The 72,089-nt window shown below is 34.3% G+C and overlaps 4 protein-coding genes across 5 annotated transcripts; 2 read left to right on the plus strand and 2 right to left on the minus strand.

Moving 5' to 3' along the window:
• Positions 1–15,524: 15,524 nt before the first annotated feature.
• LOC131163564 (uncharacterized) lies at positions 15,525–16,643 on the plus strand. Its single transcript, XM_058120157.1, has one exon. The coding sequence runs from the start codon at positions 15,525–15,527 to the stop codon at positions 16,641–16,643; it is 1,119 nt and encodes a 372-aa protein (XP_057976140.1).
• A 10,661-nt stretch (positions 16,644–27,304) lies between these two features.
• On the minus strand, positions 27,305–33,037 carry LOC131163634 (nascent polypeptide-associated complex subunit alpha-like protein 1). The gene is made up of 4 exons (XM_058120264.1): positions 32,895–33,037; positions 31,343–31,424; positions 27,969–28,102; positions 27,305–27,852 (listed from the first exon to the last, which is right to left on the minus strand). The coding sequence occupies exons 1-4, from the start codon at positions 32,952–32,954 to the stop codon at positions 27,520–27,522; spliced, it is 609 nt and encodes a 202-aa protein (XP_057976247.1). The 5' UTR covers positions 32,955–33,037; the 3' UTR covers positions 27,305–27,519.
• An 11,077-nt stretch (positions 33,038–44,114) lies between these two features.
• On the plus strand, positions 44,115–55,761 carry LOC131163632 (uncharacterized protein At2g29880). 2 transcript variants are annotated; one of them, XM_058120254.1, is made up of 3 exons: positions 44,115–44,362; positions 54,094–54,449; positions 54,551–55,761. In XM_058120254.1, exons 1-3 carry the CDS (start codon positions 44,299–44,301, stop codon positions 55,124–55,126), a joined length of 996 nt encoding a protein of 331 aa, XP_057976237.1. In that variant the 5' UTR covers positions 44,115–44,298; the 3' UTR covers positions 55,127–55,761. The 2 variants fall into 2 exon arrangements, with proteins under 2 accessions (XP_057976237.1, XP_057976236.1); XM_058120253.1 differs by having other exon boundaries at positions 44,164–44,362; positions 54,091–54,449.
• Positions 55,762–59,144: 3,383 nt separating this feature from the next.
• On the minus strand, positions 59,145–62,152 carry LOC131163617 (pentatricopeptide repeat-containing protein At1g11290, chloroplastic). The gene has a single exon (XM_058120232.1). It carries the CDS (start codon positions 62,082–62,084, stop codon positions 59,598–59,600), a length of 2,487 nt encoding a protein of 828 aa, XP_057976215.1. The 5' UTR covers positions 62,085–62,152; the 3' UTR covers positions 59,145–59,597.
• Positions 62,153–72,089: the final 9,937 nt, after the last annotated feature.

Here is a 72,089-nt window from a genome sequence, read left to right on the forward strand (position 1 = left end):
ATATGATTTTCATGTACATAAATTTAGTATGTTATATCATATTATGATGAATCGTGTTTTACTCAGATACAATACAAACAATTTTCACCAGATATGATTTATGTACTGATATCATGCATAACACGAAAATACTCATGTTGCCACACACTGATGTTAGTTTATTTCTCTTACTGAGAGGTGTCTCACCATAACATTTTAACATTTCAGGAAATCCAGATAGAGGGGCGGATAGGGCTCCGCGGTGGTAGAGTTTGATCGAGCTACCCTGTCAGAAGGGTAAGTTGTGGAGCTAGGATTAGTTTAGTTTTGGGTTATGATCCTAGGTTATCTTTTTGGTCCTTTTGGGATGTTTGTATATATATATTTGACGGATTAGTAGCACTCTAGTATTGTGCCTGTTTGGATGGTATGTATGTAATTTATGTTTTCCGCTGCTTAGTGTTGGCCTTACAAGGCTTAAAACCTTGTTATCTTGTTTTGATGCTAACAAACAAGTGAAATTTAATGTATTTGTGTGAGTAATGATGTTTCAGGGCTCATATATGAGAAAGCAAAGGTCAAAGTGCTCAAGAGGATCAAATGAAGCTTAAATGAGTCAAAGCATGGATTTAAATATGATATATGAAACCTTGAAGAATATGAGGACATGAATGAGTTGTTGAAAGCCAAGGCATATTAAAGTCCAAAGAGCCAAAGAAAATCAAAGTGAGAAAGTTCAAAGAATATGAAAGCTTGAAGCTTGAAGAAACAAAACATGAAGACTCAAGAACATAGAATGAGAAAAGTTTTAGAATTTTTCATGTAAGTACTTTAAATGTTTAAAATATCGTTTGCAATATTTTGAAGCTCTTAGGTTAACTTCTTGGACCTAAATACCTTTTAAAATATCTGTAAAATAATTTTATAAAGTCAAAAATTATTTTAAAAAGGTTAGAGTCATTTTTGGAATGAAAAGCATCAAAAAGGGTATTTCCATTTGCTGTTAGTTTTTATACAGCCGTATTCAGGTGCATTTTTTACTATCAAAACCTCATTATTTTGAAAAGTGGTCAACATAAAAGTTATAGTATTTTTTCTTAGATTTCGTTTGACACTAAGAACACCTAATTTGGAGTTATACATAAAAAGTTATGGCTAAAACACTAAAGCGGGGTCACTGTTGTCAGTCAGCTGAACACTGTTCACGGGAGGGACTTTAGATGACTGAACAGATGACTTCAGACGACTGAAGATTAAGTTTAGTCGACTGAAGATTTTCTGGACAGAATATATAGCAAGCAGTAGCAGTTCAGATGACTAAACTTGTAACTTCAGTCAACTGAACACTGTTCAACGGACAAAAATTTTAAAACTCTTGTTTTTAAAATATAGCCGTTTGAGTTCTAAACTTTCTAAAATTTTGGGAAACTCTCAAAGGAAACTTTTGCAACATGGAAACAAGTTTGAAAGCCTATAAATACATGGTTTTGCAAATCAAAACATATCCAAGAATTGAAAAATCTGCTTGTAAAGCTGAAAGTATTCTTGTTCTTCCAAATCTCTCTTGTTCACTCATTGAAAAATTATTTTGTTGAGAATTCTGAAGTGCTGATCCTTCTTTCTCCGAGTTCCTACTGTTAATCCTCTTCTAAGAAGGATATTGGTGAATTCTACTGTAACACCCTGACCCCGAGGGGCTTGGGATATTAACTTTTTACTACTAATTTACAGCGGAAGCAAATAAACTCAATTATTATTAAACCAGAGCACTAATTATCCACATTACAATCATTTATTTCAAAAGAAGAAAAATTTCATAAGCATAAATATCTGACATCATACTAATATTTCTAAACAATCTTTATTTTTCTATCCCCACCCACATGCTTGCTAAGCCTGATTTCTAACATGCTCTTCAGAGTTATCTGAAATAAAAATATGATTGAAGTGAGACGACGCTCAGTAAGTAAATAAGATTATTATTAGTGTGTGGCAAAAATGAGCTTTTTAAAAATTTCGTAAAACAATATTTAATATTATAACTTCAAAACTATCTTTAGGATAAATATAAATTAAAAAATTTCTGCATAAAACTTTTACCATCAACTATAACAGTAAAATTTTATAATCATATACTATAACTTTTAAATTAAACTTTTAACTTTAAAATTGTATAAATATTTAATGATAAATATACATATACTTTTTCTTATACGTTTTCTTTAGATCGTCATTTAAGCACTAGAATGATCCTTTTCAGGTAAACTTACATTTTTCTTTCAAATCATCAGTAACTTTGTACACGTAATTAACTATGTATAAACATATATTGTAAAAACCACCCTTAGGCTTATTTGCCGTAAGTCATGTTTACCCCCATGACTGGGTTGTGCGGTCTGAAGACTGGACTTACCTGGATGGCCGACCAAACTAAATCAACGTACGTAAACTTTAAGTGAGATTTTCTTTATTAAGTCCTGGTCCGGAACCAGGTGTGCACTCAGGAGAAATCCACTAACATAAATAATCACTCTGTAAACAGTGTGGGTGCACTCTGATCTGTATAAACTTTAAGCTACGGTACCGAGCATCTGTAACTTTGAACTTTCGTTGCCATAAGGGGTTTTAAAATCATCTTATTATAATTTATACAATTTAAAATAATATCGTGAAAATCTCATCTTTACTCATATTTTCATAAAGAAATGTAACGTAAAAATAAACTCATGTCACACAAATTTTGTGTTAGAAATATATATAATTTTATTTTTGAATAGAAATAAATGCTGAAAATTTACCCGAGGGGATTAGAGCATTTCTTAACCCAAAAGTAGATGCAAGTATGTTAAAGATAGAACTTGTATAATTAAATACGCGTAAAAATAAACTCATGAAAATTTTGTAGAACTAATTAACATAATTGAAATTTACTTATAAAATAAATTCGGGTATGAATTTTAAATAAAAAAAAACTAACATAATCAAAATTTACTTACAAATAAATTCGGGTATAAATTTTGAATAGAAATACTAACATAATCAAATTTACTTACCTTCTTTTTTTACCGCGTACTACGAACACAATAACTATCTTTAAGAAATGAGATCGGAAAGTGATTGAGAACTTATTTAAAAATTCTCTCTCCACCACAATTTCTTTCACTCACTAATCCTTCTTTTCCTTGGAAAATTGTTGTGAAAAATGAAGGTTGAGAGCTCCCTATTTATAGGAAAATTTTGGGGAAGAAATGAAATTTATAAAAATGTGGGGAGATTAGTGAAATTATAATTTTAAAAATTAAAGAATGGGCAAGGTATGGGTTGAGTATGGAATAGGGATGGAGGCCATGTGGGAGTGCTTGCCACCATTCCCATTAAATAAATTTTTTTAATTAATTACTTACCTAATTAATTAATTAATTACTTAATTAATTATTTTATTATTTTATTATTTTTTTTATAATCATTATTATCATTATTATTATCATTGTTATTAATTTAAAACTACTTTTAGTATTTATTTATTTTATTATTTATTTTTGAACAAGAATTAAATTTAAATTTTGAAAACTCATGTGGACCCCACACAACTTCGAGACCCAAATGGATTGTACGTAACTCCAATAATCCTCATACAATTTTATGAGTCCTACATAGTTTCGAGACTCGTGTAAACCTCCATACGGCTTCGGGACTCATGTGGGCCCCACATAGTCTTGTGGGCCCCGCATAGGATACTTATATTATTATTATTTTATCATATATTTCTACAAATTATGTTAGTCAAAACACTATTTTATGTATATATACTTATTCACGTGTATAAACAGTGTCTATCCTATTTATCTTATGAAATTCCATTTTGACTAGGCCGACCTCTAGGGAGCGACTGAGCTGCAATGGTCTCTGAGCACTCGTTAAGACAAGGTCTTTCTTAGACATCAAACATAGAATCAAGGATCCTACAAAAAAATACTTCTATTATGATATTAACTTAATGACCATTTTTATTTTATTATAATTATGCTTTAATCGTATATATATTTTTGGGTCATCACATCTACACTTGAGCTTCATTGTATTTCATATTGATATTTTACATTTAAAGTATATAGTGCTGAAATTGTACTAACTTGCTCTTTGAGAGAGTATACTTGTATGCAAATCTTATCTTGTGTTTCTTATAGTTCTTTGACGTTCCAAGGGTCATTTGGATCGTTGGCTAAGCAAGGGGACATTGCTTAGAGAGGCGGACTCTAGCCTATGTAAGGAGTGACCGAACAAGGGAATATCATTTGGAGAAGCCGGGCTCTAGCCTTAACCAAGGAGTGTTGTAATCGGCGTTGTTTCACCCGTCAACGAAACTGAACTAGTGAATCCTTTGGTGGTTTGCCAAAGGCGAAGACGTAGGCTGGGTATAAGCCGAACCTCGTAAAAATCTCCGTCTCATTCTCTCTTTCCCTTACTCTTTATTTTCAGCATATTTAAATTGCGTGAATGGTTTATTTGATAATCATATATACTACGTAATATTTGGAAACCAAACAAACTTAAGGTTTAATTTTGGTTTGGGTTGCGGAAACCGAAAGGGAGTACGTTGGTTACACCATATCTTGCGGAAACCTTACGGGAGTACATTACTTGGTTAACATCCCAAAGATAAATTTACCAAGAGTTTATTTGAGTTCTAAATATTTGGAAACAGTGATTTGATTCATCTATACAGGGCTTTACATCAGCAAGCATAAATTCTCATTCACTACAGGGCTTGGTTCAAATTTGGAAAATATAAACAAACAACCATCTTGAGTTGTTATATTACCAAAGTGCTGAATACTTTATATCTTGGTTTGGTTGTTTGTTGTTTAACTTGTACTTGGCAAATAAATTGATTGTTTGGCTTGAAGATATTGTTTAATTGATTGGTTGTTTAATTGTGTTATTGATTGGATAAAAGAACTAAGTTCTCGATTAATTAAATAATTAAACAAACAAGTCAAGAATTGGTTAAAAGAAACAAAGGAAGTTTAAGGAATCTCAAAAGGAATTAAAAGAAAATTTTAAAAGCCAATTCACCCCCCCTCTTGGGAAGCTATTCCTAATTTCACTTAGGTTTTAGTGATGTATGTCAGGTGCATCCCTGGTACCCATGGGTCCGAGTTGATTATGGATATTTCATGTTTGGTGGGATATCAAGGTTATTACACTTGTTATTTTGAAAAAAAAATATGTATTAAAATAAGCAGGTCGTTACAGAAATGATGATATATATTTTATTCATTTATGATGAAATGAAATACATATATATGCTTTTACTCGGAAATGATGAAAATGGGTTATATAGATATGTTTTCAATGAGAAACAATAAAATATGATATACAGTTATGCTTCTGTTGAGAAATGAAGATATATGTGATATACAAATATGTTTTACAGAAATGAGGAAATGAGAAATACACATATGTTTTATACTGAAAATGATGATATGTGATATACACAGAGATGTTTTATACAGAAACGTTGAACTGACAAATATACAGACATGAGATGAGATATACATAGATATGATGAGAAATATACATAAATGATGAGAATTATATAGAAATGATGAGAATTGTATAGATAAGATGTGATATACATACATGATGAAACGTGAATACATAAATGTGGAAATGAGAACCCTGATGGACCATAGAAATACTAAGAGTACGGTATCGTTGCTAGTATATGTGTTAGTGCAATCACATGTCTTGTATAAAGTGTGGCGAGATAGTCAATTGGGTCAGTGAAAGGTTGTGTTACCCCCTAGGGTTCGGATCAGGATTGGGTAGGCCAATCATACTATAGATGTGTTTATTTTTTATCTAACCTGGTAGGCCAACCATGGTTAGGTCCCGCCTATGGGCCGCACAACCCGATCATGTGGGGGTGAATACATGATGATGTAACATAAATATCCTCAGGTGGTTCCTTATTACATACACAATAATTGAACAACCATGAGTTACAGACACGTATATGCTAGTGGATACTTATGAGCTAAAATATGAATATGATAAATGAAATGAAAAATGAACAACCATGAGTTATAGACGCATTGTGCTTTATGCTGGTCGATACTCATGAGTTAGAATACGAATATGAGAAATGAAATCAAAAATGAACAACCATGAGTTACAGACTCATTGTGCTTTATGCTGGTGGATACTCATGAGTTAAAATATGAATGTCAGAAATGAAATGAAAGACGAACAACCATGAGTTACAGATGCGTTGCGCTTTATGCTGGTGGATACTTATTCACTAGAATATGATTTTGAGAAATGAAAGCTTATGAAAATATGTTGAATATTATTTTGAGGAATGAATGCTTATGCAAACATGTTGATATATGATTCTGAGAAAAGAAAGCTTATGAAACTATGTATATATATGATTATGAGTACAAATCGGTATGTTTTTCTCAGTTGATATAATTATTTAAATGAATGTGTTATGATATAACAAAACTCATGTTTCCACACTTTGTCAATAACTTATTCCGACTTACTAAGAGGTATCTCACTTAGAAATTTAAATATTTCAGGAAATCGGGATAGATGAGCGGAGAGAGCTCCGAGGTAGAGGAGTTCTCGTTACCCTAGTATTCAGGGTAAGTTTTGGTGAGATCTGTCATGTGTATAGTGATATTTTGGGACTCTTGGTATTGTAATAAGGTTTAGATTTGGAGACAGTTACTGATGTGTTTTGATGATGTTAGTACTCTGGTATTGTGTTTGGAGTAGTATACATATTGTGTTTTTGTTGCTTGGTATTGTTTTTGAGTGATGGATGGATCGCCCGACACCCCACTTCAGGCTGGGTCATATTAATATATGGTATCAGAGATGTTTGGTATTTGTGGTTGATTATTGTTGTTTATTATTGTGTTGAAAAAAAAAATGGTAGAAAAATCGGGTTGTCACAATTTTTATATACATTTTGGTTGTAAAACATGTCCTTATATAGGTAAAGATTATATTGGCATCCCAAAGGTCAATTCCATAATAAACCATTATGTGGGCATACCAAAAGTTATAACCTATTTTCAAGATAGTCATCCACATGTATAATATACACATTTTACAACCCTCCCCCTTGGATGACTATACACTATGAATATGCCTCGTTAAAACCTTCGCTAAGGAAAACCCTATGGGAAAAAACCTTAAAGAAGGAAAAAGAGTACAATATTCATACTTTCCCTAAAAAATACAATCAATTAAGAAATGTCCTTAAGTTGTCGCATTCCAATGTTATGTACATGCTTTTTGAAAATTGAAGTTGACAATGCTTTTGTGAATAGATCTACTGAGTTATCACTTGAACGAATTTTGCAAATGTCAACATCTCCTTTCTTTAGAAGTTCATGAGTGTAAAAGAACTTTGGTGAAATATGTTTAGTTCTATCACCTTTTATATACTCACCTTTGATTTGTGCAATACATGCTGCATTGTCCTCGTACAATATTGTTGGCTTGTCATTCTCTAGTGATAATCCACTTGTACCTTTAATGTGTTGGATTATAGTTTTTAACCATATACATTTACAACTTGCTTCGTGAACTGTCAATATTTCTGAATGCTTTGAAAAAGTAGTAGTGATCGTTTGCTATATAAATCACCATGAGATAGCAGTATCACCACATGTAAAGAAATAGCCTGTTTGTGATCGAACTTTATAAGGATCAAAAAGATATCTAGCATCAGCATATCCTTTCAACACAGACTTTACTCCCTTTGGGTAAAACAAACTCATATCAGATGTGTCGCATAGATAACAAAGAACATGTTTTACTCAATTCCAATATCGCTGAGTTGGTGTAGAAGTAAACCTTGCCAGCAAATTTACCGCAAAAGCTATATATGGTCTAGTGTAATTTGCAAGATACAAGAGTGCTCCTATTGCACTAAGATAGGATACTTCAGGACCAAATATTTATTCATCATCTTCACGAGGACGAAAAAGATCCTTTTTCACATCAAGTGAACGAACAACCATCGGGGACCTTAATGGATAAGATTTTTCCATATAAAATTGTTTCAAGATTTTTATACATAAGATGATTGATGAATGAGAATTCCACTTGTTAAATGTTCAACTTGAAAATCAAGACAAAATTTTGTCTTCCCAAGATCCTTCATTTCAAATTCTTTCATTAAATAGTCAGCAGTCGTTGAGATCTCTTTTGGAGTTCCTACTATGTTTATGTCATCAACATAAACTGCGACTACAGCAAATCTGGAATTTATCTTCTTGATAAAAACACAAGGACAAGTAAGATTATTTTCATATCCAATTTTTAACAAATATTCACTTAGATGATTGTACCACATTCGTCTAAATTGCTTCAATCCACACAAGGATCTTTGTAATTTAACAAAATACATTTGCCATGGTTTTGGATTATATGTTTCAAGCATTTTAAATCTTTCAGGGATTTTCATATATATGTCATTATCCAATGAGTCATACAAGTAACCTGTTACTACATCCATGAGGCGAATGTTATGTTCTTTAGAAACCGTTAAACTATCAAAAATATGAAAGTAATTGCATCCATAACAGGGGAATAGGTCTCATTATAATCTATACCAGGCCTTTGTGAGAAACCTTGTGCTGCAAGACGCGCCTTGTATCTCACAATTTCATTCATTTCATTTCTTTTATGTACAAAAATCCATTTATACCCAATAGGTTTGACATTCTCAGGTGTTGGGACTACTGATCCAAATACCTTACATTTGGCTAATGAGTCTAGCTCAGCCTATATTGTTTCCTTCCATTTTGGCCAATCATTTCGATATCGACATTCTTCTATAGTTTGAGGCTCAGACTCATTATCATTAATAATTTCTAAAGTAATCGCATATACAAACACATTGTCAACAACAACTTCATTTCTTCTCTGCATATTTCCTAATTTTAATGAGATCTCATAATTTTCCGGTATAGAAAACACTTCTGGTGTTGCTTCTATGGATGTAACGACCTGCTTAATTTCCATAGATTTTTTTTCCTTTCAATAATACAAATCAGTATAACAAATCCAACAAATCACAATCAATCTAAACCCGTGGGTACCAGAGATATAACAGAAACACAAAATGGAAGCCTAAGCAGCAGGAAACATAAAATCAAAATAGCATAAACACAAAATCATCCATCTTAATACCAGAGTTACTACATCCATTTTTTTATATATATATACATCCCAAAAAGAGTCTAGAGCCACTTCTCACCCAAAACCATTTGGCTCTAACAAAATACTCACCCTTCAAAAGGGCAGGTCAACTGAATCTATCCCAGCGGAACTTTATTCGCTCTCTTATCAGGGATTCCTAACAATTTCATGTAATTCGGGATAAGACACCTCTCAATAAGGGAAATAAACTAATACTAGTGTGTGACAACATGAGTATTTCTGTGATATACATATAATCATATACATAACCATAACTAGTAAAATTGTATGTATAATTTTTGGGAAAACATGTATAATCAAAGTATAGTAGAACATACAGGATTCTCACAGCATAATTCATCTCATATAAATATAATACAAAAACAATCTTGGTAGGTTAGTTGGCTGTTGTCATGTATTACCCCCACATGATTGGGTTGTGTGGCCCGAAGGCGGGACCTGACAATGGTTGGCCGACCACTGCCAAGTCAAAAGTACAGTCTGTAAGTCCGATGAGTCTGCCATTCTTAGTCCATACACCGGGGCCGCTCACACTTCTTAAAACCACATCGACCATCCAACCTCACACCACTCTGTACAGTAGCGTTAACACAAATATCATGATGAATCATGAACACATAACAGCGGTACCGTACAAGTGCTAGCCTAGACCAAGTCAACCAGGTTCTAATAACATATAGTATATAATCAAACTGTGATACATGAATATTTCATACTATTAATTGTCAAATCAATATCATCACATCATTTTGCATATTTATATACGTCATAAAATCATCGGCCCATATGCCAGTATTTTATATTTTACCATAGGTCGGCCCGTACGTCGACACATCATATCCATAGCACAGCTCGTATGCCGGCAAATTATATATATAGCACGACCCATACGCCGACAAATCATATCCATAGCACATCCCGTATACCGGCAAATCATATCCATAGCACGGCCCGTACGCCGGCAAATCATATCCATATCATTATCACATTCCCTAAAAATAGTATTTCATTATAAATTCTACTTATGCCACATAAAATAGGCTTATCGTATATTTAACATACCATCATTTTTCAGTAGTATTTCCCAAATATAAAACATATATATTCCTAAAATCAGATGCTATAATAACATACATACATTTTCATAAAATAACTAGTTTAGTTTATTCCCTTACTTGATTCCTGAAAAGCCCCTAAAATAAGCAGTCTCACACCCATAGGGTTCCTGGTTCAACACCCTAAAAACGACATTTTTCAGAACTAAACTTCAGTATTTCTATGCATACTACGCTTTCTATAATTTTCAAATAGCCAAATATTGAGTAGAAAGTCTTACCTTGAATCAAAGATGAATTCCAAACTCGCCCCACCAATAATCCACTCCGAAAGAATTGCAGAGAACTTTCCTAGGAGTGTCACGGTGGCTTCAGATTGTCGAACTAGCAAAAAATCGGCCCGAGATCTTAAAGAGAAGGGTAAGGAACCGAAGAGAGGGAGAGAGGGAATTTCTACTTATACACTGATCATCGTCGACGAGGTCATGAAGAAAACTCATCGACGAGCTCTCTCCTCGTCGACGAAATTCAGAATCACCCAAAACCTCTCTCAGTATTTTCTTATCGACGAAAAGCACCCTCGTCGACGAGCCCAATATGCTGCATCGTCAATGAATGCGAAGCGTTCGTCGACGAAGACCTGCTGCCCCCCTTTATTTCCTTTCCTCCCTCTTTTATCATTATTTAATTACTATTATTCTTCGAGTCATTACAATGGAAATATGGGATTGTTGATCCATATTTCTTTTAATATTTTCTTGAGTGTTAATGACCTCTTTTGGAGCGTCACTTTTATTCATTTCCTTTTTCTTTCGAGGAACAATATCCTTTCCACCAATTGGTCTACCACGCTTCTAGTGCATCTTAGATTCATTAGATGCTATTCCCATTGGGTGTTCTTCAGGAACACTCAATCTAACATGAATATTTGTGGTTGGAACATGTGATTGAGTGACCCTTTTGGTGTTTGTAAAAACATCTGGCAATTGATTTGTAGCATTCTGCAAATGAATTATTCTTTAAACTTCAAGTTCACATTGATTTGTGCGTGTATTAAGATTAGACAAAGTTGGTGTGTTCCAACAAATTTCTTGTGTTTTTAATCCTTTACCATTTCCTTCTCCTAATGATGGGAAAACTAATTCATCAAATTGACAATTTAGAAATCTTACTCTAAAAAGATCACCTGTTAGTGGTTCAAGATATCTAATGATAGAAGGAGAATCAAAGGCAACATAAATACCAAACCGACGTTGTGATCCCATCTTACTTTGTTGCGCACGTGCAATAGGAACATATACTACGCAACCAAAAATTTTAAGATGAAATATATTAGGTTGGTGGATAAACACAAGCTGTGAAGGTGAAAACTTGTGATATGCAGTTGGACTATTCTAGTCAAAGACGCAACATGCACTATAGTATGACCCCAAGTAGATGCAGGAAGCTTTGATCGTATAAGCATAGGTTTAGCAATAAATTGTAAACGCTTAATGAAGGATTCCACTAAACCATTTTGTGTATGAACATGTGCAATAGAATGTTCAACATTTATTCCTACTGACATGCAATAGTCATAAAATGCTTTTGAAGAAAATTCACCTGCATTATCTAAACGGATAGTCTGAATGGGATAATCAAGAAAACTTGATCTTAACTTTATTATTTGAGCAAGAAATTTAGTAAAAGCAACATTACGAGTTGAAAGTAGACAAAAATGTGACCGTCGAGTGGAAGTATCAATTAAAATCATGAAATATCGAAATGGTCCGCAAGATGGATGGATTGGGCCACAAATATCTCCTTGTATTCTTTGCAAAAAAGATGGAGATTCCAAAGGTAATTTAGATGGAGAAGGTCTAACAAGTAGTTTTCCTTGAGCACAAGAAAGACAAAAATAATCACCAGGTAAAAGAACTTTCTGATCCTTTAATGGATGTCCATGTGTATTTTCAATGATTTGTCGCATCATAGTTGAATCAGGATGACCAAGACGATCATGCCAAAGTATAAAACTTCTAGGCTCAGAGCACTTCCAGTGCATAAATTTTGATTCAATCATCCTTATTTTTGTGAAATATGGGCTAGATGAAAAACTTGAAAATTTTTCTAATATGATCTTATGGTTTGAAACTATAGTTATAATTAAAAAGAATTCCATATCTCCTTCATTTTTTGTTTCAACATGATATCCATTGTGACGTATATCTTTAAAACTTAGTAGATTTCTTCGGGATCTACTAAAATATAACGCATCATCAATATACAATCTTGTTCCATTTGGAAACATAATGTGAACTCTTTCAGAGCCCTTTATTACATTTACAGAGTCAGATATTGTATTAACATTAATTTAAGCTATTGTTAATTGCAAGAAATATTTTTTTAACACGAAAAATTGTGTGAGTTGTGCCACTGTCCACCAAACACATGTCATCTTTCATTTTATCAAGTTTATTTTGTATGATCTAGTAAATGAAAAATAAAATTTGAGAATTAGGAAAGATAACAAAATATTACCAAGCATATTATATGTAAAACTTTTAATGAAAAAATACATAAGTTAATTTTTTCAAAATAACATTAACATGAAGATAATTTAATAGTTGACATTTCCATCCCCAATCAAATGATCAATTTTGCCACTAGGATCATAAAAAAAAAATAAAAATAAAAATCAGAAACATCAAAATCAACATCCAAAGGAGACTCATACTTAGCATCAATGGGTTCAGACAAATTCACTTTAACGTTTTTCTCTTTTCCTTTTAACGATGTCTTGTAAAGATCAATTAGGTGTTTAGGAGTGCGACATATTCGAGACCAATGACCTTTTGTTCCACAACTATAGTAAATATTTTCATTATTTTTCACTTTGTTATTTTTTTCAAAACTTCTTTTATTCTTTGCCCATTTCCTTTGAGTTTTTTCAGCACCTTTACTTTCAAACTTTGAAGGATGATCATCACGAGTCCAACAATTTTTCCCACCACGACCCTCTTTACCATCACGATCTCATCCACGACCTTAAGAAAAAAGTCATATTCACTTCAGGGAATGATGTTAAGCTAGTTGGACAAGATTGATGATTTTTTTTAAAAAACTCATTATTATGTTCAGCCACTAGTAAACAAAAAATTAGCTTAAAATATTTTGTAAATCTACGTTCTCGATATTGCTGTTGTAGGAGCACATTCGAGACATGAAAAGTCGAATATGTTTTTTCTAACATATCATCATCAGTAATTTTTTCTTCACATAACTTCAATTGAGAGCTAATTTTAAACAAGGTTGAATTATATTCACTTACAATTTTAAAATCTAGCAATCGCAAGTGTATCCAATCATATCGAGCTTTTGAAAGAATTACTATTTTTTGGGTGTTCATATCTCTCCTTCAAGTTGTTCCAAAAGACTAATGGGTTCTTTATAGTAAGGTACTTAATTTTCAATTCTTCATGTAAATGGTGTCGAAAGAAAATCATTGCCTTTGTGCGATCCTGCAAGGATGCTTGATTTCCTTTTTCAATTGTACTATCAAGATTCATAGCATTAAGGTGAATCTCAGCATCAAGTACTCATGGTAGATAATTTCTTCCAAAAATATCAAGGGCAACGAATTCAAGCTTTGTAAGATTTGACATCATAAAGTCACTTTGAAAAACAAATAAAAATTCTAGGTTAGGTAAATATTAAAATGGAAATGTTATTCTCACATATGTTCCAACATAAAAACATTTAGGAACACGTACTTAAGATAAGAGATATAGTTAAAACTAAAGTTGTATAAATAACAAATGTTTAAAAAAAAAAAAAACAAGATTCTTACCTTGGAATAATACCAACGAAACTTAAAAAATTTTACTATACCATTAGAGACTTAATTGTACTGATAACGTGTTGTAAATAAATAAATAAAAAAAGAAATATAGAAAAAAATAAAGTAAAGAAATTTGGAGTTATGGAAATTCAGTCGTCTAGTTTTTCAGGAACTAAATGTTACTAATTATCTTTTTATATACATTTTGGTTGTAAAGCATGTCCTTATATAGACAAAGATTATATTGACATTCCAAAGGTCAATTCCATAAGAACCATTATGTGAGCATACCAAAAGTCATCTACATGTATGATATACACGTTTTTATATCAATTTTAAAGGGAGATTAAAAATAAAAAAAGGTCCAAAAAAAAAAAAAAAACTAAGAGATGCCAATTGAAAGTAGTAATTTTTTCAAATTGGGATAGAACCGTTGTTCTAAAATTAAATGCTCCTTATTACGAAAATTAGGATCAAAGTTAAGTATATTAAAAAATAATTGAATTCCTAGCTTTCAAGTGTAATACATGCAAATGCAAATAGTCGAGATAAATTCATTATCCAAAATTCAAGAGTTTTTTGTCTAAATTCGATCTTTTTGGTAAAAGAATATTTTTTAGAAATAATTTAATTATTTGTATGACTGCACTAAAAGAAAAAATTATTTTGCAATCGAGACTCAAATGACACAAAACGTAAGAAAATTTTTGTATTATTTTTTATTTTAATAATTTATCAAAAATATCTAAATAGGAACTAATTAATATATGTATATACCATATTTTTCATTCTTGAGAATTTTTGTTCCTTTGAATTACTTTATTCTTTTATATGATAAAATATTAGAGAAAAACATAGTGATTAGATACAAATAAAAAAATAAAAAAGTGAGTTAAGTTAAGTGACAAACTCATTGCATAGAGGAAAAATTATACGAAATTTTTATATATATTTTTATGATAAATATTTTTAAAAAGCAAGGAGCATTACTGAAAATCTTAAAAAAAAAAAACACTATCCATGCTTTAGATTTATTTAAAATTAAATAAGAATTTATCCTTAATTTTCATTTTGCAAGTGAAAAATGGAATAGATAAATAAATAAATTAAACTGTTTGAGAAAAATTGTGCTCCCTGGCTTGCTGGCCCAACTGCAACCGGGCGCCCATTAGTAGCCCAGATTGGACAGCCATGCCGCCGTCGCTGCCGCCGCAGGGCCTCACCCTCCGTTGTCATGATTACGAAGAGTGAAGACTCCTCCGGTGATTTTCTCCCTTCTATGAGTTTCGACTTTCTCTTCTATCTGTTCAATGGTCTGCAACCATCAGCCGATTTCCCTACGTTAGGTCTTCAAAATTATAATAGCAACACTCGCCTTCTTGTATTTGTGGCCTCCATTGGTTTTCACATATTTTTCGTCGCCAATGTCTAAGTTCCCTTTCATAAATTCGCTCCTTTCGATGCAAAAAGGTTTGCTAAAAGCATCAGCAACGGTTGCCGCATCTCCATCTTCGTCTTCGTTATCATTCACGGCTCAATCCCTTTCGAAATCACGAGGGTTTCCTCTGGAAACTGCTCTTTCAACTGCCCAGACGCTACAATTCGACGAAAGGAAGCTACGAAACTACGAATCCGTCGTTACCGTTCTGAAATCTCACAAATTCTCCGATACCCAGATCGCGGAACTCATCGCAAGGCGTCCCTCGATCTTCCAATTGCGAGCCGAGGAAAACCTCAGGCACAAAATGCAGTACCTCATCGAAAATGGCTTTGCGGGACTGCTTCTTCCGGAGCTAGTTTTAGCGAATCCGAACATTCTGAGTAGAAGTTTAAGTTCTCAAATAAAGCCCTCGTTTGAATTCCTGAAGTCGATTCTCGGGACCAATGAGAAAGTTGTGGATGCTGCTAAGCGTGCTTCGTGGTTGCTAACAGACTCTACGGGGACAATGCAAAAAAATATCGACGTTTTAATTGATGAAGGGGTACCCATTTCGAGTATCTCCAAACTGATGATGTTACAGCCAAGAGTGATCTTGCAGAGTGCCGAAAGGTTCATCAGTGCATTACAAACCATCAAAAAGTTGGGTTTTGATCCGACTTCTTCCGTGTTTGTGAACGCTTTTCGAGTGATGGTCTCTATCAGTGACTCCACCTGGAAAAAAAAAGTGGAAATGCTTAAGAGCTTAGGGTTCTCTGAAGAAAATGTTGTGTGCGCTTTTAAACGCGCGCCACATTTGCTTTCCTGTTCTGTGGAGAAGATCAAGAGAGCAATGGATTTCTATGCGAACACTATGAATTTGGAACCAGCTGTTATAATGGCTTGCCCTGCGCTCCTGATGTACTCTATTGACAAAAGAATTCGTCCAAGGTACAACTTATTGAAGTTTTTGGAGTCGAAGAAACTGTTCAAACAGGACAAGCAGTTAGCTTGGGCATTTCTGCTAACTGAGGACGAATTCTTGAAGAGTTATGTCACTAAGCATCTGGATCAAGTTCCAGATTTGATGGAGCTATATCAGGGTCTCTTCATGACCGAGGTTTAACTTTGCCTTAATGAGAGTTGGGTTATGTGTTATTGAATTTTGTAGTAAAACGCAATGTTCTCTTTAATTGTCTTCAATTAAAAATTTCATGTGTGTTTCTTGTTTGTTTTTATTTTGTTTTTCAACTTGATTTTTGCTCTAATATTATTTGGCTGCTGCAAGAAGAGTGAAACTTACTAGGTTGATCTTCTTCAGCAGCCAGCTGAAAGGCCTTGGCACATTCGTAAGGTTGCTTTGTTGCTGTCTTCATCATGCGTATGTTGTGGAAACAACCTGTCCACACGAGTGTTGCTGCATACGTACGACTCTTCCTATATAATGTGTGCATTGCATCCTTGTCAGCCCATTCATTATTTCCTTCAATTGCTTAGTGTGTGGAGCAACTAATTGAATCCTCATTGATTACAAATTCATAAATGGAGGCTCTGGCTTGCTCTTAAAACAGTTTGTCACCCTTGTCAAAGTTGGATGGTTCTGGCTCAAAATATGTTGTGCCATTTTCTTCTCTCTCTCTCTCTCTCTCTCTCAGAACTCTTGTTCATAGATGCCTAAAACATTTGCAAACATGAGAACATTCTTGCTTTGCAATTAATTTGGTTTGGACCACGGTCATTGCCAGGTAGCTGATTGGGGCCATTTGAGAAATTTATAGGGTTGAAATATTGCCTATATTTGTGGATGATAAAAGATGCTTCTTCAATATAGGTTTTTTTTTTTTTTTCCCTTTTCTTGTAGTTTGGTGTCCCACAAGAATGTCAATAGAGGTCAGAATGTTGACAGAATCTTGATTGAGTACTTCCGACCTAGGATGACCGAGCATTGCTCCAATCATGACCAAATATTTCTCAATTCACAACAAAACGTCACTCCCATTATTATAAACTTGAAGCTCTACTCAACTTCCTTCTCTATTCCAATTCTGTATCATTTTTTTTTTTGATTTGTTTGATATAATCTCCACCCCAATTCTGTATCATTTATTTATTGATTTGTTCTATATAATTTCCACCCCAATGTTTTCCATCAATATGGTGTCATATATTAATTTCCTAGAACCCATTTAGTCTTAATACTCGGTACCTCGTTCTACATATCCTTAATGGCATCTATATACTACTCGCCTCTTTTCTAAAACCCAGAAAAGAGGACTTCCCCAGGTATACCATGTGCAAATCCCTCACCTATAAGCATTTCGGTTATTGCTACTTTAAATATCTGCTTTATTGTTTCTAACATCTGACATTTTCATTCTACATCGCATTTGATTTACAGAGTGCTTTGGGTAGGGATACAGTGGAATAAATATTTGAAGAACATGTAGAAATAAAGTGATCAATTGCATTCCCTTCCTACAAATAGAACATATTTCAGTCCATTTATCTCCTTAGCATTTCCAAGCTTCAGTGGGAGATTTTTTCTAGTAATATAGCTTTCCATTTAAATGAATATATCTCTGTTATAAAATAATTGATCATCAAGAGTGGATGTCCCCCATGGCCATGACCATCATCTCTTGTCTCCCCCCTTCTCATCCGTCCAACTACTCCCTTGAATTAAAAATTTTAAATCTTCACTCTCATGCGGCTATATAAGAAAGTGTGAAGAAGAAATATACACACACAAGAGAAGTAGGAGAGGTTCTGCGCAGAGAAGAAGTGAGCGCACAAAAACAAGATCGCGCAGAAAAATTATGCGCGAAAGAAAAGAAAATAAGGTAGGCAGAAGGGAGAGAAGGTTGCTGAGAAATATATTGTACAAAGTGAGATACTAACTGTAATTCCTCAAAGTTTTGACCTCATCCTCACGTGAAGTAGGTATATTCGAATCACGTAAAAATTCAATCTCATCTTTATTTATTTTCTGCTCATCTCCATTTATTTTATTATTAATTTCTGCATTATATTATAACACGTTATCAGCACGAGACTCTAACTAATTGACATATTTCTTTAATTCGTATTTAATTTACGAGTCTCTAACCGACTGACATATTTTTTTAATTCTTATTTAATTTACTAGGCACTAACCAACTAAAGTTTAAAGAGTGTCAATCTCCAGAAGAGATGCTATATATTTAAATTTTCTGTCTATATATTTAATCTCTAGAAGTGATGATAAATTATTGTCTAATTTAATATTATAAATTAAGATCATACTCCTAAAGAGTACAGATTGAGAAAAAATAAAATAAAATTCCTAAAAAAACATATTTAAGTAACCCAGAAGGGTAAAAATAATATTATATTACTATCGCAGATTAGTAATTCATAAAAGATAATATTAATTATTAATTTAATTAGGCGGCCTACGAAGTAAGACGTGCATGCATGCTTTTATGCATCCCGTAATTCATGTTATAACTTCAATATATCCCAAGTCTTTTCAAAGAAATAAAGAGTATCACGGTTGACAGATTGATTGATTTATTTATTTATTTGTGTTGAGCATGAATTTGTCTGATTGATCATGCATATTCATAACTTGAAAATGTCACATGAACCAATCACCAAAAGTAGTAATGAAAAATAAAAGAGTGGAGAAATGGAAAATGAACCGATTCCCTTAATTCTGTCTCTCCTAAATATATAGAGTACTAGTTAATTAAGTGGACAAACTCACTTTAAAAATTATGTAAATTTAAATAATTTCAAGTGTGTCTATCGAAATGGAAACCCATGTATAGTTTTTCTAGGAATAAATTAGACAACTTAGGTATATAGAAAATGTAGAACACTTTCATTGATATAGAGATGTCCTATATATAGGACTTGTATAAGGTATAGTTGTTATAAATTCAAAAAATATTTAAATATCAAATCAAGAAGATCCTAAATTATCAAATACAAACAAATATTCAAGTAATACAGCTAAAGAATCTTCGATCACGCAGAATTAATTAAACAACCTCAAATAAAATACCAGAGTGCTATATATATTTACATATGCAGACCCATAAAAAGGTACAACCATATTCATCATACTACAAAACTAGGACAAAACATTAAACATAAAACTGTACACATATCCGTTCTTTTATCCACCCACAAAATCTAATCCCGTCCTGGAGCTTTCTAAGCTTGATCACCTGAAGAACCTGAAAAGACTAATAAATTGTTGGGGTGAGACACCTCTTAGTAAGAAAGAAATAAGTTACAATAATGTGTGACTGAAGTGTTTAATCTATAATTATAAAGTATACATACATTTGTGTTTCACTATCAATAGCAGCTGAGAAAAATGCATCTATAATCACGTCATTATCGACTTCTTTGTTACCCAATCACATACACATATACATAATTACTTTTACTGATAATTCCCGAGAATAGGGAAGTCTACCCGCCCATACAAGTAGCTTCCCTCTAATCTAGTACTGAAACTAAGGCACTCACCTTCCTCAGTAAGCCCTCAGGTTATGTATCCAGGTAAAGTCTCCGAGGTTAGGGAAGCTTACCCGCACATATAAGTAGCTTCCCTCAGCTCTAGTACTAACATAAAATTTTTAGATAACTCGCCTTCCTCAGCAAGCCCTTTGTGGAAAGTTCTACTTTACCATAAATACCTATGCAATTAAAGTTACATGCAACCAATGCTAATCACTTCACAAAGTTCCACATGTACACGCATATCACTGTTGACCTTATAGGTCATGCCCGGTTTTGATAATGACAAATACTTGTTATAGTTGATGCATGTTTGAGGATATATGCAGGTATACAGTTGACATATCAAAGTGATGGCACAAGGAGTTGAAGTTGAAGCCTTGAAGACCTTATTTATGATTGTATTTAATTTCCATATCCATCATGGGTTTGTAATAGTAAATAGGGTCTGACTTATAATATTTGTATGCATCACCTGCATGGTATGTGAGGTAAGCTTAAAATTAAAATGACTTTAGAAGGACCGTAGGGGTTACCCTTTGGTCGACTGACACCGAATTTTTTCGATGTCTTCAAAAAGACCTAGAAATGACCCTAGGACACTCACTCATGCACGTATATGAATAGTCATTTGGCTGAAACAGGATCGAAATGCACTAAATGTGCACACTCGGTCGACCGGCACTTCATGTACATTTTGTCCTCGGTCCACCGACCAAGGACCGGGTCAACTGGTTGACCACAGCTCGATCGACCGAACTCTTGCAGTTCATTTGACCCCGGTCGACCGAACTCCCCTGAAGTCAACTTTATTGACTTCCTGGTTGACCGAGAATAAATTACATTGCAACGCCCTAGTTGACTGAGTTCCCACGTGTGGGAACTCAACTATCTGGTCGACCGACCAGCTTAATTCAAAATGGTCCTGGTTGACTGAACCTCACAAAATAGAAAATCACCTTCGGACTTACAAATCCGATCGACCGAACTCACAGTTCATTTTACGCTCGGTCGACCGAGCCTTAAGAACTTTGATCAATTGAACTTGTCCTGGTTGACCGGTGCTCTTGAGTTGCTCCAATTTTTTTACCACGATTAACTTTTTTAAATGAAGTTAAATTAATTAAATATTATTAAAATTTTTATAATTATTCCACTTGTGTCTCTAACGGTTATAATCAGGGGGAAGTCTATAAATACCCCCTCATTTGGAATAATTAAAAAAAAAATAGTAACCTTGAGTAGGAAAAATCCTTTGAAATTCCAAAATCTATAATACTCATTTTTGAGCCTCCAACACTCATTCTTACCAGATTTTATTGTTCAATGAAGTGTGATTTGAGTGTTATTGCTCCATAAGCTTTGCTCTCCTTAGTGTTGTGTTTGATTGATACGATTCTATTTGAGAGCAAACCTTAAGTATTCTTAGGGGACTTTATTAATAGGTTTTTCCTAAGAAGACTTCGTTTGAACTTTTGAGTATTGCATATTCATTGCAACATCTTGAGAAGTTCGTATTTGATTTTGGTTACAAAAATCTTTTCAAATCATTTTCAAATATCTAGTGTGTTTCATCTTGAGAAATCTTTGAAGAGATATTTGTTTATGTGGTGAAAATCTTTGTTGCAATATTCATTGAGTAATATCATTTGTTGGATACAAAGATTAAATCCTTTTTGCAAACCATATATATATATTTCTTAAGCGTTATACGTTGAGAAAAACCACTGGTTGAGATATATGAAGTGTTGTTAATATTTTTGTCTGAGCATTGTGATTGAATATATTGTGTGATACAAAGATAGTATTATTTGCACTCTTACGCACTAATTATAATGATTGCAAATATATTTGAGAGTAGACATATTAGACCACATTGAACTTATTTCATTTTATCATTTGGTGGTGTATAAGATTGCACATAACTAGGTACATATCTGCTTTACAAGAAAGCATAATCACTATACCAATTTCATTTGATTGTGAACATATTGTTGTATTTTCAGGCGTGGCCTAAGGGGACTTGATCTAGCCCAGAAGGATCAAGTTGGTGTCAACACTGTGAATTTGACTTAGGACCTTCTCCGCCCTATAAGGAGAATTTGTAGAGGTTGAGGTCAACCCTGTGCTAATTGACCTGGTTGTATTAGGTGCCTCTCTACCCATTAAGTGAGCCTTTAGTGGAATTCTCGGGCTTGCAAGCTAGAGGCGAGAACGTAGCACAGTTGGCCGAACCCTGATAACATATCGTGTGTCTGTTTATATTTCCGTACTTTATATTTACCACACGTGTATATTATGATGTGAATGATGTGCATAATTTAAATTTTCGCATCTTATATTATCTGCGCATTTGGGATTGTATAGAAAGACCCTAGATTACCAAATCACATTGACTTCTGACTTAACCTAGGAGAAAAGTTTAAAATTCCAATTCACCCCCCCCCCACTCCTCTTGGGAATACACCAAAACTAACAATCACAATCAATCCACACAGGATATACACATACCTCATTCACACCCACACAGGGTCCATATCCACACAGAATACAACGTTCCCACACAGGTCTCTGACTCATATAAAATACATGTCCACACAAGACTATCAACCACACAAGTTACTACATAATCTTCTCAACCACACAGGTTACAACACATACCTCCATGTTCGTGGTAAATAGGTAAAACAAACTCCTCATACCACTGTCAATGTTTTAACCCCTAATATAAACGCTCATATAACGACCTCTTTATACAATAGCCAACGTTATATGACGGTTATATCAGGTACGTTATAACGACCTCTTCATACCACTGCCAATGTTATATCGCAATTTACATGAACCATAAAACAATATACATTCAATATAGGTAAACACATCATTACATTCCTAGTCACGGTATTTATTTATCCAAACAACATCACAACCAAACATAATTCACAATCCAAATAGTAACCACAAGTAAACAACAGACAAAATCAAGCAGTACCCGTAACCATTTAATTATCAAAGTTGTTTTCATGCCACACAGTTTTTTTTTTCCAATATAATATATAATCAAAAACATAATTTTCAATGTCAGCACTTTTCAGAAAATTATACCTAAATTTATAGAATTTATACTCAAATTTAACCAGTTTAAAATTAATAAAAGTTGTCATAACATATTTCCCCTTACCTGTTCCTCAAGTTCCTGCCTAAACCAAACGAAAAACGAGAGCCTGTAATCCAAAATTCCCAACTCACTCAAATATGATAAAAATACTCATTTAATACTTCCTAGGCTCCATATAATTATATTTAACAAGAAAACTTCAAAATATCTAACTTACCCTAATTTTGGGATAGTGCCCCAAAACCCCAAATCAACGACTTGCTCCTACAGTTTTGCAGAGAATAATCCTACAAACCTCGTGGTGGTTCAGGATCGTCAAACCGAGCTGAATCCAAGCCAGATTCGAAGAGAGAAGGCAAAGGGTCATTTTTAGAGAGAGAAAATGAGAGGAGTGATTTCTTCGCTGAAAAATGAAAGAAATCGCTATTTATAGGCAGAGACTCGTCAACGAGACACGTGGATTCGTCGATGATCCCATAAAGAACATTCATCGACGAGACCGTGAGTTCGTTGACGATTTTCACGGTCTTGTCGACAAGTTTCAAAATATCTCAAACACTCTTGGTAAATCCTCGACGACAAGACATGTGCCCTCGTCGATGGGCCAAGGAAGAACGTTCGTCGATGAGACTAGTTGGTTCGTCGACGAGGCCTCGCTAACACTCCAAAAAAATTCCTTTTTCTTCCCTTCTCTCTTTCCTTTCCTTTCCTTTTATTATTTTTATTAATTAAATTTTTTAGGTCATTACATCTACGGACTTCAACTACAGGTGTACTCTAATTTACCTGTGATTCTATATTCTCCTTATCCTCTTCACCCCGTTTCTGGGTAGTACTTTCAGTGAATTCATCTAAGTTGACCAACTTAAATTTCTTGTGAACTATCTCTATGAAATCTGGCACTATAGTTGACATGTCCTTATACGTAACTTGTTCATTAAATATCACATTTCTACTTTTGATGATTATTCTGTTTTGTTCATCCCAAAACTGATAGCCAAATTTCTCATTACCATAGGTAATGAAAAAACATATTTTATACTTTGCATCAAGTTTACTACGAGTATTGGAATCAATATGAATATAAGAAACACAACTAAAAACTTTTAAATGGGAAAAATTTACCTCTTTATTACTCCAAACCTCTTCAGGAAGTCTGAACTTCATGGGAACTGAAGGTCCTCAGTTTATCAGGTAAGCTACAATACTAACAGCATCAGCCTAGAAAGTTTTTGGTATGTTTAGCATGCAATCTTATACTCCTAACACGCTCATTGAGAGTTTTGTTCATGCGCTCAACCACGCCATTTTTTTGTGGTGTCCCAAGAATGGTCTTCTCCATCCTGATTCCATGTGTAGGACAATACTCACTGAACCCTCCATCTATGTACTCTCCTCTATTCTCTGACCTCAAATATTTTACTTTTAAACATGTTTCTGTCTTAACCATAGCCTTCCACTTCTTAAAAGTCTCAAATACATCAAATTTATTTTTTAGAAAATAAACCTATACCTTTTTGGTTGAGTTATCAAAGAAAGTCATGTAATACCTTGAACCTCCGAGGGATGCAACCGGAGAAGGCCCCCACAAATCAGTGTGTACTAACTCCAATTTTTTCAGCTTTGGTGTCCTACCAGTTTTCAAGAAGCTCACCTTTTTCTGTTTTCCTAAGATGTAGCTTTGACACATATCAAAATCAACGAACTTCAATTCTGGTAGTTTCCCTTTTGACAGCAGCATCTTCATCCCTTTCTCACTCATGTGACCAAATATGCAGTACCATAAGTTTGTATCAATACTTGCTTCAGCAACTGCAATTGTGTCTTTTGGACTTGAGGTCATAAATAGAATACCAGTCTTCTTTCCACGAACCAATGCTCTGGCTCTCTTTATAACCTTCCAAGTACTACCAACAAACAATATTGCATACCCTTCATCATCAAGTTGTCCAACAGAAATCAGATTCTTCCTCAGGTCAAGAATATGTCATACCTTCTCCAGCAACGAAACAAATCCATTGGGCAACAACATCCGGACATTTCTTATACCCACAACATCTAAGGTTGTACCATCAACCAAATACACCTTACCAAAATCACCTACAACATAGTTCTGTATGATTTCTTAGTGTGAAGTGGTATGAAACGAAGCTCCTGAGTCCAAAATCAATTATCAAGTGGACTGTTTACTGCAAGAAGTAATGCATCTTGTACCTCTTCTGTTACAACATTAGTAGAATCATCTTTATTCTTATTCTTAATACTTTTGCATTGTTGCCTAACTTGTTGGCCTGATCTAGATTTACTTTTGTTTCGATTAGAATTTCTGGACTTTGATCTGCCCTGATTTGAATTTCTGTCATTACCTCTACCTTTGGTCTTAAGGTTTAGAGTAGAGTCAGATCCTAAGGTTTCATCTGCATCTTTTCTGCGAATCTCCTCAGCCAAAATTAAGTCTCATATGTCATTGTACTTCAATTTTTCTTTTCCTGTATAATTGCTTACTGTCATCCTCATTGCCTCTCATCTGTTTGGCAAAGAAGCCAAAATGATCAATCCATGAATTTCATCATCAAAATCAATTTTTACAAACGACAATTGATTTGTAATAGTGTCAAACTCGTTTAGATGTTGTGCTACTGATGCATTCTCTGCCATCTTCAAATTGAACAGTTTCTTCATCAAATGCACCTTGTTGTTTGTTGATGGCTTTTCATACAAACCAGACAAAACTTTCATCAAATATGCTATGGTCTTATCCTTTACAACATTGTGTGCAACAGACCTAAACAGAATTAACCTAATAATTCCCAATACCTGTCTGTCAAGAAGAGTCCAATCCTCATCCTTCATAGTCGCCAATTTTTCCCCTCGAAATGGCAGATGCATATTCTTCCCATAAAGATGATTCTCAATTTGCATCTTCCAGAATCCAAAGTCTATGTCATCGAACTTTTCTATTCCAGGCGTTTTTCCTGCTTCCTCTGCCATTACTCCCACTCAAACATAACCCTAGGTTCTGATACCAGTTGCTAGGAAATTAAACATGAAATTCGCAATTACTTATGAGAAATAAAATAGAAGAACACACACCGAAGAAAAATAATCACATGCATAAGACAGTATTTAGATGATTCGATAATTTACCCACGTCCATGAAATTGTAGGGATTGCACTATTATTAGAGAAAAATACAAAGTGCGGCGTCTTTCAAAATTGTGTCAAAAATACACAAACCTTAATCACCAAAAACAATGATTTTTATATCTTGTGCATAAGATTCATAATGGACTACAAAACGGGTCGGGTTGGGTCATCATCCGGATCAAAACAATTAGATTCCACAAAACCCAACATACTTAGCTTTAGGAAAAGCCAAGCTGGTACAATTAATGAAGACTTTGGGAAAGGGAGTTGCAAGGTAGGAACTGGTTCGTGGTTACTACCCCTGGAGGCTAGGTAGTAAGCTTGGATAGCATCTAGTAGAAAAGGAAAGGACGCATAGAAGTGGAAATTTAAGGGCCTGCTCACTTGCGAACAATTTTTTTCAAATTTTCAGAAAATAACAAAATGCCACCCTGTTTTTCATTTCCCTGACATCTATATTGGAAATTTAGAAAACGACTAATGTTTTCCAATTTTTCTACACAAATGTTAGAAAACTAAGAAATAAGGTGATATTTTTCTTGGTGGAATTTGCTGAAATTTTTGGTTTGTGCCTAAGGGAAGGACGGCATTTTTGTGCAAAAAATAATGTGACATTGGCTTGACTTGAGCAAGTGAAACCTTGAAACTTTTATAAAAACAAATAAATAAATAAAGTAAAATAACACAGAATGATATAAATTTGTATCTTAATTTTTTCAAGAAATTTTCGTTTCTACTCTTCATTCCACAAACCAAACAGGACATTAGCTCCTGCCCTTAGGATTGGTTGGTTTCTTTGCTGGCTGTGCATTTGCCACAGGTGTGGCTTCTATCTGGTGGTAACTGATAAAATTACTACTAGTTTTGCTGGGATTTTCTTAAAAATTGATCAACAAGGCGCCATCCATCCATTAATGCCATTACCATTCATTATGACACTGATATGGCAGGCACTAGATGAAGATGAGATCAATCAGAACTCATCCAGAGTTGCTAGTTAAGAGTAACAGTACTTAAAGCAGAACCGAGTAAACATAGGTTTTGATTATCATGCCCAGGTGTGTTCCTCGAGTCTCTTACTATTACAACATATAAAGTAAGAATTATGAAAGAAAAAAATGAGCCATGGCAACAAATTCTCAACTAAAAGCACACATGCTCCAAAAGGCACAAACAAAAACTGCTTAAACATCTCCATGAAATAACATCAACATCAAACTGAATAATTTTAGTTGGTCAGCTCCATGATGGCAGAAACTATGTCCCCATCAGTAGCCTTCAGAGCCTTCACAGCTTTAGACCTGGAAACTCCAGCCTGCGTCATCACCAATTCAATATCCTTAGGCTCCACCCCCGTCTCATCCACCTCTTCATCATCCTGAGCCATGGCTGATGACTCGGGCTTGGATATCACATTGCTGAGATCAGGAGCCTTGAATTGTTCTGCAGCTTGAGTCTGCAATTGCGAACTCAAGTCCTCAATCTTTGCCTCCCCAAATATAACGTACGTGTCTGATGTAGGGCTTTTGAAGACATCCGGTTTTGAGATAACAAACAAAATCTGAAAGAAAGAAGTACCCAGTCATTTTATTGTAATCAGAAAATAAATAGTAGAAGACAATGGGGTTCGAAAAGCAATTTGCATGAACTGAGTCAGAGGAACAAGAGGGAACAAACATTCTTGCTCTTTTTGACAGTAACGCGGCTGACACCTGGGATGGGTTTCATTCCAAGCTTCAACATTGCCTTGCGACTCTTCTTTTCACTTCTGCTCTGCTTCGACCTACCACTTCCATCTCCATCTTGTTGGCCTGCGAACATAAACACAGGACAATTGAGATATGATACCCCAAAAAAAACCAACAAAGCCTGAACTCCAATAGGTGGGATTTGCCATGACAATCTTTTTAGTATCAACATCAACAAACAAGAGGCATCAAATATTAACAGAATAACAGAACGATTTTCAAACTAAAGATACAACATCGGAGGAATACATCAATTAATTACTTTTAGTACATATTTTGGCATCTCTGGTATATGCATGTTTAGGCATAAATTTAAGATGAATGATAGGCATTATTCCAAGAACATTCTACACTGAATTCATATTTCTATTTTCTGCTGCATTGTCTAATCATTGTATCTTGGCAAGATGTTCCATCAACACCTTAAGACAGCTCCTTTTCCCTTGCAATTTTCACTAAATGTGCTTTCGCCCTAAAAATAATAAAAATATGAACCCTCATAAACTTGCTACCAATGATTGCATTGAAAACTTGTATTCCACTGTTTCACTAAATGTGCTTTCGCCCTAAAAATAATAAAAATATGAACCCTCGTAAACTTGCTACCAATGATTGCATTGAAAACTTGTATTCCACTGTCCCCTTCCTACCTTTCCTAGTTTAGTAGCATCAGTCCAAAGAAGGGCATTGTCATTTCAAGCGCCAGTCACATGTCTCATGCTGATGCAAGTAGAAGATGTTGAGCATTCTGGAGCCATTATAATCACTTTACTTTCAAAAACAACACATTTAATAGAAAGAAAGAACACATTTGAGGGCACAAGGAAACATTCAGCAATCAAAATCCAGCGAAGAGCATAAAAAATTTTTAAATATTGATTAAAAATGGCCAGGAAAAGCAATTAAAAAGAGAGGCAGGACTCCAGAAATGAAAAACTTGAGGCAGATAAGGGTGGGTTGAGAGAGAGAGGGTCATCTGCATTGGTGGCTCGTGGTCAGTGGCTGCCTTGTCGCTAGGACATAGGACTAATTAGGTTGGCTAAAGAGAGATTACTTATTCTCATGAGCTCATCCATTTGAGATTTAAGCGGAATATTGAAGAATAAGGGGCAGTGATAAGACACAGACACAGAGCAAGGTATACCTTGGCTCATGGAGACTGAAAGGTGAAGTAAAATTGAGAGAGTCACTAAGACTCAAGAGAGGAATTCATCTCTTGAAGCCAACCTTTGGCTTTATCTGGGAGAAGGCTCAAACATACAGCATAGAATCATTGTTCGGGTAGTTCATTGCAGGAGTTTAGGTCTAATACCATCTTAGAATTCCTTCCCAATCAGCCAATCCTAACTTCAACGAAAGCTACTACACATTTTATTCCTTGACTTAATTATTTGAATTATACTAGTTATTCATCCTAATACTCTCAATCATAACTTTTTCCTGTCATCTTTGGCCGCTCAACAGTTTGATCCATATAACATAATGGATCATATCTTCAACTCTTGTACATCTGTAATTGATCCAAGGGGAATCTATGGTTTCTAATAATTTTCTAGCCATTAAGTATAACTTTATTGATTATCCTTCCTGGAATACTAAAATAGGATTCATATAGTTCTTACTCCCAGTTATTTTATTAAAACATCTAGATTCTATACCCCCTCTATCCATAGTCCAAATTTATATTCCCCATAAATTCATCTGTCAAGATATCATCCATAAATAACATATCATCTTGGATATGCTTGGTAAGTTCAAATATAATTAAAGCAAGCAGATGACTCCTTAACATGCACCTATTGTGATTATAAAAACAAAAAATAAATAAATCAAATGAAATTAGTATTTATTGAAAGCACATAGCATTAATAACAACTCCTTCTACTGCCACTAACATTAACTAACTTATCCTCATTGGTACATTGGCATGCATTGCAAATTCCAAAACCATGTAAACTGCCCCTCTCCCTACGGGTTCTATGCCTAACTTGCCCTCAATTAAATTCATTCCTTAATTTATATTGTTGATATACTACTCATTTTATATAGACAAATTGAGACAATTAAGAGTGATTTTCCATCTTGTACATACAAATGTTGGAAAATTGGAAAGAAGTCATTTTGCAAAAATTAGAAATAAAAAACAAAACTATTTTCCACTAGTGAACACGCCCTTGGTAATCCAAAACCCTTTCCAAAGGGTTTGAAATTCTCATCAAGTCACCAATTGATTGATTCTCATCAAGAATAGTTTCTCTATCATCGTCTTGGAAGATTTTTGAAGCTTTGGAGCATTTCAAAGGCTTTTTTTCACATTTAAAAATTTCTACAAGATAATATACTTTTTCCAATACAAGGGCGCACACATACATGATTTTATCCTGTATATATGTACGTATAAAAAATACTCAATATATTCATGTTAAAGTATTTTGTTTATCTTACATAGATACATGTGACATAAGGGTGTTTCATATCACTAGAAAAATTATGGAACCAAAATGAGAAATGAAAACCAAAACATAATTATAATTTGAAAAGAGTATAAAGTAAAAAATATTATCATAATACTAGAAAAATTAATTATAATAATTTTACTTAATTATTAAATTTTTAAACTCCCCTTTTTTAGTACTCCATGAATAACCATGATAATTATAAAATAAGGGGAAATGATTGTTTTAAATCAATTTAATTAATTTTTACAAATTTTACAAATTTATGGATATTTTTATTTTAATTGTACTTTAAGTTCACATGATTAATTTAAATTAAATTAAAATTTTGCATGAAATGAATGTAATCCACAATAGTCAATTCTAATTATTAAAGAACTGCATTAACAAGTTGCCACAAAAAATGGAAAACTATAAGATCTAGTTTTCAATATTTGTGAGAACTTACATGTTACAACAGAAACAAAAAGCTAGAAACACAAATTAACTTGTTAACATAATTTATTTCTTCACTATACAGCAACAATAACAGAAAACATAAACGATACCACGCAGACTCTTCCAAGTTAACAGAATAGTTGCATCAAATCTCTTAATAATGATTCTTAATTCTCATTTCATAAGATTAAGATTAATTAGAATCTCAATTTGACAACCATGTTCTCATCCTCTTCAATGCTATTTTCATTGCTTGCACACCAGAACAACTTGCATGACTCTTTTCCGTAAGCAACTTACTAATGACAAATAATATCAATCAGTGTGCATGCTTGGAGTAATCTCATGCTTTTGAGTATTAATAATCATCGCCTCAACCTTTTATTTTAATATTCAGTAGCAAACTCACCTTCAGCCTCATCATCATCTTTATCATCATCATCATCCTCATCCTCATCCTCATCTTCATCTTCAACCACAGGCTCGTCAGGCTGTCATAATGCAGAATGGTTATATCATGTAAAATTATGTCGCATAAAGGGTTGCTTCATTTTGAATAGTTCAAATCAATTTCGTAGCACCATATAAGCATTCGGCTAAATAAAGAAGCGAGCAAAATGTACATATAATTTGGCATCCTTTCAGAAAAAAATGGACTAATTTGTAATCACACAGAAATCAAGACAAGTTTAACAACTTCCCAGTACTTCTGTTTGTTTTATTTTGGGGAGAGGCGACTAGGAGAAGCAAAGCTAAAAGATGAAAAAAAAAACCATATGAGTAAAACTTGGCTGTGCAATTACCATGAAATGAGCTGTTAGCAAAGCCTTGATTTAGTAGACTCAAGAACAGTTAAGGCCCCATGATTCACACATTAGCTAATACCCTGTGCCTAAAAATTTACAAACCTGTATTCACCCTTGTTATGAATACTAGATTCAGTTTCAAGCACAACTTTTTATAATCCACTCTCATCAAGGCACACTGAAGCTCAACAGCCAAAGCTATCCAAGATTATTTGCCATGGTGGAACCCTACAATAGTCTCGCCCTCACCAACTCTCATCAAGCCATTGTGTAAGCTGTAGTGAGGTGCACTTAGGAACGGACACTTTCACACCTTTCCGCCCCCGAACCCCTCCCAACCACCCCCCCCCCCCCCTAAAAAAAAAAAAGAGGCCTGCGGGCTCACATTTAGCATAACGAAGGTAGAACTAGAGATAAACCAAGCTGTCAATATTGAACCTTGAGCATTCAGTAAAATGGAATCTTCAGTGCAAAATTCAAGTTTTCTATGGGAAATGCAAATGCTGATAATTGCTTTAAAATAGATTCATTTCCAAATATATTTTACGATCTTTCCCTAGTCATTTCCAATTTTAAAAAATAGAAGTAAGCATTTCTTATTCTTAAAAGATCTCAAATGGTCCACAACCATTCCCGAGAAGTTCCCTTCGAGTTTCTATATCACTCCCCCTAGCAATCTCAATTCCCTCCAGAAACTGCATTTCAAGACAACTTTAAACGCATAACAAAATTTCAGGTCATATTTTTCTTGTTATTTTTTAAAAACAAAACAAACAACCCATTTACATGCAATCGCAACTAGGAGCTTGGTCGGTTAGATTTGTCAAAATTAACAGCACGCACAGTCCGCGTGTAGAATTCCCTTTAATACAGGCAGCCAAACTCATAAATACCAAAAGAGGGAAATACAAAAAACCCATATAAAACACCTTCTAAGCAATAAATCAACTAGCGCTGAATCTAACGGTCTTATCCCCGTTTTCCAGACTATAAAGATATAACGATTACGACCCAGAGATTTCCACTCGGATTGATCTACACGTAAATATTCTTTATCACAAACAAACGCAAACACATATTAGATCTATTCCAGGGAGAAAGAAATTTACGAATACTAAAGCAACAAACACTGCAATAGTAGATCCAAAAGCTTACGTCAATCTTATGTTGTTCTAAATGAGCGGCGAGGAGCTCTTCCTGCGTCTGAGCAGTCATGGCGTTGCGGAGAGCGAAAGAGGATGGTAATTTACACAGCGCGTAAAAACCCTAAAAAACCCCGAAATGAAACTGAGGAAGCCGGCAGCTGGAGGTAGGCTTTTATAGTCACGGCCTGAGAATGTGGAATTACGAAATTGACACGAGGTTTGTCTATCCGATTGTCCGATCTTTGGGTCCGACCCTTCAGCCCATGTAACCCGGATCCGAATTATTGATCATAACTCCTCTTGAGTTTTTTTTTTATTAAATCCAATTATCGTAATTTAGGTAAGAAAAAAATACAAATCTATTATATTACAATAAATACTTATTAAAAAAAAATTCTCAACTAAAACTATAATATTTTGATAAAAAGTTTGATTTCTTTTTTCATGGTTTTATTTAATTTATTTCTTTTCCTTTGTCTCGGGTACAAGTGAGGAGAATCATTCGAGTGTTGAATTTATTTTCTATTTTAATTAAAGAGAGTGGAGTGATAGTCTTTTAAAGTGGCAAACTAATTAAAAAATAAATTTTCCATTGTGATAGTATAATAATATTGTAAACATTTAGTATATAATTAATAAAGAGAACAAATATTGTGGTGTCAACTTCAAGGGGCGCAGAATTAGTCACGTGGACCGTAAAACGGACGAGTAGATACCCAGTGCGTAATCCAAAAAAAATAAATAAATAAAGGGAACAAATGTAACACATTATCAATTATTTGTGTCTTAATAGATGGAGAACCTTCTAATTCTAATTTTAAGATAAAAAAAAAATATTTCGGAGTTGTAATTTGTTAGGAATGAGAGATTCGAAGCGCAAACATATGAACCCCGACTTTAATATTTTAAAAATGGCATTCAAAGAGGTGGCAAATATTTGATTCTTAAAAAAGAGACACCTTTTGAATTATTTGAAAAGTTTGTCTAATTATATACAAGGTTTTATATTATAATGGCAGGAAAAATAAAATAGAGAATGATGTAAAATTCAAATTATAATTAGTCTTTATAGAGCAAATTATAGTATCATCATATCATCAATCACTGTTAGGTTGTAATAACAAATTATGGAGAAACTAAATATTGTAGTGAATAGTAGTGAGCGGCAATTATTATTAATGATGGTAATAAATGACAAGAATGTATAAGATGGTTTATAAAGGTGAATTAAAATTTCTAAATTATATTTGCTGGCGTGTGACAAGTAGTATTGGTAGGGGAAAAAGAAAACTATGGTATTGGAAAACTTATTGGTAATTTCAATGCTCATAAAATTTAAATTTCCCTATAAGAATTTACACTTTTTGTGGCAATACTTTCCTAACTGAGAGTCAAAATTTCATCACAGTATATTTCTTATGATGAAATTTGTTTTTCACAAAAAAAGTTATGACTAATTATTTATGAAAAAAAAAATTGTCATTGTGCCATAAAAATTCTTACAATTTACGAGAAGTTTTTATCACAAAAAAGGGTATTAAAAATTTCTCTTTGAAATTTTTCTCCTCTAATCCCGTCATCTCGTGTTTGCTTTTATTAGTTGGACCTTTTTAAATTAAGCGCTCACTATCTTCTTTTTTTTTTTTTTCCTTTCCTTCGTTAATTTCTTATTCTTTATTCCACCCTTCACTATCATTATCCCATCCCATGATTTTAAAGGTGATATGCTTATTATTTGTTTGGCTCTATCTACTATGCATAGGAAGGCCAAACATGAATCTAACCCATTCCCTGTAAGACATAGGTATTAACAAACCTGTAACTCGTGGATTCATCGTGTAATTAGTGTCAAGAGTGATTTTTTCTACTCTCGTCATCCTACGGGTCAATATGATAACAAGTCTAAATACTTCATTTTATTAGTCCAACAAAGTCAACCATAAATTATTTTAACTAAAACTAAATTACTTACTCTTGTTCACTAACTTTGGTAACCTTGAGCTTATTATAGATTCTATCTTGCTATCTGCACTTCTTTCTCTACCTCTTTTTTCTCCACCTACTACAATCACAATAAGATTTTCTTGTAAGTTTAAACATGATAAACATTATTCATACATCGTAATTTTAAGACATTCGAAACTCATAATTTTACAATCATTAACGTTAAAATAAAACGTACCTTGATCCATAGCCTCCAAATATATATATTTCTCATTGTGTCTATCTCACAACCTTACTCTTCTTTATGTTTTAACTTAATTTGATGGATATATTTAACATAAGCATCATAAGTTGAGATAGGACCAACCCCTAACCTTTCTTGTATAATCACTTCCATCAAGTGATTAATAATGTATCATAATTATATATTAATTATAGACTTCTCATATTCCGATATGTCATTATAGTTTTACAAAATTCTGAGATCATTAATCAGAAAACATAATTATAATTATGATAACAATATTTTATTTAAAGACCTTTCATATTACCTTAATAAATATGATTATAATTTAATTTAAGGCAATTAATGTCTTACATTCTCCCACTTGGCGCAAGTGAAATTACTTAATGTAGTTTATCATAATGCACATACATTAGTTATCATTAATATGTAGAAAACTTGTAGGAGTCATGGCGGTTCTATATCATCTTTATATAGTTCCTTCCATGCGCTACAATACGAGTTCCACTACATATAATGATATTTTAGTTGAGAAGCATACACTAGGTCTAACTTTAATCCCGTTATCATTATTCCATAACAATTATGTATACAAAATGGAAAATAGAAATAACAGAAACATTTTCATTATCGAGCTCAAATATCAATTGAACAACATACATTAAGATTCAATAATGCCCATCTTTTCACCATAACCAATAAATGTTTTGGGCGACAATCTTTTCGTCAAAGGATTAGCTATCATACAATCGGTGCTAATATGTTCAATTAACACTTTTTGTTTATGTACGTCTTCTTTAACAGTAAATTATTTCAATTCCATATGCTTAGCACCCTTAGAATATTTATCATTCTTAGAGAAGAATACAGCTGTGGAATTATCATAATAAACTTTCAGTGCCTTGGTGATACTATCGACTATTCCAAGTCATGAAATAAAGTTCCGCAACCAATTAGCCTGAACTGCAGTCTCAAAGCAAGTTACAAATTCAGCTTCCATAGTGGATGTAGCAATTATTGACTGCTTCGTACTCTTCCATGAAATTGCTCCTCTAACTAGCAAATATACATAGTCAAATGTAAACTTTCTTGAATCCACACACCCAGCAAAATCAGAATTCGAATATCCAACCACCTCAAGATGATTTGACCTTCGATACATAAGCTTGTAATTTCTCGCTACTTGCAAGTATATTAGAACTTTCTTTGCAACCTTCTAGTGAATCATTCCTAGATTACTTTGATATCTACTAAGCATTCCAACTGCAAAGCTAATGTCAGGCCTTGTGCACGTTTGAGCGTACATCAAGCTCCCAACAATAAATGCATAAGGAACATCCTTCATTTGCCTATGGTCCAGATCATTTTTAGGACATTGCATGAGACTGAACTTGTCTCCTTTTTGAATTGGAACGAGTAATGCTGAGCATTTGTCCATGTTAAATCTCTCTAAAACTTTATTTATATAACCTTTCTAAGACAAACCAACTAGTCCTTGGGACTGATCTCGAAATATTTCTATTCCGATCACATACTTTGCCTCTCCCATATATTTCATTTCAAAGTTTTTAGAGAGAAATTCTTTAATCTCGTGTAACAAACCAAGATCATTAGTTGCAAGCAAAATATCATCAACATACAGAATCAGGAATATAAACTTACTCCCACTAATCTTCAGATATATACACTGATCAACAGTGTTTTCTTTAAATCCAAAGGAACCAATGGTATTATTAAACTTAAGATACCAATGTTGGAAAACTTGTTTAAGTTCGTATATTGACTTCGTAAATTTACACACCAAATTTTCTTTCCCTTCTACTGTAAAACCCAATAGTTGATCCATATAAACATCTTCATCTAAATTCCTATTTAGAAAGACAGTTTTCACATCCATTTGATGTAACTCTAAATCATAATGAGCTACTAAAGCCATAATAATTCTGAAAAAATCTTTCTTAGAGACCAGTGAAAAAGTCTCTTTATAATCAATACCATCTTTCTGAGTAAAGTCTTTAGCAACAAGTCTGGTCTTATAATGTTCAAGGTTACCACGAGAATCGTATTTGGTTTTAAAAACCCATTTACATTCAACTCTCTTTCAACCTTCTGGCAATTCCACAAGATCCCAGACTTCATTTTGTTCCACAGACTTTAACTCTTCTTTCATGGCATCCATCCATTTATCAGAATTATCACAGCTAATGGCTTGTGAAAACAAAATTGGATCATCTTCAATTCCTAAGTCAAAATCTGACTCTTGAAGATAAACCACATAATCATCTGAGATAGCAGATCTCTTTTCTCTTTGAGATCGTCTTAACCCAACCTCTTGTGATTTTTATATAATAGATTTACTTTGAATAGCGGGAGTTGTAATTTTCTTAATTTCCATATTTAATGGAACCATACTCCCACTAGTTTCATCATTCTCAATGAACCTAGCATTTCCAGTTTCAACTATTCATGTGACATGATTAGGACAATAAAATATATACCTTTTCGATTTTTCTGGATAACCAATGAAATTATCACTGATTGTTCTTGCATCCAGCTTCTTTTCTTGTGGATTATACTCTTTAATTTCTGCTTGACAACCCCAAACATGCAGGTGTCATAAACTTGGTTTCCTACTAGTCCAATGCTCAAATGGTGTCTTTGGAATTGCCTTACTAGGAACACGGTTTAATTCGTACATGGCAGTTTTTAAAGTATACATCCACAATGAATTCGGTAAAGACTTTCTACTTATCATGCTCCTAACCATATCCATCACAGTCCTATTACGCATTTATGATACACCATTCTGTTCTGGTGTACTTGACATTGTGTATTGAGCACAAATACCACGTTTTTCAAAAAATTTAGCAAATGGACCAGGTAGTTGTCCAATTTCGTTATACATTTCATAATATTCACCTCCTCTATCAGATCTAACAATTTTCACCTTTCTGTTTAATTGCCTTTCAACTTCATTTACATAAATCTCTAAAGCATTTACCACTTGAGATTTATCATGTAGCAAGTAGACATATTCGTAACGTGAAAAATTATCGATAAAGGTGATGAAATATCTATCATTATTGAAGGTATTTACGTAAAAGGGTCCACATATATCAATGTGTATAGTTTCTAGAAGCTAAGTGCTCCTTGTGGCTCATTTCTTTGTGTTTTGTCTGCTTTCCTTTAATACAATCTACACAAATGTCAAGGTCAATGAAATTCAAATCTAGAAGTATTTCACTTTTTACTTATCTTTCCAGCCTTTCTTGGGAAATATGACCTAACCGTTTATGCCACAAGTAAGTAGATCGTTCATTCACTAAACTTCGTTTAGTGTCAATACTATGATGCGAGGTTAAAAGTGTTTCAGCATAATGATTATCAAGTTTTAACTTATATGATCCATCACAAAGCATACCACAACCAACCATAAAGGTATCCTTAAATAAACTGAAACATCTTTTATTAAAATTACAAGTGTATCCAGAAACATCCAATTTAGGTAATGAAACTGAATTCCTAGAAATACTAGGAACATAAAAAGTCTCATATAAATCCAAACAATAAATAGTGTCTAAGATTAAACGATAAGTCCTAACAGTTTCAACTGACACTTTTATGATCTGTTCCCTATGAAGATAAACTTCTCATTTGGGTTTATGTTCCGGATTGTAAGAAATCCTTGCAACATATTAGAAACATGAGTTGTACATCCAAAATCAATCCACCAAGTATTATAAGGAACTTCGGTAAAATTTGATTCGAAACATACATAAGCACTAGGTTTACCTTTCCTTTCGAACCAAGCTTTCCGTTTCAAGCAGTACTTCTGGTAATGTTTGGGTTTTCCACAAAAAAGACACTTGTCCTTACTTGATACCTTCTTCTTGATATGAGAAGAGGATTTATTATCCTTTAAAGATCCTTTTCCCTTTCCATGCTTCTTTACTTTTTTTTCAGCTCCTTGATTGCTCACATAATGAATAGAGTGAATTCCTTTATTGTTCAGTCGTGTTTCCTCTTGAACTAGCATATTGTGCAACTCATGCACATTCTATTTATCTTTCATGGTATTATAGTTCATTTGAAACAATCCATACTCAGTCAATAATAAGTTTAAAATGAACTAAACAAGTAAATTTTCATTTACATTTATTCTCAAAGTCTTAAGTTTTGCTGCAATATTTGTCATTTCAACAACATACTCATGCATAGTATGTGAACCATCAAACTTCATGGTGGTTAACGTACCCATTAATGTCCCAGAAAGAGACTAATCTGCTGTTTGGGGATGCTCTCCCACAAACTTTAAAAACTCTTTTGCACTTTCAGTTTTGAGAATAGTTGTCTTGATGATATTTGCAACACTCATTCGCATAAACATCAAACTTAACATGTTTGATTTTTTCCAATTATTATAATAGGTTATTTCTTCAACACTGCTAGAATCAGTAATAGCAGCATGCTAATCACTTAAGAGTATCAAATCAAGATTCAATATATCGAGGTGAAATTGAACTTGTTCACTCTAATCAGCAAAATTCAACCCGTTAAACCTTGGAACAGATGAAACATGCAAGTGTAACGATTCAGGTACAGATACTGCAAGAATTAACTATACTTAATGCTTTGAATGAAACATTTATAAGATCACAAACATAAATATATTAATGTTTTCCTTTAGGAAAAACACTAATGTAAAGAGCTTTAAAATGATGCTAATTAAATTTTAAATTTTAACATTACTTTGGTAACATTATATGCACTCATTATAAGTATCTATTATCTTTGGATAAATAGATAAAATAATAATACATAATAATATTACCAAAACATTATCCTTATATTATAAGAACAATTAATTGATCTTTGGGTGACACTTGATGTCTTATAATAATTTTATATTATTCTAGCATCAAACATATGAGTACTTTACTCAATGATTTAATCACTTTGGTGATTAAAATCAAAATACTTTATAACATCACAATGTTAAAATATTGTGAGTAACGTAAACATGTTCGCAAAATACTTATAGATTCATATTAGTATGCATTAACATTATATATATATTTACTATCACATCAGACATTTTGCACCATCATTATTATTACATAGATTTTAACAAGTATCATGGCATAATAGAATTAAGCACAGTGCACATAAAATAAGTTTGGAAACGTGATGCATCGCCAGATTTTATTAACCAAGGCATACCATACTTAAACCATTATGCCTTAGAAAAATAGAACGTTACTATGCCTTGATTCATAAACTAAAATTTAACGAAACATGAACCTTTAATCCTAATCGAAAATCATGAGTTTCTACAACCTATGTCTCTGATACCACATGTAAGTTTAAAAACAATAAACATTATTCATACATCGTAATTTTAAGACATTCAAAACTCATAATTTTACAATCATTAATGTTAAAATAAAACGTACCTTGATCCATAGCCTCCAAATATATATATTTCAGACATTGTTTCTATCTCACAACCTTGCTCTTCCTTATGTTTCAACTTAATTTGATAAATATATTTAGCACAAGCATCATAAGTTGAGATAGGACCAGCCCCTAACCTCTCTTCTATAATCACTTCCATCAAGTGATTAATAATGTATCATAATTATATATTAATTATAGACTTCTCATATTCCGATATGTCATTATAGTTTTACAAAATTCTGAGATCATTAATTAGGAAACATAATTACAATTATGATAAAAATATTTTATTTAAAGACCTTTTATATTATCGCAATAAATATGATTATAATTTCATTTGAGGCAATTAATGTCTTACATTTCTTACACATAATGATGCAAGCAAAATTTAAACTCTACTTTTCTCTTTGGTCAAAAGTTTACAACACTATAAATTGAACCCAAAATAATAGTAAATTATCTTAGCTTTTAATTTTTCTGGGTGACCCAAAATGCACTTGGCATTAATATCTTTTACGGCATTTTTTATTTCAGAAATAAGTGTAGAAGAGAAGCACAAGCACCTTTCAAAAGACCTTAAATTTGATTAATGAATGGAAGTCTAAATTCCTTTTTGTTAAGTTATAATGGAGATTGAGATGAGGTGGATGTCTTGTTGGTCATCATGCTACCCCTAACCCTTCTAACACTAAAAGAGTCATACTATAAAGACTTAAGTACTATTCCTTATTTTCAGTTTGTTGTTTACGAATCACCGTGTATGTATTGTTGTTTACTTATTCTTATTTTGTACTAGTGCCCTAACTAGTATGTAACTTATTCATTTTGAAGATATTTTAACTTTGAGCTTCCTTCGAGACTTCTTATAAAGCAAACTACCGATAAACATAATGCAACTAACTAGACAACCAAGCTGATCTCATTGAAAAAGACCAATGAGAGAACATTGTTGCTCCTAATAACAAAGTTTGATAAAAGAAATCACGTAGACTTTATATTGTGGTTAGTCAAAATTGAAACTTTAGGACTATTCTCATTGATGATATATATTCTTATAAGCCGCATAGATTGATAAACTTTGTTTATTTTTTTGTACGTTTTTCTTTTGATTTTGCTTCAAACCTGACCATGACAAAACATATGTGAAAATCATATAACATATGTTCACTAAGATGTTACATATGGAATTTGATATAAAACATGGTTTTGTTTTCATGGGAATGAAGACAAAAATATACATTACTGTGAGATAACAAGTAAATTTATGGTTTTATATTTATGATTTACACAGTTAAGACCAATGTATGGGAAAAAAAAATTATGAGGGTGGAAAAAAATACAAATTATGACGTTATTTAAAATATTTATATGAATCAAATATAAAGGACATTGTGTAGTTTTTCAGCCAACCATTGACGGTTTCTATATACCCATCTACAATTATTTTGACGGATTCAAACAAAGACATATTCAGGAGAAAACAATCGATGATTTTACTAAACCTTCGATGGAATAATGAAAACCGTCAACGACTTCAATAAATGGTCGACGATTTCGCCAAACCATTGATGGAATACTGAAAATGGTCGACGGTTTCAATAAATCGATGACGATTCTATCGATTGTGCAGTTGAAGATTGATTGATATCCGATAGTCTGCAATAACTTGAGATTCTTCAGTCGTATTACTTAAATATTTGTTTGTATATGATAGTCTAAGATGTTATGATTTGATATTTAATTACTTTTGAATTTGTAATAACCATACTTTGTACAAGTCTTATATATAAGACATTTTCACATCAATGAAAGTATTCAACATTTTCTATATCAAAACCATATTAAACAACACAAATTCATATACATAGAGCATAAGATTTTCGTTATCATTATTGCTATATTAAATTAATGCTCGAGCTTGTCTAATAGTTTGATGAAATAAGAAAATAAAATAAAATTCAATAGAACTAAAGTAAGGATGAAGATGTTAGCACCGAAGGAGTCCAAAGATGTGCTTGATTCATATGAGTGAGCACCAACCTAACCCTAAAAGGTTAAGCCTATTAGGTTTTAGGTTACATCATGTATATAAGCACCTATCAAATACTCACTTTTTCCAATGTGGAACAAATTTCACAAGTGGAATTCTCAACAGAAGAATATGTGAAGTCTAAAATCATGAATTCACAAAAATACAATAAAACTAAAACAAATAAAGAAACTTAAACCAAAGTGAGGTTTTAAAATTTTCTTCTTACTATATTGTCAATGTTAAGACTTGGCTAAAATTCGAGACTTATAAACTTAAGGTGGGAATAGGAGGAAGCATTCGGTGGATACGGTTAATTTGATCAATCAAAAAATTTTAATTGAAATTAATCATCTACGAAATTGAACCAAGCTCTTCTAAATATGGAATTACTAAGTGAGTGAAATATATTTTGGTTAACTGATTAATTGAATTTAACTGAATATAATTCACTCTAATAATCATGACAAATGAACTAAAGATTATTAGGTATTTGGACATTCCTATATAAATTCTTTTAATTGGTTAATTGAATATAATAGGCCTACACTGAATCCAAAATTGAATAACCAAAAAATCACACCAAATTGGCCGACCTAAAAAAATTAATCGAACCAATTTAATCAAATTTGGGCAATTCAGTCATTTAATTCCACTTTAATCGGATAATGCTTTGCCCTTAACGGAACATAGCTTCCGTCCCATTGTCTAACTCAAACTCATTTTATGCCCCCAATCTACAAAAACAAACCCTAAAACTTCACTAAAATAGAATTTTTCTTTACTTTTGGAGATACATGTTGAGATTTTTTATTATTTAAATTTCCTCTTCATCATCATGTGAATTCATACTTAAACAAAGATTAGTATCAAGAAAAAATAGATTATACCTAAAACTATACATTGCACATGAGATGTTATAACGCCGGGATTAAGATTCCACAAAAAAATTCACTATAAAAGGAGTTTTAATGAGATTATATTATTTTATAAATTTTTATTATAGGATCATAAAATTTTAATATACATACATGTCTTACGTATGTTTTAAAAATTGGCATACAAGGACTTAATTTAAAAAAAAAATAATAAATTTTGAACCCAAGTAACTCAATTTAGAAAAAAATTATAAAAATATCAAAAATTTAGAAATACTTGTCAATCACAAGGTACAATTCTCTATTGTGTAAGCTATGTAGTTATTAAATTATTATTTTTTTAAAAGTAATGTGGAGAGGTGATTTATTTTTGAAAATTTAAATTAAAATAAATTTATTAATTGCTTGGTAAATATTATAATTAAAATTTTAACGTATAAATTCTGAGGACATTAAAAATAAAAAATTCTAAATAAATAAACGATGTAGATATTCATCAACTTACACTTTTTTTTTTAGGTAAAAATCCAGAGAACACAAAAAGATACTTTCTCCATCAAATTACGGATCTGGACTCTTAACGGTCACCCACCTATTCAGTATTCACTGGTTTTCAGTCTCACTGTCACACGTGGCAAATCTTTATAGGTCTTTGTTGCACTTTGCCAACCGACATGTAACGACAGCGATAAAATCCTTCACTTTTCTTTCTTTTAACGCGTTTGGTATTCGGGAAAGTACCTACTGGGAAAATTTGGATTTTTCTCGAGAAAAACCCTAACCATCCTAGACGAGAGTGAACTCTCGCCCCGCTTGTTGCCTGTTTTCTCGACGCCGCTGCGCTCGTGCTGAGAACGACCATATGCATCAGTTGAGATCGGCAATCCGGCGACGAAGATCGGATTCTCCTATTTCCGCCGATGCTGGTATCTCTCGTTCTCTCCCTCTCTCTCACCCTCTCTGTGTGTTTGTTCATGTGGTATTGTGTTTTGGTGTATGGCTTTCGTTGGAGATGGCTGTTTTTTGAGGGGGTGGGGGTGCTTCAGTGCACACTGCACAGCATGAGGCACAGTGAGCTCTAGGTGGTCAAATACACTTGTTTAATTGCTTGATGTGGTTTCTTGATTCTCTTTGTAAAATTCCTATTGCTAAGTAGATCCCTAATTCCCTGCAGCAGGGGGCTGTTGCTTATACTACTTGCTTTCAGCTAGTACTTGGCGATATTTTTATTTTTTATTTTCCTTTGCTGGGCATTTTAAGTGCAGTATTGGGGTATCAAATGCAGGATTCAAAGAATAAATGAGGCCAAAAAGATTCCCTCTCTTGAAAAAAGAGAGGAAAATAATATCATGCGCAGCTAACATGTGACAAAAAAGTTGGTATGTAGAACACTTGATATGCTAGCACATTGTGGTACCTTTCATAATTTTGGAGCCTTTTCACATAGTAAGGGCCGTTGTCATTGAACCAATGGCAACCCTCTGTTGATGTTTCGGTTCTCTTGGCCATTGCTTTGTAGTCCTATTGACTTGAACATTCATCGACAAACTTGTTTTTTGGTGGTTGCTATATACTAACTGCAAAATGCAAACTATTAGCTGGTGGGTTTCCACTCTTATTTAGATGCTATGTCATGTGTTTTTTGTTGGTTGTTAGAAGTTTTTTGTGAAATGCATTTTTATTGGTGTGAACAACGTTCAATCAAGGGTATAGATGAGCCTAATCCAAGTAACATACAAGTTCTGGTGGTGGTACGTAGAAAGGCCTTTATGAAGTGTCACATTGCTCGGAAAACAAAGCCAAAGTCTTTGTGAGGGTCAACTATAGCTTAGTATGTGAAGGAGAGCATAAGAGGCAATGCAAATGAACATTTAGTTAGAGATAACACTTGTCTCATCATTGCACCATTGCCACATTGAGAAATGTGTTGTGATTACAATGAATGACCATTAGGGTTTCATTGTCACTTGTACAACCTGATGCAAGATGCCATGCAAGCACACTTAGGGGCTGCTTTTGATAAAATTATTACTATGAATTGGTGAACCAGATCCAGTATTAGTTTGAACCACTCTGTTGAATAGTTTAGCTTCTTTGGTATTGATCTCTATAGGCATCTAAATATATATGGTTTTTAGTGTTTTTACCATGTGATCTCATTTGATTAGTTAAAAATTTTAAAAATATGAAATTTTGTGACCTCATTTGATTATTTGAGAGCTTAAAAATATAATGATAAATACAAAAATAGATTATCCATTTATAAATAACAAAAAGTGCATCCCATATATTTTATGAAAAAATGAAAATTATCTGGCACACAAGAAAAAAATTGCATCAGAGATCATATTACAGAAAAATAGCTTGAAAAAAATTGCATCCAACATGATTATTAAAAATTTCATAAATGAAATCAATGGAAGAAAATGATATATGAAACAAAATTTGCTTCAGAAACAGGGAAAAAAATTGCTTGAAGGAACATCAGTATTACATATTGCAGAAAACATTTTATCAAAAAAATACTGTAGAAAACTTAAAAAATTGCATTCTACAGACTACAAGGAACAAAAAAAGGGGGGGAGGGAAATTTTAGGGAAAAATGTCAATGCTTTCTTCTTCTTCTTCTTCGTCTTCTTCTTGTGTCAACACCCCCGACAAAAGGAGATTATAGGCAAGTTAGATCGCAGCAAAAATCTAGAAAAAATTGTGATGGACCAATCAACCATGGTCCATGAATCCATTGTGGCCAAGGATCATGTCTGTTCTCTTCTCTCTTGTTGTTGGTCAAGTGGTGAGGATCAGGGGGAGGAGGAGGAGGAGGAGGAGGAGAGGGGGATGGGGAGAGGAGCTCGTTGGGAAAGTGAAGGGGTGAGAAAAGAAGACAGTGAGTGAATAAGCCTTAAATGAAACACAGAGAATATGAGGGGCTCAAAGGCTCTTTGAGTCGGAACAAATGTGTCAGGTTCACTTATTGCTGAACAAATAAGAGACCAGACAAACAAGCTCTTAGCATGCATGAACTCTTAACTTTGATCCTATTATGATTGGTTACTACTTTAATCAATTACATATTTACTTGGGCTTGAAAAAGTTTCCAAGGTATTTTAATTCACTTAGGACCAGCAATTATTTCTTAATGTGCTCGAATAGTTCCATTGCATATATGAGGCTGCCATAAGCAGTTTATGTGAAGAGAAAAAGTTTTGCTTTTTAGATGTTTGAATTAGAAAGAATTCTCTTTTAGTAAAAATGCAATAATGCAGCCGGTTCATTTTTTTTTTTCTTCAGTTCATCAAATTTTCTTATGGTTCTTGATTGGGTTCTATTGATATAAGAATTAGTGCTGCTACATAACTTTGCTATGTAACTTACTTTTTTTGGATTTTTGCACACAATTATTTGTTTAAACTTGAGGGAATGTTTGGTAAAATTAACCATTAAGTGCTGAATGGTGAATTTAATTACGATTTTGCGAACTAGTCCTAAATTGAATTTGAACCGCTGACAGATCTAAATACTAAACTATTTTAACTGTTTGGTATCTAATTTTGAATTCACGTTTTTTTTTTTTTCAACTTTAATCATCTCAACTCTTAGGAGCATAAATATTTGATATTAATTAACAAATAATTGCATAAACTAAAGTTTTTAATTTAACATCTATAATATTTTCTTGTTGCATATTTAATTAATAATTATAAGTAAGAATAATATAATTTTATTTTTATACAAAAATAAAATTTATTGTTTTAATTTTAGCCATTTGGATGTTAATGTTTTCTTTTGTCATTTTCATTTTTAAAATGTTAAAATTGGAAAAGCAACCTCTTTCCCACTTACCAAATCAAATAAATTTTTTTAAAATTTAGAGCTACCATCAAAGGTTTAGCGAACCAATTCAAAAGTTGCCTCTAGTCAGAGGCAATTCTGATCAAACAAACACCCCCTGAAACAAAGATATACTAAATGATGATTTGACATCTCTCTTTACATTTCTTTAATAAAAAGTTTTGATTTTATGGTGTGATGCAGAGGAAATACTATTATAGTGCCCAAATTCTCATGTGTTGGCACATTAATTTCTTTCTTTTACTATGTATTGTTGAATATGTCCTAGTTTTTGCATGGGCATTCACCTAAGTGCACCCTGGATATTTAGTTTCTATTAGCAAGTATTGTTAAACATGTCATAGTTCTTGGAAATTCATTGATCTAAGTGCGAGGCAATTAGACACTAATTTTATTATTTTTTTTAAAAATGGGTGGCTGAGCAACTAGGGTAAGTGTTTCCTATCGTCTCTTCAAGCATGCTTCAAAGCAGAACTTTTTGTTGAGGGGTTGTGCACATGTAACCACAATTTTTAGGATTTATGGTAGATTAATTAAATATTGTTTTTATAGTACTTTAACCTGTTCCAGGAGGGACAAAGATATTAAAACAAAAAAGGAAAGCTTTTCCACTATGTTTTGCTGAACAAGAAGGGATAGTGATGCTGGGTTAGTGAACCAGTGCAGTATAGGCGCATGTTTTTAGGGTTTAAAAATTGGGGAAATATAAGGGTTTAAGCTTACAATCTTGTACGAAAGGAATAGTGACAACTTATATAATATATATAAGTTGACAAGTGTTCAGCATTGCCCATGAATGATTTTTTAGTCCATAAGTTTGGCACCTGTCAATCTTTTATAATAGGCGTAAAGTACTATCAAACAATGTACTTAGTAAGGAACTTTTAACCTACTATTTGATAGAATCAAGTCCAATCATTAAGCTGGACTAGTTATTGGTATGAATAAATGCTTACTTTTATGTTTAAACTTAGGAGTTAACAATATGCTATACTTGAGAATCTAGCCAATATAAGGGTTTGTTGCAAATCATGACTTTATGTTTAATTTATACTTTGCCCCACTATCGTAACTCTTTCTTACTAGCTATGCATTTTTTAATTTACACATGCATAATAATTTTTGGAAAATAGTACCTTTGTATGATAAATAGTATATATAGTATGTATGTTGGTTTTGTTAGTAATACTTCCAGAACTATGAATTAATTAAATTAAAACATTGGCACTAAATTTTTATACTCATACATGTATCTCAAATTATATAAAAAATGATTTAAAAAATAATGTTTCATATATAAAAGTATGCATTACCCTAAATGATATGTATTTCATAACAGAAAAATGTACTATAGATACATATGTGTGACATTGATCTTTATTTATTATCTATATGCCATTTAGAAACACCAACTTGGTATATTTAGTTATTTTTTTATTTTATATCATCAAAATAAATGTTTTAACAAATACTAGAGTGTAAACACTGCATTTTAACAATTGACATGTATCATTATCCTCAATCATTGAGATTTTTATCCTTTTTTTTAATGGCCTTGATCAGGACTGAGCTCCAAATTGTAATGTCTTTAACTCTTCAAGATCTATGTCCTCAATTAATTTATAAATCAAAGTTTTCTAAACATGCATTATTGTTAAATAAATATATATTGCTTCATATTCATAATTTTTAAAATTTTAAATGAAAAATTTAATTGTAGATAAGGTAATGAATCCCATGCACAGTGCGGAAATTTAGCAACTAAATTAGAATACACCATAAATTATGTTGTCAATCTTATATTGTCAGATTGCGTTTGTCTATGGGTATCAACTAGTTTGAGCTTAATAAGGCAAAGAAATTGCAAAATGTTTGACTGTGAACAATAACATGTGCATTAGCAACTTAATTTTGAGTGTTAAGGTTGGGTGCTTAATTTGAAGGTTAGGAGTTAGGACCTAGTAAGATTGAATAACATGGTTTTTCTGCTCTTTTTAAGTGGGTTTGAATTGTTCAGTATCAAATAGGCGAGGAAGAAAAAAGTTATATGTTTCTTGCTCATGTTTGGGTATGCATCATATGGCCCTTGGGGTGGTCCATCACTGATATGCATGCACTATCTACTGCTGAACCGAGGTGTCACCAGGTTTGTTGATACCTTTTTTTATGGGGCACATGGGAGTACAAAAAAAATCTCAAGCTTTAGAATTGAAAGTTAATTTTAATTATAACTTTGAACTTCATCCAATTATGCGCAGATCACATATTCCAATCATTTTGGTCAAAATTTTATTTCCATTTTTTTTTTCAAATTTAAAAATACACTAAACTTAAGCATGTTGATCAAGGCTCATGATTATCATGTGCCCAAATTCAATAAACTAGCTAGGCATGAGCTGAACTTTCTATCCGAAATAGTGCTGCCAGTTTGAGCCAATATTAAATACAAAGTGAGCGGCACCATTATTGGGCATGTGCCAAATCTGGGCTTCAAAATTTGAAGCACCCTTTTCATGTTCCTTTGGGTCTGTATAATGTGCAGCTGGTGATTCCATAAGGGAGATTTAATGTTAATATTTGAATATGGTGTTTAAGCTGAAGGGTAGATGTCACTGTTACCTAGAATGGGAATGTTTTGGTTTGTGGAACGGGAACAGGATCGCAATAAAGTTCATGCTCTCAAATGTGGTACATCAGGGGTATACTTATTTAGATATAAGGGTGAAATATGTGTAATGGCACTTGTTCTTTTAAGAGATGATGTTAAAGTGTTTCCAAATCTAAAAGAAGATTTTTTATTGGTGAAGTAGATTAATTTATGACTTAAATGTAATTATATGTGATAATGCTCCACTTTTATAAAAATATATGTTGTGTGGAAATATTGCATTAAAATTTAAGGTGTGTTATTTCAAAATATAAAATATGAATGTACCATATTTTGGAATGTTCATATCAATTATCTGTGTAAATGGGCGGAAAAAAATCCATGTAGCCGACTCCATCTAGTGGGACTTAAGGCTTGGTTTGTTGTTGTCATATCAATTGCTGTTTGCTAGGGTGTTATTGTTTTTGGGAGCTATGGTAAATAGGAGGATGAGTTGTTGCAGAACCTCTTACTGCAATGATATGAATGATCATTGGAAATATAGATAATCCTTTATCCTTTTTGTATATTTATTGCTTTGTTCATCCCTTATTGTTTTATATGTGCTTGTTTGTTACAGAATTTTTAATAGATAAAATTCATGTCAAAATGGTCTTCTTGGTAGTTTGAATTGCTAAGAACTTTATTATTAGTGATTGTTCTCTTTAATGAATCCCAATTCCCAAGTGAGTAGCTTGTTTTCCTAAATGCTAATGAACCTTGAACCGCATTTAGTAGCCAGCTATTTTTAGATTACAGCTTATATCTGCAATCTAGCTAAGTTTAGATTACATCTTGTCTATAGTCTTAACTCCATTAGAATTACTGATCATCAGCCTTAGTTAGATAGACCAGACACTTCTCCCTAAGAGACAATTTAGTAACCTTGATTAACAACATAGTTTTAATTTAGTGGTTGGGGTCTTTTTCTTGTTGATTTTAAGCAGCATATATTCTTGAGTTATTAATTGAAAATTCATTGATGCGATTGAACTTGATTGACATAACACTGCTGAAATAAAATTATGTTTATTTAAAATGATTCTATACTGTGAAGAATGCGCATTCTGAATGAATTTTGATGTTGGTTGTTGCATGCCTGTTTCAATTCCCAGTTTTAAAATTTTTTTTCTTAGGGTTCTAAATCACACAAGGGTTAAATTATTTGGCGCTGTTTGGTATAACTGTGAAAAATTAAGAAAGTGAAAATCTGAAACTATAGCCTGAAAACTGACAACGTGTTTTGTAAATATATCAAATATTTGAAAGAAATTAAAAAATTAATTAGGTTCATGTTGACTTTTTTTTCCTTTGATCATTTGAAAATCAATAAATATGTTTAGAAGAATGAAAATGCAAAATATATATATATATATATATATATATTATAACAAAAACTAGAAATTAATTATAATTATTTTACTTAATTATTATATTTTTAAATTCAGTTTTATTTCTCCAAGAATGGTGGACCCGAGGCTGAAAATGGAGAAAATATTTTGGGGATGATTATCATTATTATTAAAATTTTAGAAAAATTAAGGATTTTTCACTTTAATTTTATTATAAATTCACATGGCAATTTATGTTAATTTATTCATTAGAAAAATTGTGTGCACAATGATTTAATTGACAAAGTTAAATTCTTGATATTAAAGTATGTGGAAAACTATGAAGTGTGGTTTTCAATTATTGCCACAATAGCTGTGACCTACAGAAACTGAAAACTAGCAATGCTGAGAAATTCTGTTGCCTCCTGTTTGTTCATTGTACTGCAACAAAAACAGATGGGATACCCAAACTGCCCCTTAGCTTTGTGTGGCTTCTTTTGTCAATTCTTTTTTTGGAAAAAACAGGGGGAGGGGGGGGGGGGGGGTGTTGGTTTTAACTGCCAAAGAACTACTCAGATTCACGTTGCAGTTGCATAAGGCAGGCATCATTGCACATTGTATGTTTATGATCAGCTTCAATATTTACACTTGCAGTTCAGTGGCTGACCTCACCTAGTGGGACTTAAGGCATGGTTTGTTATTGTTGTTGTTTAGTTTTATGGCTTCAGTGTTGAGGCTTTTGTGGGGGCTGGTTGGGGTGGGGGGTGGGGTTGTAATTATGTGCTTCAGAATCAATATAAGACTTGTGTACTATGTAAACAACAGAGGCATGACAAGCAGCTGGTTGTACCATAAATTGTGGTTCTGATAAAGAGCTTTTGTTGTTTTCCATTCAGTTGCTTATAAAATGAAGGTCCATTTTAGATCCATGCTTCACACATAATGTCGTTTTAGAAGTATTCTGTTCTCTGAACCAAGGCACAGAAGCAGGTATAACTTCAAATTCTGTGAAGTCATAGGACTCATACCAGATATTCAATTTCCCATGACATACATGGGTATTGTTTTGTAAGGATGGTTAACTAATATGTGCATTATTTTGTGGTGCCAGAAGTGTCATTTCTTAACACATGATTCTTTATCAATGACAATGTCATTGCAGTCTCTTAGAGAGAGCTTAGTTGCATGGATGTGAGGATGGTCCTCCTAATGCTTGTCCGCTGGGTTGTATGAAATTTGCTTGTTGTAGGAGTGTGTTCCTAATTTAAACTGCCACAAGGATGCAATATTCATTGTATTATTCATGCCAACTATCTTCCTTTCACCTTTTGCATCATCCACAACTGTGTTCAAGATATTCTAGAGAAGGACATGCACAGCTAATTGTAGGGGTGAGCATAATTCGGGGAAACCCGAATTAACTGAATTAACCGATCAATTTCGGTCGGTTCGGTTCGGTTATGGATGTACCAAATTTCGGTTAATCAGTTATCGGTTCGGTTAAGAGAAATTTTAATTCGGTTAACCGAATTACCCGAAATAATAATAAATTAAAATTTAAATATAAACTAATAATATATATATACGCGGGATGGGGAAAAGGCGGGGGCAGTTTTATTAACCGTGTCTCTGTGCGGCTGTGCGCCTGTGCCTACATTTTTCTTGCCTCCAGAAACTGTTTTCCAAAGGCTGGCCTGCAAAATAAATTGTTGTCCAAAGGTTGGCCTGCAAAATAAATGCACCACATATCCATGCCCTGGTGGTGGCACAATGCCACCTTAATGGAAAATATAGAAATAATCTCCGGCCAATTAATTGATGATTTGATGGGATCTGATGCAAGGAGGAACTTATTCTTTGTGATGAATGTTCCAATAACACAGCCAGGTCATTTCCCACAAATGAAAGCCATGAGATGATGAGGTCATGTCCATTGCTCTCTTAGAATTATGGAATTGAGTTGTAGTAACCCCACTAGAAGTCACTAGGGGGAATGCATTCTGTTTCTATGACTGCATATCATCTGGAAAACAGGATTTATAAATTCCACTTTTATAGATTAATAGTAAAATATTCTTTTTTATTAATAAAATTAATAGAAGCAAAATATCTTTTTTTAATAAAATTAATAAATGAGCCCCAGAATTGATAAAAAAGTTATAATTATAATCTATTTTTAATAATTAATTTAAAATAAATTCGGTTAAATTCGGTTAACCGAATTACCCGAAAAGGTAATTCGGTCGGGTGAGGTTCGGTTAACATCTCTTATTCGGTCGGTTCGGTTAATAAAAATCATTAACCGAAAATTTCGGTTAATTCGGTTAATTAACCGAATTTGACCGAACCGACCGTTTGCTCACCCCTAGCTAATTGTTGCTATGCACGTCAATCCAAGCTTGCATCTTAAGCCCAAGGAGGGAAATTTTGATGTTGACTTTCATATGAGGATTTAATGAACACAAATGGTATTAACAGAGATCATAACAATCAAGTGAAAGTAAATTTTGAAAATTTTCTTGTCATCAATGTTGATGTTGGAATGCCAATACCATAAGTAATTGCTATATTTATGAAGACCTGACATTTGAATAAATATATGATTGCATGATTCTACCACTAAATATGTTGATTATGATTGTCTTTTTAATGTGGAGGTGATGTTCTTCTGTATCTCTGTTTTTGGCAAAAAAATTTTGTTCTAGGTTATGAATGCATTCAATTTATTGTTTTACCAGATGCATGATAATGTGGTTAATTTTCTGTTAATGCCAAATTTTACCTTGTTTTATGAAAATTTTAAAATTTTTCTTTTAATTGGAAGTAGGGATGGATCAATATGACATGCATGGACATAGAAGGGAGATGAAGCATAAAGGAAAGAATGTGGTGTGGTCCATTGCAATGGACAAATGTCTAATTGAAGCTCTTGTTATTCAGGCTAAAAATGGGAATAAAATAGACAAGTGCTTTAATGAAAATGCATACACTGCTGCTTGTGTTGCTGTAAACACTCGTTTCAACTTGTCATTGAACAACCAAAAAATTGTTAACCGCCTGAAGACAATTAAGAAAAGATATAAAATAATGAGGGATATGCTAAGTCGAGATGAGTTCACTTGGAATCCAAATACCAAGATGATCGAGTGCGATAATGATGATGTTTGGAAAAGATACATTGCGGTATGTCTGTTATTTTTCCCTCCCTTACTTTTTTCTTTAAAAAAAAATACACAAGTGCATTGTGATCTTGTTTACAAACACATTTTTTTTTTGCCATACAGGCGCATCCTGATGCAAGGGGATTTCGAGGAAAGCAAATTGAGATGTATGATGAATTGAAAATAGTCTGTGGAAATTATCAAGCGCCTAGTCGTTGGGCTAGGATGACTGGAAACATAAACGGAAGCCAGCCAACTGACATCAAGAATTGTGAAGAAGATTCTGCTTCGTACTTTTCCCCAAGTTCAGAGGACCTAAGTGAGACAGATGGAACAGAGTCATATACTAGACAGCCACAATATTCGCAGATGCCAGATGGTAGTCAAGGTCCTCCACTGATCCAGCCTCTGTCACAGATTCCAAAACGGCAACGTGGCTCAGAGGCAATTCAGGATGCAATGTTGGAAGTGGCATCAAGCATTCGCCACTTGGCTGATGCACTAGAGCGAAGCAAAAGTACAATTGATGCCCCTGAACTTTTACGTGCTGTGATGGAAATTGATGGCTTGGAAGAGGCTAAACAAATGTATGCTTTTGAATATCTGAATGCTGATCCCATCAAAGCCAGGGCTTTCATGACATACAATGTTCGAATGAGGAAGATATTTTTGTTTCGTCAGTTCTGGTGGTGGAAGTGATGCTCAGGTGCTCCCTTGGAACCTTAGTGTAGATTCAGAGAGGAGAGACTTCATCAGTGGATTTTTACTCATCACTTTGTGTTGATCGTCTCTGGCAAATGTTTGGGGCACATTTTAGTTTTGCGGTGGAGGAATGTGTAGATATCACGCTATTACAGAGTTCCCTAAGTGGGTAGAAGCTGTTATTCTAGATGAAGATTTTGTGCCCTCTCTGCAAAATCTGAAGTGGAGCTTATCAGTAGATTTGTGAGGATGACGTTTCTGGGAATCAAAAGGTAAAGAAGAGCTAGACTTTTTGATCTTCCTGCTGATGGCATTACTTGGTGATATTCTCTCCTTTAGCTGATTAAAATTTCCCTGTTAGGGGGACCTTAATGGGCCGATTGGGCACTTTAACTGGCTGAGGTGCCTCTGCTTTCAGCACAATCTTTTCACAATAGGTTCTGTTTTGTTTATCCAGGTTTTTCCCGTAATGGGTTGTATATAAGATTATGTTTGTATGTTATCTGCAAATCCTAGTCTAAATGTTCTTGGGTTAAACTCTCCCCGCCATCACAATTACCTATTGTGGGTTGGCCCAAGTTGATCTGTCAATGGACTTTGGATTAATGTCAGGTCAAAAGTAATTTTTCCAATAGGAGGTGATAACAGCGAGCTATACTTGGTGCTGAGTAGTGAGTACAGTCTTTCCAACTATTTGACATGTTACAAATGCCCACTAAACTCCTAAAGCAAACACTAAAATCCCTTGAGACAACTCTTTATTAATAAAAAAGCTGTTAAGACATTTTTTGACAAAATTGCCTTTATAAGTGTAAGGAATAAAATCTAATTGACACTTGGATGTGGAGATTTTTCATAGAATTTTTTTTCAAGGAGAGAGAGACTTTTCATGTAATTTGTGATATTTTGTTGCATTTTGAAAATGATTTATATGTTTTAGCATTGTTTTGATGTATTTTATGAACATAAAGGTTTTAGAATTTGCAATTATTAGTTGTTAACTGTAGTAATTTATTTTATTATTGACATTATTTAATATTTTAATGTTACTTTTATTTAGCCTTTCTTAGATGACTAATTTTATTTATTTTTCTAAATTACTATTGGAACTTCAATATTTTCTACAACTTATATAATAATTCTATACTATGTTGATAATCTTGGGGATTGGTGATTTTTGTTAAGGTTTGTTTTTGAATAATTTTTGTAAAGCTGATCAAGTAATTTTATTGTTTTTATTTATTGATAGATGAGTGATTCCATTTCAATTATAAAAAAAAAAAAAGAGAAAAAAAAAAGTAGGTGCAAGGCATGTCATAAATGGATTTTTCTATCATACTCTAGTAAAATTAATTATTAATATTCTTTAAAATTATAAGGACTATTTTATCTAAAAATTAATACTTGTTCATAAAATTCAGTAGATCTGATGGTTTTCATTAACTGAAGGGCCCTTGTAACTTATGGGATAGTTGAAGGGTTTTTTAGTGTGAATTTTAAAAGTTTAGGGATGACATTTGTAACATGGCGTGATTGAATATGGACTAAAGAGTTAAGACTCTTTAGAAGTATGAAATTTTAATTTTTGAAATTAGAAATATATGCATTTGGAAATAACCCAACATTGTTTTATATTGTGATTTGTCCAAATCTACACAAATTAAAATATAAAGCCCAAACTCGATACTCCCAAAATGTATGGTGAGTCTTTTCTAGAATTGTCTATAAAAGAAATATATATTACACCCTGACCCAAAGATTTAAGAAAGGCAAATAAGTGGCACCTTAACTTTCAACTGGCTAAAACATCTGCTCTCCTTGCATAAAAGAGGGAGCATTGTAATGAATCAACAGTAAGTAGCAAATATGAAACAGTTAAAGCAAAAACCCAAGAGAGAGAGAGAGATGTGTACGTTAACATGAATTTTTCAGCCAAATAAATTCTCCAGCATAACTCTCCTTGTTTGATATTGCTGTTATGGTATTCCATTTGCAGTTGTTAGTTATTATTGCAGCTTATAGTTAAAATTTCCATTGTACAATTAATGCGTTCGCCATACAGAGCACAGTTGTCATAGCTGTTGCCAAAGTCGTTGAAAAAAAAAAAAAAACTATAATTTAGGGATTTTGCAAACATCTCATTTTTGGGAAAACTTGACCATTACTAAACACTTGAAAAAGCACAATTTAGCACTTATTAATTGTTAGGATTACCAAATATTTAACATGACAAAATGATAACCGCAGCCTCCCAGAGGATTTCAAACCTTTAAACCAAACAAACATACACTCAGGAGGAATGCAATGTTTTGTGCTGGATATGCTTGTTGCTCTCCCTTCATCCCCCTGCCAGTTTGGAACAGGTGCAGTCCATTTCATGTGGGTTTCTTGGATATCTACTCATCTGAACAATGCAGCTCTTCCCATTTTCCCAAATGACATTAACCCTTGACACGCAGGTTGCCAAAATCATGGACCTTGGCTTTGCTAATCTGCAGAGACAGGTGAAATCATAGCCATTGAGGAAAGGAGAAAGAGAGGACTGAAAACTTGGGACCTAGGAGAGTGCAAAACTGTGTATCTGTTAGGTTAAATTGTTAAAAACATACCTTGAGGTTTCTTACACTGACTCTCCCCCTCTTGAGGTATAAAAATATTTCATTGCATTGCCTCGAGGTTTGATTGGGTTTGCAGTCATATTCCTTGACAGGTTGAGTGCTGATACAGAAGGATCATGGACTAAAGATTTTGAATAACAATTTTGCCCTGGTTTCAATTTTTTGACTATTTCTATCACGTAGAAGAATTAAGAACATCTAGTATATTAAAAAAAGAGGAGAAAAGAAAAGTGGTGACACTAATCCATGTTCCCAAGAAACTATAAACATAATTAGTTGTAATAAAAAAACAAAAGAGTGCCAGTTTTAAAATTTGAATTAAGATTAATCAAATTTAAGAAAAACTCAGAGCAAGCGGTCCAATGACAGAACCAAATGCTTTTGATGTTTAAATTAGACTCGGAGAACAAAATAAAAGCATACCTGTAAATATATGATTCTGGTTCATTGAACAAAAATTAAATAAAAAAAATTCACATATCCTGAACCCTTATTCTGAAATGCTTGTGGCTTATGATTTTTTCTTTTTTTAAAATAATTATATAGAAATCACATATTGGTAAAAAAATATGCTTACTGCATACAAGTAGAGAGAGATTTATATATGAAGTAAAATGGACACTTAATTATTAATGGTAAGAAAATGAGAAGAGGAGGAAATTTTTTAAAAGAGAAAACACAAGAAAAGCTCGAGTCAGAATTAGTGAAGACAAATAAGATACAAATTTTCTTGTCCACCAGTCGGTCAAAACATATGAAAACAAGCTTTACTTATCAAAAGTTCCTGTTGGCTCGTAGTTAACAGCCTAAGCATTCAATATATCAAGATCCCAAATTATGCCGCATGCAATATACTACAATTAGATATATTGGTATGCCAAGTCATTTAATCTTTGGTAAACTTCTTTCCAGTAATAGTTGCATACTTTCTGCTAAGCATAGAGGCAGCAGTATTCAGGTGGACAACCACCCAAGTATGTATGTTTTATGTGAAATTATCAGCATGCATGTGCATGTATGGCTCAATATAGGCCCTAATAAAGGTTGAATGCACAACCCACCAATGTGGGCTCAGTGTTAAGGGACTAAAGACGGACAAAGGCTGCAAGAGTTCCTGAGTTTGATTCCCCTTCAGGTCTCCTTGACTTACCTGGGGGCAGACTTCTACGTGTGCGGCCAGTTCCCTCTTAGGTTTTGGTAAGGAGGTAAGAGCCCAAAGGGCCTCAGAAACCCCAGGTTTCCCACGATAGCAACCAAAAAAAAAAGGAAAAAAAAAACGGTTGCATGCACAATTTAAACGGAAAGCACTTCAGTTAACAGAGGAAAAAAGGGTAGTCAGGACTCTTCTGCAAATCTTTGATGAAGGTAAATGTGAAAGGATATCAACGGAAAAATGATTTCAAAGATCAAGACACCAATCCATACTTTATTAATTAGAGAAAATCAAATTGGCAACTTTCACATATCTTGTGAAACAGTACAGGAAAAAAAGAAAAGACACTTAATTTTATGAGGAATTTACAGGTAGAGGATGTTAGGAATACCTAAGTTGTGTTGTTGCTTTGAAAAACACTTGCTAGAGGGACTTCCAATCCTCCTGTATCATCTATTATCAAAACCTGTAAATTTAACTTCAAATCATTCAGGAATGGGATAACCTGAAAACGTCAGGATGTTGCTAAGAATTTCAAGCAATCACCCAACATCTTTTTATTTCTTGTTTGCCTAATCATCTGGGAAAGAAGAGGATGGGAAGTTTGCTTCTTCCTTCCACTTGGGTAGGGTACTTTACTATGCTTTTCCACAAGGGCATATAATTGCCAAGATTCAAGGCTAGCACAAAGACCATTTCACCAATAATCTCCACAAGAACAGGTTCCATGTTTGAAATGGTGGAACCGTCGCATGTCCCGCACTATGATTTCCCGTCCAGTGACAAGTGAAATGTACTTGGTGGCATTGTGGCAGTCACCACAAACCCGAAGATTCTTCCGAATATGTATAGTTGTGCCTGGGCTGGTATTTAGAAGTCCAAATGCAATAGCCAGCTTCTCACTATGGCTATTGAGCAACAGTTCTTTAACATCATCTTCCACATCATGAATTGAATTGGTATCAGGTACATAACCAGCGGCTTTAATCTCATCCCCCAGTGTGTCAAGTAAAGAATAGATTTGTTTGGATTGGGGATGGCCTGTGCCCCCAGAATAGAAAGTGTGAATCTCATTTCTCAACTGCACTAAACTGCAGCCAGGGGTTTTTTGAAGCCCTTTTTTCTCCATCATACTTCTCACTTTGGCCACTTTGTCCCACATTGAAGCCATGGCATATATGTTAGCAAGCAGCACGTGGTAGCCACCTTCATCTGGATCCAGATCAAACAGTTTGTTTGCTGCCTTCTCCCCCAACTCAATATTTTTGTGAATCTTGCAAGCACCCAACATAGCACCATAGATACTTAACCCTGGCTTGATAGGCATCCTTTGAATGAAATCCCAAGCCTCATTGATCCGACCGGCTCGACCAAGAAGGTCAACCATTACTCCATAATGATCCAGTGTAGGCTCTAAGGCATAGTCTTCTTTCATGCTGGTGAAGTAATGTTTCCCCTCTTCTACCAAGCCCGAATGGCTACATGCCGATAGAATACACACAAATGTTATGTTGTTTGGCTTGATGGCCTGTTTCTGCATTTCAGAGAACAATTCAACAGCAGCTTCTCCAAGCCCATGAGTCCCATATCCATCTATCATAGCATTCCATGTTATAACATGCCGCTCAGCCATCATATCAAAGAGTTTTCTTGCAGTTTGGACAGCTCCACATTTTGCATACATATCTATAAGAGCTGTCATCACATAAACATTCTTGTCGTAATAAGTTCTAATAACGAGTCCATGAATCCACTTTGCTTGGCGTAACACTGATAACTCAGCAAGGGCAGCAATCACACTCACCATTGTGAATGAATCTGCTTCGATATTTTGTGACTGCATCATGCAAAAATAATTTAAAGCCTCATTTGCGCAACCATTTTGAGCATAACCCAATATCATGGCATTCCACGAGACAACGGTTTTACCTTGCAAATTCCCAAATAACTTAGCAGCTATATCTACTTTTTTACACTTGGAATACATGGATATCAAAGAATTCATCACCGATACATCAGACTGAAGTTTCAACTTATCCAATAACTTATGAATGTATATTCCCTGAGCCAGATCAACCAAATCAGCACAGGCTTGTAGAGCTTCCATTATAGTAACATTAGTTGGCTCCACCCCCTCCTTCAACATCTTCTGAAAAAGTGACAATGCTTCTTCAGAATCTCCACTTTGCACATAGCCATCAATCATTGAATTCCACGAAACAACTGTCCTACGTGGGATGCCATCAAAAATCAATCGAGCAGTAGCCACTGACCCACTTTTTGCATACATGTCTACTAAAGCAGTTGAAATATTCACCAATGACTCAAACCCAGCTCTTATAACATAACAATGAATCGATTTTCCAATTATCAAAGAGCCCATATTTGCAACAGCAGGTAAAATGGAGACAATTGTAATTGAATCGGGCCTCAGTCCTTCCTCTTGCAACCTTATAAGCAAATTCAATGCCATTTTGGCCAGCCCATTTTGCGCATACCCGGCAATGATTGTATTCCAAGAAACCAAATCCCTCTCAGGCATTCTATCAAACATCTTGTGTGCTTCATCAATCTGCCGAGACTTCGCATACATATTAACAACGCCAGTCATTGCGAACACATCTGGCGAAAACCCATTACTAATCAGCTGTGCATGAATCTCCCTACCCCTCTTAAGGTCCGAATTATCGCCGCAGACTTTCAGCAAATAAGTAAAATTATACACAACATGTCTAACGCTTTCGTGCTTCATTCGACAAAGGAAAGAAAAGGCATAGTCCAATGACGAGTGCTTGGCATACCCTTTAAGCATCGTGTGGTATAGCACGTCGAGCTTGTCATCAATGGAGTCAAAAACCCGAGCCGCCTCGTGCAAGCTGCCGAATTTGCAGAACAAACTGAGCAGCTTGGTTTGGAACAAGTGCTGGTTAAAGAAGCCGTTCTTGATGATGAGAGGCATAAAATGGTGGAGCTCTTTGATGGAGGAGCAGAGCTCTAGGAGTATAGCTGAAGGGTGCTTGTAGACATGGGAAGGGATGTGGGCTCTCTGAGTCAGAGTCTGGGGGAGAGCGAGGTGAGTTGTGCGTGGGGATGAGGAGGGGCATGTTGTAGAGGAAGGTGGCGATGGGGTCTTGGCTATGGGAAGGGAAGGGGTGAATGGCAGCAGCTGTGAGTGTGAGCTCATCTTTGTCTCTCCCTCTTATCTTCCACATTCCCCTGCCTGAGAATTTTGCAGATATGGTATTTCTTGTGCCGTCCAAATTGGGATGGAGAATTTTTATTTTTATTTTATTTGGTAAATTGTTATTTAATTTGTTGTGATTGTATTATTTTTGTTAGCTCCGTGTATTCCAGGGGTGAATTAGGTCTATCTATGCAGTTCCAATATGCATAGATAAATATAACATGTGAAATTAAATCATGCACAACATTCATAAAATAACATACACATGTAGAAAATAAATTACAGAAAAGTAAAATGCACACATGATATGTTATCGGAGTTTGGCCAATATTGTCTACGTCTCCGCCTTAGCACACCTGCACAAGGATTACACTATAAGCTCACTTAACGGGTGGAGCGACACCATTTACAATCAGGTCAATTAGTGAGACTGACCTCAACCTACATCTTACCAAGATTGTGCACCTAACTTTCCTAATCGAGTCTAAACCAATCTGAGACTATTTCACAGGGTTAGTCTCCCTCTTCAAGCCCACGCTTGGAATACAACAAATGTAAATTTTGCGGTCAAACAAATGTTTCTTACACAAGCTGATATGTACCACAACGCACAATATAATCAATACACCTCAAGTATGTATGAATATTATGCTCGGTGCGCTACGTGTGCAATTAACACTCAAAGTTATGTCTATAAACAATCAAGCGCAAATGTGTTCTAACAAGCTATTTCTTTGAAACTAGATATAACAAGTCTCAATATTTGCTTAGAGTTTCAAAGATGCTGATCAAGTATTCAAACTAACTCAAAATATTTTTCTTCAATGAAATAAGCACAAAAATAGTTTGAAATATATAACTTGTTAAAAATATTTTGCGTACAAAAGATTATTGCTATAGGAATCTTTGCAATGACAATGTAAAGATCCTTAAGCTAATGAGTTTTTCCAAACACTAAATTTATTAAATAAAAATCTATGAGAAAGCTTTTACTTGACTCCCAAAAAATAATAACAATCAATCAAGAAAAATAATGGGAGTATAAGCAATTTATAACAACCAATAGCACAATAAGAAACTCTCACAAAGTTAGGATTAATCAAGGAAATGGATGTATGAGAGTTTTTGAAGTAAAATAGGCAAGATAAACTTTTAGAAATTGAGAGGATTTTTGACTAATTATCTTGCTAATCTCTACTTAATTTGCACAAATGAGACCCTATACATAGACAAAGGCCAAATTATAACCGTTAGGGATATAGAGGTCATTATTAGGAATGTTTTAAAATCAATTAGGAAATTTACCCCATTTAATTAAATTTAACCCCGATAAAAAAATAATTTAACCTATGAGATTTGGGTGCCTAGTTTGAGGATCGGGTGCCCGAATAGACTCAGTCACAAAATCAGTTTTTAAAAGTTTGGGTGCCCGAAGTCAGGGTTGGTTGGCTGAACAAAAGTCAAAAGCATTATGTCCGAGGTTCGGGTGCCCGAAACTAAGTTCGGTTAACTGAACAGTCCAATTTGGTCGCCCGAGGCCTTTTTGAACGCGAACGTTTGAGCGCCCAGGTTGGTGAAAAGTGTTTTGATATGGGTTCAGTCGCTCGAGGGCGATACATTCATTATAGGTTCGGTCGCTCGAAACCTGATCAACCCGCTGACTTCTCATCGATTCTATGCTAAGTGTTGTGCAAGGACTTAGGGGTCGATCTAAGGTCATTTTTGCTTGCCGAAGAAATCCGGCGTTGGTCGACCGAAGGGTGATCCTTAAGGTTAAACTACGGTCTTGAGTTTTAGTTCCTACATGCATGTCATGCATTAATTATTACAGACCGTTCCTATATTATTATTACATACCTAAATTACACAAAATATAAATTACAATGAGTCTTCAGGGTCTTTAGTCTTTAAGTCTTCTCATGTGTCAGCATATGATATGATAATATAAACTTGCACACAAACTTGACAGACATTAAATACTAAGGTATTTGTCATGATCAAAACGGGATGTGACCAATAGGGTCAATAATTTTATATTTGGTATTTTTTGTGACAAATTATTCAAAAATATAATTTATAAATATTTGAATAATAATTCAATTTTTGCATTTTAATTATAGAGATTGATTTTAATTAAAAAAGATTTTTTTTCATTTATTTTACATCTCTCAAGTGAAAACATTTGGAAGTATCACCATGATTTCAAATGTATTTTCTCCAATTAACATTCATTTTTCACATGGAATTCTATCATGATTTGTTTTTTGAACAAGATTAGCCATTCAATTAAAATTGATGACCTTAAACCTTAAAAATTAGGCATAAAAATTAAGAGATAGTCTTATAATTATTAGCAATTATTAGGGTTCTATCATACTTTTTACTCATAATTTAAAACTGTAAAAAAATGAAAATTAGTATTAGTTCATTAACTTTATTTTGAAAAAAAACACACGGATATATATATATATATATATATATAAACCCTAAGACTCTACAGGCTAGCCAGGTCAGAAGATTTTAACCGTAACGTATCAGGGTAGTACGCCTAGAACACGTCGTACAATTTCGGTGATTACAAAAATCAAGGAGTATATGTTGAAACACAAACCCGGAAAATAAAAGAAAATAAATATAAAAGAATAAAGTAAAATAAAAGAAAAAGAAGGAATTTGGTAAGTCAGGGCCCAAACCGACGACGATTGAAAACCGGTGCTGGTTTTCTCCTAGGCTGTCCACCTATAAATAGAAGTGAGCTCATTTTTTTTAGGAAATCCAAAAACTCCTCTTTTGAGCTCTACTAGGGTTTTGGTATTTTTTCACTATAAGGCTCCTACGGGTTCCCTCGTGCTCCCGGTTCACTCTTTCTCCTTCTGGCTCATAAGATCTCGTGTTTCTATTGGTTCGAAAAGCTAGGGTTTCGAGTTTTTGGCCTGTTTTCGTTCTTTTTCCGAACCAGGTAAGGGAATTAAGTTAAGTCAATTTTTTTTAAAGAGATTGAACCGTTTGAAATGTTTTCTGTGTAAGTATATTTATGTTTTCCGTTGTTGCTTTGAAAACCAACCGTTCAAAAGAATCGTTTTCAAACCTAGGATATATATTATGCTATTTTAAGTAAAAACGAATAGTGGGAAGCTTTGTTTTATTTTTTAAACTGAATATACTATGTTTTCTTGGTTTCCTACAAGCTATGTTTAAAGTGCTGGAAATTGTGTGGCAGGTGAAGGATATGTATGTACTATTTTATAACTGAAATGATGAATGTTTGTGAAATACTGAAACTGTTTATGAAAAACACAGTGATTCATTATGACGTCCGTGAGGGCCGGGATTTGATATAGCGACTATGAGCTGAGTTTTATATGACAGTTGAGAGGACTATAATTATGTTTGAGGCCACGAGGGCCATGATTATGTTTAACATGACGGGCAAGGGCCAAAAGTTATTAAATGACAGGCTTTATATGAAATGATTTAAAATACAGTTTTTATTACTTAAATTGTAGAGACCCGAACTAGAAAAATAAATAAATTAAATAAGAAAAGGAAAAAGGGATTTCATTAGGCTTTGTCGACGAAGTCCATGTTCTCGTTGACGAAGGCCCTTATGTGGTTTGTCACCGAAATTCAGAACATCGTCGACGAAGAGATCCAGAATGACCGAAAAATATCAAGCTTAGGGTTCATCGACGAAACCCTTCTTTCGTCGATGAACGACCTTCTGTATATCATCGACGAGGTGCCATTTTGTTGAAAAATTTGACCGAGTCAAGGGATCTATAAATAAGATTTTTGTTTGCTTCTTCATTAAGAAAAGTATATATATATATATATATATATATCTCTCTCTCTCTCTAGAACTTGCACCCACACTCTCTCTCTCTTCGATCTTTCGCCGATCATTGCCCTTTTCGACAATCGGAAGTAACCACGAGGATCAAGGAGCGAATATCTACAAGTTTAGTGGAGTGGATTCTTGATCTCAGGAAAAAGTTAGGGTTCGGTATTCGAGTGTCTTGTGTCATTTTTTAAGAAATAGGTAAGGGGATTATATTATGTTAACTATGTTTGTGAGTTCTAATGGATTGAAATGTTAAAATGGTTTTCAGATAAATAGTTATGGCTTTTCTAGGATTTCTAGGCCTAGGGTTTGGTTAACTAACTTTATTTTCGAAACGAACCGTTTAAATTTAAGTATGATATTTTTAAAGTATAGTATTGGACTTTATGGACGTTTTCATGGTTGGAAAGTTGTTATTTCAAACTATAGACCAATTTTTAAACCAACCAAAGACAGTAGGGCTGATTGTCTCCATTTTTCCCGTATTTAGCTATATATTTATATATAGTAAAATAACAACTTGGAGATATTCATACCCCAGTTTTAATAGCAGTATTTATGTGCTCAAGCAAATGATTTATTTATGAGTCACCAGATGAAAATTGTGTGGCATGAGTATAGTTTTTAATTGACATTAAATGAGTAGGTTTTGTGTAATACTGAAATGTAACGGCTATATACCGAGATGTGAGATATGATGGCTATATGCCAAGAGATGAGATATGATGGTTAAATGCCAAGTTTATGAAATGTCAGTTTTTACCAAGCCAGTTTATGACAGATATGATAAGCTGGTTTTTACCAAGACAATATCGAGTAGATATTTTCATAGAATTGTGTGCAACTTTATGAAATGAATTATGTTTACAATTTTATACGATGTAAATTTCCATATATGATAGTAAAGCCCTGTTATGATGATCTCATTGTAAGAGCACGGTATCATAGCTATATGTATATAGAGGTGCAACTAGACGTCTCAGATAGAGTGTGGATGGGAAAGGCGATTGGTGGCCTGGGTAAAGTACTCCCTGATGCAGAAATTTCGAGGCCTATCTGATGGAGTAATTTCGGATGACTCAGCCTTCGGGCGACCTTTGGGTACAAATTGAGTGGGCACCATCGTACTACTTTATGTTTGACTTAGCATTAGTCGGCCAGCTATTTGCTAGGTCTAGCCTCCGAGCCGCACAACCTGTCATGGGGGGAAGCATGTTGCACGTGTATGTGATGGTGTGACGACGCTAGTCCTACATACCAGGTTGTATCTTCTAGGCATATATGGACATATTTACTATAGAAAGGGCTATATTGAGCCAACAGTATGTATTTTTAGATTTACAGAGCAATACAGATTTTAAAATGCCAATTAAATGTATCGAGTAGATATTTTCATAGAATTATGTACAGCTTTATGAAATGAATTATGTTTACAGTTTTATACGATGTAAATTGCCATATATGATAGTAGAGCCATGTTATGATGATCTTATTGTAAGAGCACGGTATCGTAGCTATATGTATATAGGGGTGCCACCACACGTTTCAGATAGAGTGTGGATGGGAAAGGTGATTGGTGGCCTGGGTAAAGTACTCCTTGATGCAGAAATTTCAGAGCCCCATCCGATGGAGTAATTTTGGATGACTCAGCCTTCGGGTGGCCTTCAGGTATAGATTGAGCAAGCACCATCATACTACTTTATGTTTGACTTAGCATTAGTCAGTCGACTATTTGCTAGGTCCAGCCTCTGAGCCGCACAACCCGTCATGGGGGGAAGCATGTTGCACGTGTATGTGATGGTGTGACGACGCTAATCCTACAGACCAAGTTGTATCTTCTAGGCATATATGGGCATATTTACTATAGAAAGTGCTATATTGAGCCAGCAGTATGTATTTTTAGATTTACAGAGCAATACAGATTTTAAAATGCCAATTAAATGTATTTAAATGTCAGTAGTATATGTACACACGAAATCTCACGTTAACCACACACTAACAATAATATAATCTGTCTTATTGAGAGGTGTCTCACCCTAGCATTCAAATATTTTTCAAGTCCTCCGAGGGATCGAGCCTAGCATCTTGCCGGACTGAGTTTGGATAGTAGACTGTCATTGTCAGAGCTGGTGAGATTAGACATTGTCTGTCTTTTTTGGGAATTGTAATAGTAGATTATGTTTTAGTTATGTATGGATGTATATGAGAAACAGTTAGAAACTCTAGTAAGTATTAGATGATGTATGTATTTACACTGTGTATGTTTATGTAGATCAGTATGGAACACCCGTTTTTCCCTTGTTTGGGTGGGTTGTATATGTATGGTATCATAGATATGTATGTAATGTATGTTTAGTGGCACTCCGGGCCCACCTAGAGGGTCGGGGCGTTACAATTGGTATAAGAGCTAACCAAGTTTTTTGATCTTGTAGACTTGGTTAGACGAGGTTAAGAGATCTTACCAGAGTATAGGTGTCAGAGTATGACAAGGATATGAATGGGTATGATAGGACTTTCGAGTTTTACTTCGTAAGCTTAGAGGCAGAAATCAATTGGTGGACTTCTGTATTTTTCTAGATTAGTCGACGGGTTCAGAAAATCACAGCAATCCATTGCTGGTTTTGTTTTCGAGTAGAGGGGCAAAACTTAAGTTAGAATGAGAGTATTAGGTTGGCAGAGTATGTGGTCATTAGGGATGTTGGTTTATTAAGATGAGTCTTATAGTATTATAGTTGTAGAAGATATATAAGGTACTAAGAGTCTAAACCATGTTCTCAATTATCTCTTCAGGATGGAGTCCAGGGATAACACTGTGAATGCTAAAGGCAGTAGTAGTGAGGGGGCTAGCCATGAGGCTAGCAGTGATACTACGGTGTTACTTCGTGACTTTGCCTAGCAGTTTATAACGGAGGTGATGCGGAATTCTAAGGGGGCAGGACCGTCCCACAGCTGAGATGGGAGGTTCTATTGATCAGTTCACCAGACTGAAGCCTCCTACCTTCGCGGGGAGTACAAACCCGATCCGTGTGGAGAAATGGATTCAAGAGATCGGGAAGATCTTGGCTACTTTGCATTGCACAGATGAGCATAAGGTGCTCTATATGATGTTCAAGTTGACAAGCGAGGCAGAGAGATAGTGGGAATCAGTGAGGATGTTGGAGGAACAGAGGCCAATACAGGTGGCAATGACATGGGGCCGTTTTAGAGAGGTGTTCTTTGAGTAGTAATTTCCATCCATTGTTAGGAATGCGAAGATGGAGGAGTTCATGATCCTGACTCAGGGGCAACAGAGGGTGCAGCAATACGCTGCCAGATTTGTGGATTTGCCATGCTTTGCTTTGTTTATGGTACCGAATGAGGCGAGGAAAGCCTAAAAGTTTGAGAGGGGTCTGAAGAAGGAGATCCAGAAGCATATGATGAAATTGCAGATTTAGGATTTTGCTACACTGGTGGATAAGGCCACTGTGGCAGAGGAGAGCCTGTAGGGGGATTTAGAGGTTTAGATTCTGAAGAAGAGGCTAGCACCTTCCAATTCTTATTCAGGTGTGAGGCAGGGCACTTGGAAGAAATATGGTGGTGGCGGAGGCCAACGGCGAGAAACTGGTGGTGGTACATCTCAGGGTACCATACCTTCCTTTGCTTGTCCTACTTGTGGCAAGCAACATGTAGGGAAGTGCATGATGGGTTTAGGCATTTGCTACCGGTGTGGCAGACCAAGGCAAATGCCGCATGAGTGCAACACGCCGGGGAGCAATGCACCCCTACAGCAGTCATATCGGGGAGGTGCTCAAGCACCACGTGGTGGATATCAGAGGGGTACGACCCAGGCGAGGGTGTATTCCCTAACTCATGGTGATGCAGTGAACGTAGGAGATGTGGTGACAGGTAATATTTATATGCTCTCAAACAAAGATGTGGTATTATTTGATTCAGGATCAACACATTCCTTTATTTCCAGGGGATTTGTTAAATTATATGGATTAGAGGCCAACTATTAGATGTTGAATTAGCAGTGACTACACCGTCAGAGTTAGTAGTCGTATGTAGTAGGGTGATTCGGGGTTTTTCAGTAGAGATTCCGGGGAGAGTATTACCAGTATGTTTGATTGTGTTTAAGATGCACGACTTCGATATCATTTTGGGGATGGACTGGCTAGCAGTTAGTTATGCCAGCATCGATTGCCACAGGAAGGAGGTAGTATTCAAGCCTCCCGAGGAGTAGGAATTCAAGTTTGTGGGGTCGTGTGTGCATTCTGCACCACATATCCTTTCAGCTATTCAGGTTAGGAGGTTACTTCTGGAGGGATGGCAGGGGTATCTGGCGTTTGTGAAAGAAATGTTGAGAGAAGAACTTAAGTTGGAGGAGATTCCCGTAGTAAGTGAGTTCCTAGACGTGTTTCCAGAGGACTTGTCGGGATTCCCTCCTGATCGTGAGGTGGAGTTCGCAATAGAGTTGACTTCAGGAACAACATCAATTTCGAAAGCTCCGTATCGTATGACTCCAGCAGAACTAAGGGAATTGAAGGAGTAGCTACAGGAGTTACTTCATAAGGGCTACATTCAATCGAGTGTTTCATCCTGGGGAGCACCGGTGCTATTTGGGAAGAAGAAGGATGGGTCGATGAGGATGTGTATCGACTATAGAGAGATTAACAAGGTGTCAGTAAAGAATAAATCCCCGTTACCCAGAATTGATGATTTTTTTTACTAGCTATAGGGCACACAGGTCTTCTCTAAGATCGATCAGTGATTTGGGTATCATCAGCTGAAGGTAAAATCGGAGGATGTACCGAAGATTGCATTCTAGACTATGTATAGCCATTATGAATTTTTGGTTATGCCTTTCAGATTAACCAATGTTCCTGTAGCATTTATGGATTTGATGAATAGGGTGTTCCACAAGTATCTAGATCAATTCGTGGTTGTTTTCATTGATGACATCCTAGTTTATTCAAGAAGTCTTGAGGAGCATGCAGTTCATTTGAGGTTGGTACTATGGGTGCACAGGGAGAAGAAGCTATTTGTGAAATTTAAGAAATGCGAGTTTTGGTTAGAGCTAGTGGCATTCTTGGGGCATGTAGTGTCCAGGGAAGGGGTACCAGTGGACTTGAGTAAGATAGAAGCGGTAATGAGTTGGACGAGACCAAAGAATGTTTAGGAGCTCAGAAGTTTTCTAGGTCTTGCAGGACACTACCGACGGTTCGTAGTAGGGTTCTCTAGAAAATCAGGTGCATTAACATGACTCACGAGGAAGAATGTAAAGTTTGAATGGACAAATGAGTGCGAGTAGAGTTTTCAAGAACTGAAGTAGCGATTGGTTACTGCTCTAGTTCTGACCATTCCGTCAAGGGATGGTGGATTTGTTATCTACAGTGATACCTCTAAGAAGGGTCTCGAGTGTGTTCTAATGCAACAGGAAAAGGTAATTGCTTATGCTTCTCGTCAACTCAAGGAATACGAGAAGAACTACCCGACACACGATATGGAATTAGTAGCGATAGTGTATGCATTGAATATCTAGAGGCACTACCTATATGGTAAAAAGTGTGAGATTTTTACCGATCATAAAATTCTTAAGTACATTTTTACCTAGAAGGAGCTAAACATGAGACAGGGGATATGGTTGGAGTTGATAAAAGACTACGACCGTATCATTAGTTACCACCTAGGAAAAGCTAATGTGGTAGTTGATGCTCTGAGTTGGAAGTCAGTTGATGCGTCAGTTTCAGCAGTGAGTATTCAACATGTGACGGCTTGCTTAATTTCCACTTATATATTACAAAATCACAAATCGCAACTCAGCAGATCATAATCCACCTGGACCCGCGGGTACTAGGGATACATCAAAAACACATCACGGAAGGCTAAGCAGCAGGAAACATACAATCACAATATCATAAATACGAAAACATCCATCACATTACCATAAATACCAGAGTCACTATATTCACTGTATTTCAGTATATACATCCCAAAAATAAGATCTAGGGACATTTCTCACAAAATTCTACTGTCCCTACTGAAACTTATCCTTCAAAGAGGGCAGACAAACAACACTAGATCAGTGAGACTTTTCCCGCTCTCCTATCTAGGGCCCCTGAAAAGTTTATAAAATTTTGGGGTGAGACACCTCTCAGTAAGGGAAATAAACTAATACCAGTGTG

The sequence above is a fragment of the Malania oleifera genome, chromosome 9 (assembly GCF_029873635.1).
Source record: "Malania oleifera isolate guangnan ecotype guangnan chromosome 9, ASM2987363v1, whole genome shotgun sequence".
NCBI classification, from domain to species: Eukaryota; Viridiplantae; Streptophyta; class Magnoliopsida; order Santalales; family Ximeniaceae; genus Malania; species Malania oleifera.

What these genes read in the sequence shown, in the direction of transcription:
- LOC131163564 (XM_058120157.1), top strand. Translation starts at nt 15,525, where the DNA reads ATGTCTAAGTTCCCTTTCATAAATTCGCTCCTTTCGATGCAAAAAGGT.
- LOC131163634 (XM_058120264.1), bottom strand. Translation starts at nt 32,954, where the DNA reads ATGACTGCTCAGACGCAGGAAGAGCTCCTCGCCGCTCATTTAGAACAA. An exon ending in AGATGATGATGAGGCTGAAG is followed by an intron (nt 28,103 to 31,342) that starts GTGAGTTTGCTA and finishes TTATGTTCGCAG; the next exon opens with GCCAACAAGATGGAGATGGA. An exon ending in CTGTCAAAAAGAGCAAGAAT is followed by an intron (nt 27,853 to 27,968) that starts GTTTGTTCCCTC and finishes TCTTTCTTTCAG; the next exon opens with ATTTTGTTTGTTATCTCAAA.
- LOC131163632 (XM_058120253.1), top strand. Translation starts at nt 44,299, where the DNA reads ATGCATCAGTTGAGATCGGCAATCCGGCGACGAAGATCGGATTCTCCT. An exon ending in TCCTATTTCCGCCGATGCTG is followed by an intron (nt 44,363 to 54,090) that starts GTATCTCTCGTT and finishes TTTAATTGGAAG; the next exon opens with TAGGGATGGATCAATATGAC. An exon ending in TTTGGAAAAGATACATTGCG is followed by an intron (nt 54,450 to 54,550) that starts GTATGTCTGTTA and finishes TTTGCCATACAG; the next exon opens with GCGCATCCTGATGCAAGGGG.
- LOC131163617 (XM_058120232.1), bottom strand. Translation starts at nt 62,084, where the DNA reads ATGAGCTCACACTCACAGCTGCTGCCATTCACCCCTTCCCTTCCCATA.